The 72,089-nt window shown below is 42.6% G+C and overlaps 1 protein-coding gene across 4 annotated transcripts; it reads right to left on the reverse strand.

Moving 5' to 3' along the window:
• Positions 1 to 11,467: 11,467 nt before the first annotated feature.
• LOC147454934 (protein MICRORCHIDIA 7-like) lies at positions 11,468 to 59,280 on the reverse strand. Of its 4 annotated transcripts, none has more exons than XR_015188709.1 (21): positions 58,848 to 59,279; positions 57,275 to 57,349; positions 57,145 to 57,179; positions 56,995 to 57,073; positions 54,518 to 54,610; positions 54,354 to 54,435; positions 54,184 to 54,259; positions 53,974 to 54,102; positions 53,799 to 53,897; positions 53,605 to 53,706; positions 53,360 to 53,521; positions 52,536 to 52,631; positions 52,356 to 52,407; positions 52,032 to 52,143; positions 51,882 to 51,958; positions 51,637 to 51,788; positions 51,413 to 51,519; positions 51,006 to 51,069; positions 50,817 to 50,866; positions 11,790 to 11,933; positions 11,468 to 11,701 (listed from the first exon to the last, which is right to left on the reverse strand). XR_015188709.1 is itself a non-coding variant. In XM_086516767.1 (20 exons), exons 1-20 carry the CDS (start codon positions 59,152 to 59,154, stop codon positions 11,678 to 11,680), a joined length of 2,067 nt encoding a protein of 688 aa, XP_086372893.1. In that variant the 5' UTR covers positions 59,155 to 59,280; the 3' UTR covers positions 11,468 to 11,677. The 4 variants fall into 4 exon arrangements, 2 of the variants coding, with proteins under 2 accessions (XP_086372893.1, XP_086372892.1); XR_015188708.1 differs by having other exon boundaries at positions 11,468 to 11,721; positions 58,848 to 59,278; XM_086516767.1 differs by lacking the exon at positions 50,817 to 50,866 and having other exon boundaries at positions 58,848 to 59,280.
• Between the last annotated feature and the right edge of the window lie 12,809 nt (positions 59,281 to 72,089).

A 72,089-nucleotide genomic window follows, 5' to 3' on the forward strand; every position in this document is an offset into this window, starting at 1 on the left:
CCAATGAGTAGAAACGCCCAAAAAGATTCCACACTGTCACATGTAATGTCACATATAATGGCAACCCAAACTCAACGTACATCAACGGAGTGTTTGCGCATAAAAAAAGCACCAAATCCATATGCAAATTTCCACCAATGAGCATAAACCAAAGTAGTGAATCAATTCCAAAATATCCTACAATGAGGCTATGCAAAAATATTAGACAAAAAAGTCTCAAAAACTGCAAAGACCATCATCTGTACACATATCAAAATGGTTGTCTCTTAAGAATCTCTGAAACCTCAAAGAAGAGCATAAGTATGTCCCTGTCGTTGAACAGAAATGCATACAAAGTAGATGAATTTGGAGATAATCTGTATGCCAAAACCTATGAAAGAAGCTCCACTTGCATGCTTGAAAAATGGTATCTCTCAAGAGACCGCTTCGATGGTGTGTAAACGCCTTCGTGATTCTTTATCCAAATCTACTAAAAACCGTCAAACCTCAAGCTCTGCACAAAATGAAATTGCATCTTCAACCTTAGAATTTATGCAGAAACTTTGAGCACTTGTCGTGCTTTCAAAAGTGGATCATACTCGCACATTGCGGTGTGAAATAAAAAATCAAAATTTTCCCGTATATAGTCAAATATCAGCAAAACAGTGAGGAATTTGCAAAAAGTTTCTTCTACAAAGTTATAGATTGCATTAAAAAAAAAGGGGTATACCGGTTTTTTTAAGATTTTCATCATACTCGCACATTGTGCGTAATAGAAAATGTGAAATTTGTTGCATACAGTCAATTTGAGTTGAATATTAGCAAAACAGTACAAAAAAAAAGCAAAAATGAAGACCATGTCAAAAAGGAGGGGCATTGCAGACAAATTTTTTAGATTTTCATTCTAAAAAATGCTGCAGGGGGGAAGAGAGAGAGAGAGAGAGAGAGAGAGAGAGAGAGAGAGAGAGAGAGAGAGAGAGAGAGAGAGAGAGAGAGAGAGAGAGAGAGAGAGAGGGAGAGAGAGAGAGAGAGAGAACAAAGTGTTGGGTGTAGTAGAGTGGCCTAAAGGAAGCACTCATTCCTTATTCTTCCATGCATATAAATTATAAGTGAGCGGGTTAGTGAGATTAGTGGTGGGCGGAAGACATTGATGTCAGTCCTAGGACATGGCACATGCCCCCTTAACCCAACATCATGAAGATCAAGAATCATTCTTTAAAAAAAAATCTAAGAGCAAGAATAATTCTTGATGTTAGACGATATTTGTTTTCTTTTCGTGTTTATCATACGTTGTACTTGTCCATTAAAAATGTAATTGGTCACTCCTTGTGTGTGGACTTTATTGTTGTAAGGTTCTCATGCATTCCTGCACGATGTCTATCCACTCAACATACTTCTTTTCTCAGGATGTTTGATGATTCTTGGGCTAGATGCAATAAAAAAGGTAACAACCTCATAATAATAAAAAAATGATGATGAGAGATTGAAATTACAGTACACTGAGTAGCAAAGGTGCTCTTTGTCAGAGTATCAAATTGAAATTGACATGAGAAATTGCTAATATCCTCTTATATAAACTTTCCTCACAATGAAGGGTCCCTACCAACTATTTTCAAATTCTAATCAGACTATGTTGACCATGTTTTAACTTGTTCAAGATGCCAAACTCTAGTGGAAAAAGCATTGTCAAGATAGGGGAGTCCAAGGCTTGACACAATTTGGAGAATAAATGAAATGAGTAGTGAAGAAAGATATCTACCACCAATGTATTGTTCTACCAAGATGTAGTTCTTTGCATTGTAATATAGTTTTTTGATAGTTGAAGAGCGCGGCTCTAACTTTCTCACTCTTTGGAGTTTCTTAATCGTTTTTCTTTTTGGTCTTCTTTGATGATATTATGATCTATTCTAAGATAGAAGAAGAACACGAAGGACACGTTCGCAAGGCCTTACAACTCTTCCTATGAAAAGAAAATGTACCTTTTGTTCTTCACAAGTAAATTTTTTTTTTATAATATCTTTCTAGAGAACATCAACATTAATTGACCCTGCCAAAAATAAAGTAAACTGTGGATTGGCTTCAATCAATGACAGTTAGGGAAATTAGAGGATTCTAAGGAACTACAAGTTGGTACATAATTTTTGTTAAGGATTATGCTCTTATTGTGGCACCCTTAGACCATTTTATTGGAGAAAGGAATAAGAATTGATTGGAAAAATGAGCACCAAGTTAGTTTTGCCAAACTGGAGTACCCTGTTTCTGCACCTATTGTAAATCTCCCAAAATTTTCTCAAGTAATTAGGATACTAGTAAAATTTCTTTGGGAGGAGCTCTTACCTCGGAAAGTCAACCATTAGTGTACACTTCTGAGAAGCTAAATGATCATGAATAAAAATATCCTACACACGATCTCAAACTTTCAGCTATAATTTATGCCATAAAGCTATGGACACATTATCTTCTTGTTCACAAATTTCAATCGATCAAAGACCACAAAATTTTAAATACACAACCTAACCTAAACATGAGGCAAAAAAGATGGATCAAACTACATCAATAATATAACTTAAACATCACATAGATCTAGGGAAAAAAATGTGGTTGCAGATGGCCTTAGTTTCCTTAATGCATTTTCTATTGCTTGTAATCCTATTTAAAAAAGTGTTAAAGAGACTGCATTGAAGGATCAATTACCACATTTTTTCTTCCCTAGTTTAGCAAAGCAAGACCCCTAAAGCAAAGAATATTTCAACCAAGTATTATTCTCTTTAGGAAGGACGTCTTCACTATAGACAAAGACTTTGTATACCCAAGGATGTTGGCTTGGGTAAAGACGGTTATACTTTATGAATCTTGTGATACCCCTACCTTAGGAAATCCTATCATACCCCTTCCTTAGGAAATCCTAGTTATACAAGAACTCTAAATGCAATAAAAAAGAAGCAACTTTTGACTTGGCATGGAGGGAGATATTCTTCACTACATGAAACAATGCCTATCATTTCAGCAAGTCAAATTCGAGTTAGTCAAGTTCTGTAGGAGCTAGAACCTCTAGAAATACCACAAATGAAGTAGAAATGCTTCAATATGTTTTTAGCAATCTGAGTTCTCAGTGTTCAAGGAGGCTACGATTCTATCTTTTTGATAGTGGACATGCTTACTAAAGTAAACCATTTTCTCTCAGTCAAGGCAACCTTTAGTATTTCTAATATTAACCACTTATTATTCAAAGAAATCTTTGGACTTCACAGTCATCCAAAGAGGATTGTGAACAACATAGATACAAAATTCACATCTAAATTTGGACCTCTTTTTCAAGCTATTGGGATGCAGCTGAGTTTTAAGACACATACTATCCTAAAACTAATGGTTTTGAAGATAATGAACACAAGTTTGAGAAAGAGTGAGAATAAATGAGATAGAAGACAAAATCTACAAGAAAACACTTCTTACTTATTAAGTTGCTTATGAGTACAAATGAGTCTCTGCTCCCTCATGTAACCAGCTAAACAAGTAGAGAACTCTAAGTGTTTATATAGACTTGAGCCATGCACATTCCTTGGGCTCCAAGACATTGACTAGGAGACAAAGGAAACCCCTACCTTAGGCTTGGTTCACACACCCATCCACTAATACTCTCTAGATATTATTCATATGCCACTATTTCAATGCCCCATCACCCCCTCCCCCTCTCCTTGATGCCATAGTACATGAAAGGGAATGACATTGAATTTACAAGACTTCAAATCCCCCATTAAAGTAGTGGAATTTCCCTTATAATGTAGGCTTATAAGAGTGAGTTTTGGATGTACATGTAGAGAATCCTTAAAAAAAGTTCTGTATCATGGAAGGGGCTTGTGCACAGTTGGCCTCTTTTTTTATAGATTCAGGACATTTGCTAGTGATTTGTCATGTTTCCTTACACCTATTGAGCTTCATTTTGTTGGGATACCTTTTCCAATAGTTAGGTGCATTCGAGGAAACTTCTAAAGCTTGATTGGATGCTGAAGGTATATTAGTTGGCTCACTTGAAGATTCTCAATGAAGTCGGTCTTCATCAAGGCATGACTATATGACTCCTTCCCATGCAAGATTAGGCAGATCCTTCACTTTAGTCACCAATGTCAAGTAGGTTTGTCCAACTTCTTTGAGAAGAATGGTGATGATATCTTCATTTGAAACTAGAGTTTGTACCAAGGCTAGCTCGGCTCTCAAACTCTTCACGTGGGAGATAAAAGATCCCAAAACATCCTTTTGCTTCTTCTCCAAGCTAAAGAGCACAATCTTTAATGAAATTTTAGAACTATTCCCTTGAGCTCCATGTAATCTGTTAAGATCGTTCCACTTGGCTGTGGCAATGGCTTGTTCATCCACATGCTGAATGAGAGCTTCACCAAGATGAATGAATCATGGTGATTGATTGTGCTTGTTCATAATTTTGACATCTTCAACATTTTCATATTTGATTTTCCTTGTACCCAATAATCTTTCTCCACCATTTTTCACTTAATGAGGACTTGCCAAGAATGAAGATTATCCCCTTACAATAATAACAATGCCTAATCCTCTATGTAGATGACTTTAAGAAGGATACAAGAATGACTTAAGTGAGGGATGTTTTTTGATAAAAAAAAGGACCAATGATGAGATTTCAATAAGAACCTTATCAAATGGTGTTTTGGCTGCACTTCAAATGCCTCTTTGGAGATCAATAACCAGCTTGCTTTTACATTATCAGCAAGTAATAGTGATGGATGTGAAACTTTGGGTGGAACAAATTACACAACCCAAAAGTAAAACACCTTAAATAAAAAATAAGACTTATAACTCAATATTGTTACTAGCACTTCAAAACTCTAGTAAAAGAATGGCTGTCATAGCTAAAAATTACCCACCAATTTGTGCGCCAGGAGAGATTAGCCCACTGTTGATGACTTGGCTCCTTGTTGATGTAGTATCTATCATAAGGAAAATTGATACCTTTATGCAATCAACCTTGACACACACACACTTGAATGGATTCCACAACCACTTAGAGATCAAAAAGGGGTTATATGCTTCAACTTGTGTGCCTACAAGGGCTAAATGCCGATCTTTTGGTTGCCAAGAGCCTACCTTAAGCCGCTTAGAAGTTGACAATGCCCCCAATCAAATGATAGATTCATTAACTTCATAATAGATTTGAGCCCCTTATGCTGTAACATTCAACTTTTTGGATTGTTTCAAACTCCCCCTTTTGACACCAAGGCAAGAAGATTTGACTTGATTAATCTTTAAGAGAAGTAACCACCCACGAGACTATGAAAAAAAATGAGAAGTTAAGACCATGGCTAAACATACATGAGTAGTTAAGAGAACCGCTACTCCCCTTGAGTAAAGGAGAAAGTGCCAAATATCCTCTCCTTAATGAAGAGAGTGTTATTTGCACTTAAACTACCAAATATGATTCAAACCTCACCACTCACCTCACTCTAACTAAATGAAGGCCTAAACTCGGCTCTGATACCATGTGAATATTCTGAACAGAAGCTTGAAATAGGGTGATAATAAGTTGCTTATGAGAACAAAAGAGTCTCTCCTCTCCCATCTAATTAACTAAACAAGTAGAGAACTCTAGGCTTCAAACCTCACCACTCACCTCATTCTAACTTAATGAAGGCCTGAACTTGGCTCTGATACCATGTGAATATAATGAACAAAAGCTTGAAATAGAGTGAGAATATGTTGCTTCTTATGTTGCTATGAGTACAAAAGAGTCTCTCCTCTCCCATCTAATTAACTAAACAAGTAGAGAACTCTAGGCTTGAGCAATGCACGTTACTTGGGCTCCAAGAAATTGACTTAGGAACCAAGGACACCCCCTAAGATAGGGGTTGAAGCATCAAGGAAAATGCTTGAAGAAATGGAAGCACAACCCCTATATTGTTCATATTTTCAGCCCTACTATTCATGTCAAAGAATAAGGCAAATGCTGAGGAAATGGAAACACAAATTAAAACATTCCAAAAGGAAATTTAGGCTACCCAATACAAACAAAAGTTCTATGCTGATATGAAGAGGTGAATTTGAGTTTTCAAGGAAGGTGATAGGTATTCCTTAGGGTCAAACCAAGGAAAAGCAACTTGTCTTTGATAATATACAAAAAGCTAAGCCCTAGATATTGTGGCCCTTGTGAAATTGTTAAGGTGGTCAGTGATCAAGTGTACAATTTAAAGCTAATGCCCTTGGTTTATGATGTTTTCCATATCAGCCTATTAAGGCCTTATATTTCTCATCCAGAGTACATTCTTGAATCCGGACAGATAGTCATTCTACTCTCAAAAATATTGGAGATGCAGACATATTACATTTTGGAAAAATGAGAGAGGAAGCTTATAAATAGAAGTATCATAGAGAATCTAATGAAATGGAAGGATTTCCTTGACGTAGGTTCCACTCTTTGCAATGATTATCCCAACTTATCTTGAGATAAGTGTATCCCCAATCCTTCATATTGGTGAGGTTGTAATGGTCCTATCCCTAACCATCGGGTCAACATTATTGTAAAAAGTAATTATCCATGGAAGCTAATTGACATGAGATGGCTATCCACACTTGGAAGTAGAAGGTGCTAGGGATGGACTGGACTTGTGTGGCTTTGCATGAGAATAGACAAGTAGTGCTTCTAGGGGGATTGACTTAACATATTGATTTTCCAGTAGGAGGGTGAGATGTAGCAAGGGGAAACCTATAGCAGGAGTTGGCCTTAAGCAAGGGGCTAGCCTGTGAAAATTCATATATAAACAGAGGTGAATAACTCAAGGAGATAATAAGGTAATTTACAAATTTTATGTTAGTAATGCTAAAAGCTTGATTACATTCTCCTAATCAGTTATTTCTTGAATGCATAATCTAAGATGATTTCTTCTTTAAAAACCAACAAGTTACAACAATTCATGTTAACTCTTATCACACATTAGTCTCTTAATTAATTATTATCAATAATAATGTATTATAAGGGACTTTTTTTTGCATAAAACTACTTAAAAATTGAGCATAATGATAAAGGATTAGTTTTCTTGTTAAATTATCTCTTTTTCTTGCATAATAATTTAATCATGATGCAGATCCTTTAATTCCTCAAAGGCTAGCATATTAATTAGGCTTGAGAGAGAAAAAATATTATGTATCCCTGAAAAATTAATTTTATTACATAAAAAACTAGAATCTAGATAGTGAATGATCTTTATGTTATTGGTCAAATTTTTGGGCAATCCACTTTTGACAAAAATTAAGCAATTACATAATCCAAGACAGATATTATTAGTTATTCTGTAGATATATTTTTTACATGGAAATTTTTATATACATACATTATACTAATAGATAAGGTTTTATACATAAAGAATTGTTTATATACACTATAGTTAATATTTAAAATTAATTTTAAATCTCATTTTAGTCATTTTACTCACAATCAAGAAAGAATCAACTAGAATGTGGTTTCGCTTTGATATTTTATGTTTATTTTTTAGAATAATTTTCTAATTTTTCATTAATTTTAGAGAAACATGATTTGGGGGAAGGAAGGAAGCCATGACAGATGTACGTTAAAAAACTCTCTAAAAATCATACTTAACCTTAGATAATTAAAACATCAATTTATTAAGATCTTAGCTAGTTTTGTAATTATTGGGACTTTGTGTAGATTTTGAAATCCCAATTTCTTTATTTACTCATTATTTAAGGTGATAAAAAGCATTATTTTGATTTCTTACTTAAGCTAAAATTGAATATAAAGCAACTGATTACAAAAGGTTGGCAATGCATCATTCCAATGGACTATTCAATCGTAACATTTGGGTTCAAAAGAGCTTCACTAATTACAAAAAATTTGGTGATACATCATTTCAGTGGACTATCCAATTATGATATTTGGATGCAAAAATTTAATCCTAGCCTCCTAATTTCCTTTTAATTTATATTAGTTGGAATACTACTTGTGAATTTAAAAATTAACTTCTATTTGAATTAGCATACTTATGACATAGAGAGCATAAAGAGATTATAAGAATACCAAATCTATGCTAAACTACACAAACCCATGTGAAACATTATCCATTTAGCTTATGCATTCATATTTCTCTTAAGTAATTCTAAGCATTATGAATATTACGTAATCTTCAAAAGAGTGCTATGGGTTTTAGGTGTGTCCTCTTCTTGTTGAAAAAAAATCATAACCCCAAAAAAGATCTGATCCGATTCATAAAATGTCCTAATCTTGATATATTGATGAATAAAAATGTTGTAACTTACCTTGCGTAACAAGTGCCATGACACACCGTGAAGCAAAAAGAGACATTTTGTGGATGATGCAGTTTTAGTACTTATGATGCTAGAGTTGTTTTTCCTACTATTGAGGAGACATGTTGGGATGCTAAGGATCCACATGCTAAAGGGTTGATTGCACTTAAGTGTTCCATTACTCCAGACATTTGGTTAGTACGGATAGTGAAATAGGTATGGATAGACTGGTTTCTTTGTATGCAAGTCTTAATTTGGAAAAACTTTCTTACCTATAGAGGAGCTAGAGTCCAAGTGATCCATGATTAGGATGATATATTGCAAAGATTAAAGATCTCAATGACAAACTAATTGCCATCTATGAGGTCATTCCTAATAGATTCTTATGGACGAATTGCTTGATTCTTTATGAGATTCTTATCAAACTTTTATCTCCACCTTTAGGCTTGTAATAAAGAATGGACATGATGATGCAAAGCTTGATAGTCATGTCTTTGTATTGTTACAAGAGTCACAATCTCCAAAAAACAAGGTTAAACAACGTACTATTGACCGAGAATTATGGATGCACAACAGAAGAAGAATACCATTGTTGCCACCTACAATGCTTCCGTATGTAGCAAGCCTGCCCTATAATTGCTATTTCTTCAAAAAGGCATGGATCTGAGAAGTCTAGAGATAAAGGTGAGAAGAAGATGAAATGTCATTACTATAGGAAAAATTATTATCTAATCAAGCAACGTCCTAAACTTAATCCTAAAGAGGCTCATAAGAACGAGGTAAATCTAGCCATTGCAAACACTTCTTCAATTGCAGATTTGTTAAATGTTATGCAGGAAGTAGAATGGGCTTTTAGTGCGCAATGTCAATATGCCCCATCTCTTCATAATGTATACTTGCAAAATTTATGGATCATGTGTGGTAGTTGGCAGTGGTGCAACTAAGTACCTTACATCCTATCATGTGTATCAAGAATGTCTCTTACACAATTCAGTAAGTGACAAAAAAAAAGTGCTTACTACTTCACGTGGTAGGTTTTCCATAGTTTTGGATGCTTTGTATGTACATGGGATTAAGAAGAAGCTTTTGTTTATATTTCCACTCGTAAAGCTTGATCTTGTAGTTAAGTTTATAGATGTACAATGTATGATTTCAATTTTGATGATACAATTGAAACATTGGCACTTTTGTTTTGTGACTTGTATAAGCTCAATGCTTACAAGAAATGTGTGGAAGATTCAACATACATGGTTTTTTTTAATTCAAATGCTCTTGTAAATGACCACCCTTGGGTAACCATTGGTGTGTTCTAATATTCAAAACCTAGTTCAAGACCAAAGAAAAACTTGGAAATACTATTAAGACATCATGAAACACATCATCATAACATTTAGATGAAAAATAGTTATATGAAATGGAGTTACAAAAAGTAAGCCAAACCAATTATTAAGAAGGAAGATATATATAAGACAAGCCAAGCCAACTACTCATAAGGTAGGCATAGAGGTAACGAGATTAAATTAAGAAAAAGGAAGAAGTCAACCCAACATTTGATAAGGATGACAAAGAAGAAAGGAGCTCGAATTCAAACAATGTTATAGACCACCACACTATGACATCATTGAATCATCTATGGTGTTAGCAACTACTTGGTCAAGTAACTCCATGTAGTTGATCAAGTAACTTGTCAATTATAAGTATTACATACTTAATTCTTGAATGTCACCTAATTCAACCCATAATAGTCAATACAAAGGCATGGAGTAGCATCCTTCTTCTTATTAAATAGAGTAAAGAGTACTCCCAAAAGGCACTAGTCGAATAAAACTTTGACCGTGAATTTGAGTAAGTTGTATTTTGAGCTCTGCAGATTTTGGTATTGACATCTTGTATGATCTTCAAGAAACTGGTTGAGTTCCTGGGATAAGCTCAATTGCATGATCAAAATTCACACTTAGGTGGTAACTTTGAAAGTTCTTCAAGAAACACGACGTCAAATTCTATAAGCCACTAGGTTGCGGAGTTTTTAACTTCTTCTATGCTGGGTTAAGTTTTATAACATAAAACTCTCATTTTTCCTATAGATTTTTAACAACTTGGTGAAATTTCTGAGTTCAACTTAAGGTGGAAAGGCACAAGTGGGGGGATGTTAAAGGCAACACATATGTGCATTTCCAAAAGAGGAGAGAGTCAAGACTATAGCAAAGTAGCGAGAAGGATGAGATTAATTGAACATGAACACAAACTATACAATCACCATAAATGAGGTGGACTTGCAAAGTAAGCCCCAAATTCCCATGGAGAGCAGGGATAAAAATACTTAGGCAGTCCCAAAGTAAAGGGAGGGGCAATGCCAACCGCAACATAAGGGAGGCGCACTCGCTAGCTAGCCAAGAGTTCCTTTAAGGATTATCAAGTGAAAGGTGTGTGTATGTGTGAGCCATAAATGTTTGTGAGGTGAAAGCAAATGTAGACATGATCAAGATGTATGTGGATGTGTTGCAAGGTATATGATTGTTGGAAGGTCGTAAGAGATGCAAAAATTATCCGTAAATCTCAAAGATGGCATAATTTTTAACTATTGCCTTAATTTGCCCTAAACACTGTTGAATAAATTCCAAATGTGATAAAAGAACAAGGAAAAAGCATGAATTTCACATATATAGATATTTTACTCCAAAATGGACATCAAAAGAAAATTTCATATCTAGAATAAGTCTTTCCCTTCTTTCTATTTCTATTTTGAAACGACTGAATATCTTTCCCATTGCTCCTTGTTGTGTGTGTGTGTGTGTGTGTGTGTGTTGGGGGGGAGGGGCCAATAACGGACCGATGTCCAATACAAGGACAACATTGAATCAAATGGCAAAAATTTTCAAGATATATGAAAATTATGATGGGCATGGCATATGGAGTGAGGAGAGTTTGCTACGGGCTATATTTTCACATCAAATTCATTCAAAAACTGTCAATCCTAGCATGAGATCAGATCATTCCAATTTGAATGTCCCTCTATTGGCTCCCACTTCTTAAGTGGCCTTATATTGGCCCCTTCACCCCAGTACAATCCCCCCCCCCCCCCCCCCCCCACACACACACACAGAGAGAGAGAGAGAGAGAGAGAGAGAGACAGAGAGAGACTTCTTGCTGTTAGACCATATCTAAACGATGCTTTTTGCCCATACAAAGAATGAAGACCAGCAAATCATGCCCCAACAACTCGTGGGTAACGCTGTATTTTTTACGCAGGCTTGAATTATAATGCAGAATTATCCAAAAATCTGTTCCCCAGGCTCTCAATGCTGAAAAATCTCATCAGACCATGCTCAAATTTTATGGATACATGTGTACAATTTGGCTGTAGGAAAGGTGGAACTAACAGGAAGGGCTCTTCGATTGAGTTGTGGCCAGGCTACTATTCTCCAAAGCCTCCAGCTGCCTGATCCTCACATAAGCGTCCTGATCAATGGCCAGTCCATCAACAGTGAACAAGCCAACATGAACAAACCTACACAGTCCCAACTTACCTTCAACCTCAACCGCAAGCCTTCGTCATCAAGGGCCCGCTGCCTGAATTCGCTTTCTAGCTGTGACCGTAATTTGTCTCTCTCCTCTGTAAGAATATCCATGGAATTTCTCATTTCACCCACCTTCCTTTCAAGATCCAACACCTGTCAACACAGTCAATTAGAATCTTGCTGGCACCTATAATGTATTCGGAAGTGAAAACAGCAAACACAACATACCAAACCCCCCTTGCTCCAGTCTAACCCAACATGAACCACCCTTGCTTCAGTCTAACCCTAAAATGCATTCTGCTCTAAGGGCGTGCACCATCGAAAAATCTGAAGTATCACTTAAAACCAGATTTGAATAACACAACCAGTGACTCATGATAGTCATCCAAAATTCATTAGCTCCATTATGCATAGTATTGACTAAATACTACGACATCCCCACTAACATCGTCAATGCCCAATAGTACGTGTAGAACTAGGTACTAATATATACTCTCTCTCACAGACACACGCGCGTGAATGGTTTTGATTAATTTATTAGTGGAAAACAAGAAAAACCCATGGAAAAGATCATACACAAAGGAAAGAACACAAAAGTGTTTGGTTGTGCAATATGTTGGGTATGCAAGCCCAGTATGTCGTGTCAAATGCGTGGGAACATGCCCTTATGGCATACAGGAAAGTTCAGTTATTTTAGAAGATTGCATGGCTAATCTCTTTTATATGTAAGGTTGCACACAAACAATAATCAACAATAGTGTGTCTTTTTTCCCTTCTTGTGTCGAATCTCCTCTCTCGCTCTTGTTCTCTGCAGACTCTTCTCGCCATGGCTTGCCCAAGGTGGCATCCACCATAGTCTCCCATCAACTGCTATCAGAGCCCCCAGGTCGGCGGCTAGGGCGTTGGCAGGGAAAGACGCAGCATATCAAGACGTTGACAATTTTTGGCAAGCAGCAATTTTACATGCATCTCAAGATACCGTGTGGATCCTAGGCGGGCAAGAGAGTACCGTCAGCATCTCAAAACGCTTGGTGCAAAAAGCTGCTGGCGAGGTGTTCTCTGTGCATAGCTTCTCAAAACACTGCAGTTGCAAAGGGCTGAGGCAGTGTCCTCGATAGCATCTCAAAAGGTTGCTAGTGAGGCAATTTTTGCGAGCATCTACAAAAGCTTCTAGTGAAGAAATTTTTACAGCATATCAAAATGCTGTATGTAGAAGCCACTTGGGAATTTTGCATGCATTCCAAAAAGTTGTGTTGAGGAGAGGATTTTCCAAGCTTCTCAAAAGGCACACTACAAAGAAGCTTACAAACTTGTCAACGATCGACAATACTTGGCAACGGCATAGATGAAGCAGTCACAAGAAGAAATGCACATATGCAGATCGATTCGAGGTTTTTTCGACCAATTGAAGCTAGCAATAAATCTAGTGAAGATTCTTTCAATTATTTGCTTCAAGCACTCGGCATATCAACCGATGCAACACATGAAGATGTGCTTACAAGCTTTTACAAACTATTTTTGTTAGTTTAGCGTCGTAGTACGTCATCTTTTGTCTATTGTCAAAACGGTCATTTACTTTTCAGTCAAAGCCTTGTTTTTAGTTATTGTCATGCCAAAATTTTGTACAGAGTTATAGACACTGCCACATAAAAAGTGATAAGACCACCCTTTTGTTGTTTGGTCGGGTTCTGGTTTGTCTCACATTGATGGTTGTTTGAGGGAAGTACACACACACACACACACCTATGTTATTGTCAAGGAAGGGACTTCTACTCATGGTTTCAGGTGAATGGACTCTGCCATGGTCTTTCTGTCTCGAGTCCATTGTTAGTGGTTTGGGCTTGAGGGGTTGTTGGGTATGCAAGCCCAGTATGTCAAGTGTCAAACGCGTGGGAACATGTCCTTAAGGCATGCAGGAAAGCTTCAGTTATTTTAGAAGATTGCATGGCTAATCTCTTTTATATGCAAGGTTGCACACAAACAATAATCAACAATAGCGTGTCTTTTTTCCCTTGATGTGTCGAATCTCCTCTCTCGCTCTCGTTCTCTACAGACTCTTCTTGCCATGGCTTGCCCAAGGTGGCATCTACCATACCTCCCATCAAAATAGGGCTAAAAGCATTCATCGGAAAGCTGATGTATCTTTGTGGTGATTCACCAATTTCCAAGACAAAACATAAAGATTGCCTAAGGAAAGCTTGAAAACCGGAAAAGGATCTGCGTCAAAGCGGTGGAACAAATAGCCATTACGTTGGCGCCACAAGGTTCAGTAAGCGATATATCTGACCCACATAAAGAAGACCGCAAATCACTGTAAGGAAGGCAGGAGAGTGTCAAAAGCCCAAAACCATTTGTAAAAGCCCATAGCTGGGCCGCATACAAGCTGATATGCGGCGAAGAAAATCTCTAGGAATGCAGCAATCCCAAAGTAGGTGACAAACACTCTCTTCCGAAATCGAGCAGCGTACACAACGAGAAGAGCGGATATGACGTGCACTGAGAAAAGTGCCCACCGGGAGAACTTCGAGCAAGCAGCGCTAGAGAAACAATCGCTCCTTCTAAGGCAAGTGGCTTTTCCACAGGGCAGAGAGTCCTCCACCAGATATCAGACATGTGTTATGTACTAGAGGGCATTACAATGGTCAGCAAGCAAAGGCTGCGGTAAAAGAAGAGCATAAACTTGACTGGCATAAGTGGCCCAAAAGGCGTTCCCCAAAAATTCCAATTAGACATGCGACTACCATCAGCCAAAGGTTAAATGGGCAAAAAGTCAACCAGCATGTGTTGAAGCTCTCTCTCCAGAGCTGGTGGTAATGCATACCCAATCCAAAACGGCGAGCAGCAAGAGGGAACTCGAAAGTGTAGCCGGTCTCATCAACCACATCCTCAACCATACGAATGCCACGACAAGAGAGAACATATGCCTGATGAGGTGAGCGGTCAACCAAAGTAAGAGAGAATGCCTGACTCCAATGAAGACTCTCCGAACGTGAATCATAACCTCTTTCCAAGCAGAAATCAAAAGTAAGAGGACATTCAGGAGACCGTGGGTCAAGGCCGCATTACAATGGTCAGCAAGCCAATGTCGCAGTAGAATTGGGGCATATACTTGACTAGCAGAAATGGCTTCAAAAGGTGTGTCCCGGAATTCCAATTAGACAAGTGGCAACCATCAGTCAATGGCGGAATGGGTAAAAAGTCAACAAGCATTTGTTGAAGCTCTCTTCAGAGCAGATGATAATGCACACCCAATCCAAAATGGCCAGTTGCAAGTGGAAATTGGAAAGTGTAGCCCACCTCATCAAGCACATCATCAACTACACGAAGGCCACGAAAAGAGAGAAAATATGCCCGACGATGCGAACGATCAACAAAAGTAAGAGAGAATGCCTAACTCCAGTGAATACTCTCCAAACAAGGCAAATAAATTCCCTTCTTGTTGCTGTCGACCATGCCATGATCAATGAATTGTAACAGCTTTATAAGCAGAAATGAAACTGGAAATAACAGAATGTGCCCTTCCATCTTGTCAAACACGACCTCCCATAGAGATGATTGCCAATGACCAAATGAGGAAGAAACAACATGTTGGCACAACAAGGCAATCATAAGAGTCCAAGGCTGAGTTTGTTGGACTAGAGTCGGCAACAACATGGCCTTTCTAGCAAGAGCATGCCTGCGCAAGTCCAAGATATTGAGCCCGCCAAAGCGCTTAGGAGTGCAAAGTTTTCCCATGACATCAAACACAAGTCTTTTTTGTGAGCATGGGTTCGCGAATCGCTACAAATGGGACAAAATATCTGACATAAGAGAAGTGAGACGTTGACAAGGCCAATGCAACAATGGAAATTAAAACCGAAAGTAAGCCATCAAGACACTTTGAACGATACACATGCGAACATGCAATGGCCACGTGGATAATTTCCAGTAATGCAATTTGTCAATCAAGCGTTGCATAACCCAATCCATTTTTTGTGTGTGAATAGCATTTCATCCAATAGGATACCCCAAATGGTTGGCAATCACATTCAGAGGAACAATCTCACTTGGCCACAACATATTATGCCAATCATGAGGATTAAGCGGTAGAAGCTTTGATTTGCGAAAATTGACCCTAAGATGAGCCGCAAGCCCATACAAAGACGACCAACAGAGGTCAAATGGTCAAGATGCATCGACAAGGGGTGAGTGGAAATAGCATACTGCAATGCACTAGGGTGCCTAACCGAACATCCAAGTGGCCAAGATTCAGTCAATTTGCCTTCAAGGATCGCTGAAGACGTATTGCGAGCATACAAGAAATAAATGATATTGGCTAGCTTAGGACCGAACCCAAGACACCGCATTGTATCAACAATGTAGTCCACTGTACAATGTCAAAATCCTTTTCAATATCAACTTGCATAGCAAGTACATCTTGTTGCATGTATTTTACATATTCCATTCTAATCAGAACATTAGCCAAGTTGTTAGTGATTTGATGACGTGGAATACAACCATACTGAGCTTGATGAAGACCTGTGAGAAGGTGATCTTTGATCCGGTTCACCAACAACTTATATCTTGTAGGTGCCCAGGCATCAAAGTAATTGGCCGCCGATGAGAGAATTTCTAGCAAAGTGCTTGTTTAGGCTTTAAGCCAACCATCCTTCCATGATACTGGCAAGTCTTGTTTCTCCCATGTCACATTCATCATGAAAAGCAAGGGCTCTTTGAGAGTCTCATAATCAGTGAACACTTGTTGAAGGCATTGTTCATCTTGTGAAGAAAGGATAGGATGTACATAAGAGAGCAACAATTATCGTGCTTAATGAGCTGCTGCAGAGGCCTGAGGAGGAGCAACAAGTACGTGCCGATAATGTGAGACCATGGCAACAGTAAGTTCCTTTTTTGATGATGTCCAAGAGCCCGAAGGAAGCATGACACATTTGATATCATGGGAAACCTTCATATCCTCTTCCGGCTCGAGTGAGGAGGACAGAAAGGGCAAGAAGCGAAGCAAAAAGCGAAGCTTTGGAAAGAACAAGGAAAAGGCAAGGAAGATCAAATTTTGACCAGTTTCTGATAGTTCTACGAAGGAGTCATCCTCTGACAATTCGGACTCCGACGATCACATGTTTTATGCAAAGAAGAAGCACTTTTACAGAGCCAACGAGTACGATTTCCTCGAGGATAAGAGCAAGAAGACAAAGGAATTTAAAGAGGGTGGACAATCAATAGAATTTGAATCCTTTTCCGGATTCCGAGATGCTCCAAGGGTTTTGGCCTTCATTTAGCAGTTTGACATAGCCTTCTATGAAGGGCATTACTCAGAGCACTCCAAGATCACGAGGGCTGCATCGTTTCTAAAGGGAAATGCTCGAACATGGTGGTCCACTTCTTTTGAGGAAAGAAGCCCTAGTCAAGTGGTTGAAGTTCAAACGGCTCTTTATTTCTTCTTGGTTGACTCAGGAGTATGAACGAGATGTAAGAACCGCTTGGAACCGTCTTCGGATGACCGAGGGTGATTCTTTGGACGCATATTGCGAGAGGTTTTTGGATTCTTTTTTATCGAACTCTTCGTTTCAGAAGGTCACTTTTAAAGAACAACTTGAGCGGTTTTGCTGCAGACTCCCTACAGAGATCTGAGATTATTGCCTTGAACGAAAGTCTAAGTCTATACAACAACTCATGGGACATGCGAAACGGGAATTCTCGATACATTCAAGGAATTTGACTTACCCCACTGATGAAATTCTGACTTAGAGGACCAGACAAACCTCGACCAATGAAAATAGAAAGAAAAAGAATCCCCATGAAAAGAAAGATACACGACCCTGATCGACTCTTAGAGAGAGATAACTATCTCAAAGAGGGGAAGTGTTTTGGTTGCGGGGAACAAGGGCACAAATCTGCAAAGTGCCCCAAAAAGGTAAAAAAGGACAGACTGAAGACATGCCAAAGAGTTTGTCACAAGGCGGGCACCACGTGCCAATAGAAAAGAACAAACTGAACAAACTTTTAGCACTTCAATAACAACTGAACTGAAAGAGAGAGACCACACGCGACACGAAGTGGCGGAATTCCACCGCAAAGAGCATTGGCCCCAAACATTGACGCCCCTTTCGGTATTTCTTTATATTGCATCATCAAAGTACAAGCCGGTACTCTAGACTCTGCACCTTCTCCAGGAAGCATGCCAGAGAATGAATCCTAGCCTCATATTTAAAGGCCCTTGGCCTAAAAAGCAGTTACAGTAAAAAGCTTTTAAAACTCAAAAGCTTCTGGTCCAAAAGCAAAGCCAAGAGCTGCCAGCGTAAATCACGGAAATCCGTACAGCCTACCACGTCATCAGCCAGCGCAAAACGCGGAAATCTTCCCTTAGGGTTAGGGTTAGGGTTTCTACAGTTTTAGGGTTTCTGGCAGCAGAATTAGGGTTTGCAGGTTTTAGGGTTAGGGTTTCCAGAATTAGGGTTTCAGCAGTTAGGGTTTTTGTCAGAAATTAGGGTTTGCAGGTTTTAGGGTTAGGGTTTCCAGAATTAGGGTTTCAGCAGTTAGGGTTTTTGGCAGAAATTAGGGTTAGGGTTTTTGCTCTCGGGCAACCACGTCATCACTTTATGACAGTTCTTCTGTTACTTGTTCTTCTTAGGGTTTAGGCCCCTCGGCCGGTAGCTCCGTTCTTCAGTAGGTCGACACGTCAGCAGTTTGTTACATCTCCCCTTCTTGAAAGAGAGTAATCGTCCTCGATTATAGCATATCTGTAAAACAACTCAAGTTAGCTCAAAAATTTCCTAGGGACATTCCGTTGGACAATCAATTTGCTCTTTTTATTAAGAAGTTAGTTTCTCCTTTCTGCTCTTTTGATCGAGGAGTTAGTTCTCCTTTCGGCTGTTTTGATCAAGGAGTTAGCTTCTCCTTTCGTCCAGATCAGAACTCTTGATATTCCAGTGTAGTAAAATTAGCCATCACACCCAGACCGTACTGATCTTCCACGGGTGTCTTGATGCACTAAAATTACATACCCAGGCAATCTCATCCAATTAGGAATATTCAGTAGTTGGCACATCACAATGCAACACAAATGCTCACATATGCATGCTACAAGACATAGAAACATAAAGCCGCCGATGAACACTCCCCCCGCAAATAACCATCCACGTCCGGGCCATGAGCTGTTCAACGACTCCCTCATCACTCCTCCCGCAAATAACCTAAAAAGGTCCGGGCCATGAGATATAGAGGCCTTTTACAACTAAACGCCCCCCAGACCGCAACCTGCGTCGTTTGGAGGTGCTGAGAGTGACCACTGCTCAGACTTCTTAATACTCCTCCCGCATAACCATCCAGGTCCGGGCCATGAATAACAACAACAATACTCCCCCCGTAAATAACCACAAGGGTCCGGGCCATGAGTAAAAACAACACTTTCCAATCATTCAATACTCCCCCCGCTAATAACCACAAGGGTCCGGGCCATGAGTAAAAACAACACTTTTCAATCATTCAATACTCCCCCCGCAAATAACCATGAGGGTCCGGGCCATGAGTAAAAACAACACTTTTCAATCATTCAATGCTCCCCCCGCAAATAACCACAAGGGTCCGGGCCATGAGTATGAACAAGCATTCTCAAACATCATTTCTCACTTCTCCACCCGGGAGTAAAATCGCCAATCATTGAAACCAGTATCAAACCAGAGTCAAACAGTTCAAATTGGCACCAAAACAGGTTCAAAATAGATAGCATCCATTTCAAACAAATTCCAAACAGGATCACCAAACAAGTTCTCAAACAGATTTGAAACTAAAAAAAAACAATCTCGACATCAGTTGAGCTCGAAAAGTCGACCGACTTTCCATCCTGGAACCTGCACCAAAAATTAGGGTTAGGTTCATTCCGTAAGGTCGTAGCCGAGCACAGCATGGTCCATCAGCTCTTGGACAGACTGTTTTCGTTGGTGGCGATGGTAGACCCAAGATAGCAATCGCACTGGATCTCCAAGGTCATCTGCTCGCCGTGCAGAGACATCTTCTGAAAGATGTCGAGAAATTTCAAGTTATAATTTGCTAGGGTTTCCATGGCAAGCATTTCAGGATACCAGACTCTTCCAGAAGTTGCACTTGGAAGGAAGATGTCAGAAACCATATAACTTCGGGCAAAAATTTTCTTGAAAGCTTGCCAAGTACTTGGAGTATGCTGCTTGGTAGCTGTAGACATCAACATCTGCGTGGCATTGCTTCTAAGAAAAAAAACAGTGACTCGAAACAAATCTGGATCCTTCTCTTGCAAGTGATCTTAATTGGATTATGCTCTGTAAGACACTGCGGTGAAGACGGGGCGCGCCCGATGCGCGATGAAGTAAGGGTGGGAGTGGCTAATAAGTCCAGGTTGGAGGGCGAAGATACCTCGATTAAAATTCCAACAGCTTTGTCTGCTCTTTTGTAGGACCGGTATGCTTTCAGAAAAGCACACAACTAATGCTCTGATACCACTGCCACAAGGCGGGCACCACGTGCCAATAGAAAAGAACAAACTGAACAGACTTTTAGCACTTCGATAACAACTGAACTGAAAGAGAGAGACGCCACGCGACACGGAGTGGTGGAATTCCACCGCAGAGAGTATTGGCCCCAAACCTTGGCGCCCCTTTCGGTATTTCTTTATATTGCATCATCAAAGTACAAGCCGGTACTCCAGACTTTGCACCTTCTCCAGGAAGCATGCCAGAGAATGAGCCCTAGCCTCATATTTAAAGGCCCTTGGCCTAAAAAGCAGTTACAATAAAAAGCTTTTAAAACTCAAAAGCTTCTGGTCCAAAAGCAAAGCCAAAAGCTGCCAGCGTAAATCACGGAAATCCGTACAGCCTGCCACGTCATCAGCCAATGCGAAACGCAGAAATCTGCCCTTAGGGTTAGGGTTAGGGTTTCTGGCAGCAAAATTAGGATTTGCAGGTTTAAGGGTTAGGGTTTCCAGAATTAGGGTTTCAGCAGTTAGGGTTTTTGTCAAAAATTAGGGTTTGTAGGTTCTAGGGTTAGGGTTTCTACTCTCGGGCAACCACGTCATCACTTTTTGACACTTCTTCTGTTACTTGTTCTTCTTAAGGTTTAGACCCCTCGACTGGTAGCTCCGTTCTTCAGTAGGTCGACACGTCAACAGTTTGTTACAGAGTTCTAGAGCAGCAGAGGAACGTGGCACAAAAGGCAAGATGAAAGCAGGACTGGTACCGGATTGCATGAAAACCGACCCAAGCTAGATGGATGAAAGTACAGAACTTTGTCGTGCATGGGCAAAGTGAAAGATCAAGAAGCCCTTATCTTTTTTGATGGAGGAGCCAAGGCCAACTTCATTTCACCTGAATTGGCGGCGCGGCTCGAGATTACGCCCGACAGGATGGGGCCACCGGCGGAGGCAGTTCTAACGGTGCCCGGACGGGATGTAGCCATTACGCCTGTCATTGGCAAAATTCGTTTGCATTGTCAGGGGGTATTTAGGGCACAAGGACTTTTACATCATGCCTTTGGAAGGGTGTGACGTCCTCCTAGGAATCCCTTGGTACCATAAGAACAACGCCGTGGTCAACTATCGAGCCAAGAAAGCGACTTTGATAAATGAGAAGGGTAGAAAAATTGTACTAGATGTAAAATTGAATGGCGAATCCGTCCCTATTGTATCGGCTTTGGCCATTTCAAAATTAATAAAATCCATTCTTTTTGTTTACTCGATCTCTTTGAAAGAATTGAATGATGAACAACGAATTAATATGTATGAACTAGACAAAGAACGACAAGAATTTCTGCACACACATGCTCAAAAGGTCTGCCAGGCGAGTTACCCCCATCTCGACCCTGCTTTTGGGCATCCCTTGTAACAATCAATAGCTCTCTTGGGTCTCATAACTCAAAGCATCTGGATGCAGAGTCTGAGTGTGAGATCCCAGAGACTCCCTTGTACTTTGCACACAGATTAATATAAAAAGAAATACCGAAAGGGGCGTCAGTCTTTGGGGCCAATACCTCTTGGCACGGAACTATGCCGGTAGGCCGTGTCGTCTTTGTGAACTGTTTTGAAGTAAATCTCTATGGTGTCGCGGTAGAATCTTGACTTGGGGTGTCCAAGTTTGTTACACAAACGACTCTTTCAAATTGTAGTAAGAGCATTCCTCTACCATCGATCTGATTTGTGCAAAGACCATAATGCATTACAGTGGTCAGCTAGCCAAGACCGAGGCAAGAGAGAAGCATAAACCTTGCGGGCAGAAAAGTCAGCAAAAGGTGTGTCCCATAATGTCCAATCCAACATACGGTATCCAGCTGCCAACGGTGGAATTGGCAGGAAGTCGGCCAACATGCGCTCAAGCTCACCCCAAAACGGACGATAATGCACACCCAAACCAAAGTGTACAGCCGCCTGAGGATAACGAATAAAATCTCCATACATGTCGATCACATCATCCACCGTGCACACCATGACAGGAAAGGAAGTAAGCCTGGCGTGGTGACCGGTCTACAAGAGTAAGAGCAGATGCTTGGCTCCAATGAAGACTTTCAAGGCGCAACGAATTCCCATCTTGTGGTTGCCTGCCATTCCATGAAAGATGAGCCATAACAGCTTTCCAAGCATCAAGCAAAGCAGAAGTAAGTGAACAACCAGAAATACGACCGATCATCTTGCCAAATACAGTCTCCTAGAGTGACGTCTGCCAATGACCAAAGGCAAAAGTGGTAACAGAAAGATGATGGCGGCGAAGGTCCAAAATATTTAGTCCTCCAAAACGCTTTGGAAGTGCAAAGCTTCTCCATTGAAAGTAAACAGAGCCATTTCTTACGAGAATTAGTACGCCATAGATGAGATAAAATATTGGACATCAGCAATGAGAGGTGATGACAAGGCCAATGCAACAACGGCAAGTAAAACTGAACATAGGCCATCATGATGCTTTGAACTATTCGGAGACGAACATGCAAAGGCCATGTGGACAATTTCCAATGCTGCAATTTGACCTTTAGGCGTCGTATAACCCAATCCACTTGCTGGGTTCCAGTGATCTGCCATCCAATAGGGTACCCTGTCACAAACCAGTGACGTGGCATACTAGGGTTGCAGATTGTACACACCCCATCCTGGCTGGCTGCAGTGCTGAAGTGGTAGGCAGGCCCGATATCCCCAGGCCATAGAAGATGGTGCCATTCCCATGCATTGAGGGGCAAGAGTTTGGATTTCTGGAAATTAACTTTACGGCTTGCCGCAAGCCCAAAAGTATCCAATGCCTGCATGACCACGCGCATGTCATCTTGATGACCGCGGTGCATAAATAACGAGTCATCAGCATAAGACTTTCCAATAAAGTCATTCCCGGAGGGTAGCTGCAATCCGTGAAGACGACCAAGTGAAACCAACTGATCCAAATACATCAACAAACAGGTGGGTGGCAATAGCATATAGTAAGGCACTAAGGGGGCAACCTTGGCGAACAAAACACCCAAGCGGCCAAGGGTCAATCAACTCCCCATCAAGAAGGCCTAAAGACATACTATGGGCATACAAGAAATAGACCACATTAATAACCTATGACCAAACCCAAGGGCCCGCATTGTGTCAGCTATAAAATCCCATTGCACGGTATCAAAGGCCTTTTCAATGTCGACCTGCATCACTAGCACATCTTGTTGGGTGTATCTAGCATATTCTATGCCAATCAAAACATTAGCCAAATTGTCTGTGATCTAACAACGGGGAATAAAGCCATATAGAGGAAGATGAATACCTGCAATAAGAGGCTCCTTGATGCGATGCACAATCACCTTTGTGAAGATATTATACACAACCGGCACGAGTGTGATCAGACGCCAATGAGAGAACTGCTCACAAAGTGCCTGCATGAGTAATAATTAAAAAAATGCTTCTGTCTAGGATGATGGCAAACTCTACTTACTCCACGGAGCATTCATCATATAAAGCAAAGGCTCTTTCAAGGGCTCCCGAAAGGAAATAAAAAATTCACTGTGAGACCATCCCAACGAGGGGAGTTGCCGAGAGCAAGCAAAGTTGAATGCAATTCATGCTCAATAAAGTCAACTTCCATGGCCAGATTGTCTGTGATCTGACAACGAGGGATAAAGCCATATAGAGGCAGATGAATACCTGCAATAAGAGGCTCCTTGATGCGATGCACAATCGTCTTTGCCAAGATATTATACACAACCGGCATGAGAGTGATCGGACGCCAATGAGAGAACTGCTCACAAAGTGCCTGCTTGGGTAATAATTTCAAAAATGCTTCCCTCCAGGATGATGGCAAACTCTGCTTACTCCACGCCGCATTCATCATATAGAGGAAAGGCTCTTTCAAGGGCTCCCAGAAGGAAATAAAAAATTCCAATGTGAGACCATATGGCCCAACGAGGGGAGCGCCATCTGCCAAGAGCAAGCAAAGCTGAATGCAATTCATGCTCAGTAAAGTCAACTTTCATGGCTTGGGCATCAACAGGCGAGAGAATTGGAAGCACCGTAGATAACAAACATTGTCACGCATGATGGATTTCAACAGAAACCGGAGGTGGAGCAACAAATACTCTCCCAAAGTGCAAAACCATGGCATCAACAAGGTCACGTTAAAGGTTGTCCAAGAGCCTGAGCTACACATATCTGTCTTGATGGTTTGAGAAGCCCTGGAATGATGTAAGTGCTTAAAAAACTGTTTCGAGGCGCAACCCTTATCCACAAAGGCTCTATGTCGAGAGCTCCGGTTTGCCATTTATCAAGTTTTCCTTTATCATTATGTTGCAGGCGTACTCGGGCTTGACATAACACTATAAGATCACCTTCAGTCAATGAGGGCGTATCAGCCAAAAGTTGGAGCTTTTGATACACTGATTTGGCATCCTCAACATCTCCTCGCAACTAACACATATGGTGCTTGCCATAATCTTGAATCACACATTGCACTCGCATTCCAAAATGATACCAAGTAATATCAGAGTCAAGATACATCTGGGCAACCAAAGGGGAAATAACCTGATGAATCATCTCTCAAAATGCTTCATGAGAGAGGTGGGCATTATTGATGTGTCGTAAACGTTTATGAGAGAGAGGCTGATCGCTGTGTAGATCTCCAAAATGCAAGGTCATTAAAACAGGAGCATGATCGGACAACAACAATGTGTGATCAATGCTCATCTCACATACAAATTCATCACATTGCTGCACATGCAAGACATACCACCGATCTAATCTTGCATGATACGAGGAATGAGCATTATGCTGAAAAGTGTATCCAGAAACATTTGGATGCAATAGACTCCATCACCTCTCTCTTACACACACACACACCTTACACACACATGTTGTAGCCACCTGTCCATGTAAATAGCCACACACACACACACACGCGCGCGCGTGCACCCCTAACCACCAAAAGTGGATTTTTGTCTATTTACAGTTGCATGGTTACACCACTGCCTATACTCAGGGTGATGTGCTTTTCTCTCACACACACACACACACACACACACACACACACACACACGAGCATACATAAATACAAAAATCTGCGTATTTGTAGCAGGCTACAGTGTCACTTTCACAGGACACACTGTCACAAGACGGGCACCATGTGCCAATAAAAAAGAACAGACTGAACAGACTTTTAGCACTTCAATAACAACTGAACTGAAAGAGAGACGACGCGTGACACGGAGTGGCGGAATTCCACCCCAGAGAGTATTGGCCCCAAACATTGGCGCCCCTTTCGGTATTTCTTTATATTGCATCAACACAGTACAAGCCGGAACTCCACCCTCTGCACCTTCTCCAGAAGCATGCCAGAGAATGAGCCCTAACCTCAAATTTAAAGGCCCTAGGCCCCAAAAGTAGTTTACAGTAAAAAGCCTTCAAACTTAAAAGCATCTGGTCCAAAAGCAAAGCCAAAAAGCTGCCTGCGTAAATCACGAAAATCCGTACACCCTGCCACATCAGCAATCAACAGTCAGCGCAAAACGCGGATATCCGTACATCATGCCACGTCATTAGTTAGCGTGATTTTCGAAAATCTGCCACGTCATCGACCAGCTTCGCAATTCTTGTGTGTGTGTCTGAGTCCTGCTTTATTTTAATTCTTCATGCCACTTGGGGCCCCATCCGACGGGGTCCCCATAAGTTGGGAGGACTTCTTATGTTACTTGTTCTTCTTAGGGTTTAGGCCCTCGGCCGGCATCTGTAAGTTGGCTCCATTCTTTAGGCTTTGACACGTCAGCAGTTTGTTACATCTCCCCTTCTTGAAAGAGAGTAATCGTCCGCGATTACAGCATATCTGCAAAACAACTCAAGTTAGCTCAAAAATTTCCGAGGGACATTTGGAGGGACAATCAGTTTGCTCTTTTTTATTAAGGAGTTAGCTTCTCCTTTCTGCTCTTTTGATCAAGGAGTTAGCTTCTCCTTTCGGTTGTTTTGATCAAGGAGTTAGCTTCTCCTTTCGTCCAGATCGGAACTCTTGATATTCTGGCGTAGTAAAATTAGCCATCACACTCAGACTGTACTGATCTTCCACGGGTGTCTTGATGCACTAAAAAATTACATACCCAGGCAATCTCATCCAATTAGGAATATTCAGTAGCTGGCACATCACAATGCAACACAAATGCTTACATATGCATGTTACAAGACATAGAAACATAAAGTCGCCGATAATCACTTCCCCCGCAATACCCATCCAGGTCCGGGCCATGAGCTGTTCAACGACTTCCTCATCACTCCTCCCGCAAATAGCCTAAAAAGGTCCGGCCATGAGATATAGAGGCCTTTTACAACCAAACGCCCCCCCAGACCGCAGCCTGCGTCGTTTGGAGGTGTTGAGAGTAACCACTGCTCAGACTTCTTAATACTCCCCCCGTAAATAACCATGCAGGTCCGGGTTATGAGTAACAACAATACTCCCCCCGTAAATAACCACAAGGGTCCGGGTCATGAGTAAAAACAACACTTTTCAATCATTCAATACTCCCCCGGCAAATAACCACAAGGGTCCGGGCCATGAGTAACAACAACAATACTCCCCCTGTAAATAAACACAAGGGTCCGGGCCATGAGTAAAAACAACACTTTTCAATCATTCAATACTCCCCCCGCAAATAACCACAAGGGTCTGGGCCATGAGTATGAACAAGCATTCTTAAACATCTTTTCTCACTACTCCATTCGGGAGTAAAATCACCAATTATTGAAACGAATATTAAAACCAGAGTCAAACAGTTCAAATCGGCACCAAGACAGGTTCAAAACAGATACCATCCATTTCAAATAGATTCCAAACAAAATCACCAAACAAAACCAAACAGAAGTGAAACTTAAAAGAAATCTCGACATCAGTTGAGCTCGAAAAGTCGACTGACTTTCCATCCTGAAACCTGCACCAAAAATTAGGGTTAGGTTCATTCCGTAAGGTCGAAGCCGAGCACAGCATGGTCCATTAGCTCTTGGACAGACAATGTTTCTTTGGCGGCGATGGTAGTTCCAAGATAGCAATCACACTAGACCTCCAAGGTCATCTGCTTGTGAAGAGACATCTACTGAGAGATGTCGAGAAATTTCAAGTTATAATCTGCTAGGGTTCCATGGCAAGCATTTCAGGATACCCCATTCTGCCAGAAGTTGCACTCCGAAGGAAGATGTCAGAAACCATATAACTTCGGGCAAAATTTTTCTTGAAAGCTTGCCAAGTACTTGGAGTATGCTGCTTGGTAGCTATCAACATCTGCATGGCATTGCCTCTAAGAAAATTAGTGACTCGAAACAAATCTTGGATCCTTCTTTTGCAAGTGATCTTAATGGCTTATGTCCTGTAAGACATGAGCGGTGAAGATGGGAGCGCGTCCGATGCACGATGAAGTAAGGGTGGGAGTGGCTAATAGTCCGGGTTGGAGCCCGAAGATAGCTCAAATAAAATTCATAAAATTCCAATAGTTCTGTTTGCTCTTTTGTAGGACCGGTATGCTTTCAGGAAAGCACACGCCTGATGCTCTGATACCACTGTCACAAGATGGGCACCACATGCCAATAGAAATGAACAGACTGAACAAACTTTTAGCACTTCAATAACAACTGAACTGAAAGAGAGAGACGACACGCGGAGTGGCGGAATTCCACCCCAGAGAGTATTGGCCCCAAACCTTGGCGCCCCCTTCGGTATTTCTTTATATTGCATCAACACAGTACAAACCGGAACTCCACCCTCTGCACCTTCTCTAGGAAGCATGCCAGAGAATGAGCCCTAACCTCAAATTTAAAGGCCCTAGGCCCCAAAAGCAGTTTACAATAAAAAGCCTTCAAACTTAAAAGCATCTGGTTCAAAAGCAAAGCCAAAGAGCTGCCAGCGTAGATCACGAAAATCCGTACAGCCTACCACGTCATCAGTCAGCGCAAAACGCGAAAATCAATACAACATGCCATGTCATTAGTTAGCGTGATTTTCGGAAATCTGCCACGTCATCGACCAGCTTCACAATTCTTGTGTGTGTGTCTGAGTCCTGCTTTATTTTAATTCTTCATGCCACTTGGGGCCCCATCGGACGGGGTCCCCATAAGTTGGGAGGACTTCTTCTGTTACTTGTTCTTCTTAGGGTTTAGGCCCCTCGGCCGGCATCTCTAAGTTGGCTCCATTCTTTAAGCTTTGACACGTTAGCAGTTTGTTACACACACAGTTAGTACAATTGGTCTAGGCTGGTTCACACTGGACGGACTCTCTTGGTTGGGCAGTGACACGTGGCAGCAGGGATATGGACGATGGTCTAGTGGACATCGTGGCCAGGTCACCACCACTCAGTTTGGGGATAGATTTAAATGGCTAACATTTATGAGCCGTTGGTGGTTCTTTATGGTTGTACATATGAATAGTAGCTGTGGGGTCATCGGATCATTTTCTAGATATATGGTCCAACGTCGTCGTTTTGAATAGAGAGTCTATCTACACAGCACGTCTTCACCATCCCTGCACATCTGAGCCTCGACACCCTGTTGCTAAATTGGCTTTATTTGACAGAAAAATAATTCTAAATGAATTATTGGATTTATAAGTGAGGGTTTTCTCGCTTGGAACATCAAGGAAAAATAATTCTAAATGAATTATTGGAATTTTAAGTGAGAGGGTTTTTCTCACTAGAGACATCCGAGTACAGAATATTCCTAGTGCGTCATTCAGAGTAATGACGGGAGCACTGTGAACAGGAATATTTGTAAGGCCACCAAGAATGGGTACTTCTGATGCGTCACATCGGATGGGTGACAGGGAGCATCGGGAAGAAGTATCCGACCATCCGGGAACGGACATCTCTGATGCGTCATAGGATGGGTGACATAGAGCATCGTGAAGGGGATTGTACCGTAAGTTCGGTAGGAAAGGACTAGGTGATGGATATTCCTGATCCGTCACAAGGTGGGTGACGGGTGCATCGGAAAGGGGATATCCATAGTCGAGAGGAAATCCGAACTGGAAAAGAGGAATACGCGTAAAGACGCAAGCACAAGAATAAAGATGGGTTCTGAGAAGCTTTTCTTAAAAAGTGGAAAATTTGAACGAGTTTTCCGGGAAGAGCAAACGCTTTCCCGCGAGGAATCTATGTTTGCATTGCATTCGTGCATGTGGTTGCATCCAGGGACGTCTGGGAAGTGCTGTGAAAGCATCGATTTTAACTTATAAGGTTTTATTGAGTTTTTGGGCAGGTTCAGACCAATTTTAAAAATATGCCGGCCGTCCACTTAATAAGTGGGCAGCCACTTAGAAAATAAAGCAACAAAACCAGCTAGCGAATTCTCTCTCCCTATTTCGGGTAGAACAAAAAAAAAAAAAAAAAAAACGGCCGCGATCTTTCCGCGAGCAGCTATTCGTGCCGTGGTGAAGGAGCTATAAAAGCACCACATGCCCTCACCGAAGGGAGGTTACCAACGCAAGCAAGAGAAGACTCTGCCGCCAGAAGACGCGAGAGATCGCGAGACCACAAGGCACGGAAGTCGCTTTTCTCGCGCAAGAGCGATAGGTACCTATTGTGGATTCGCCATACGAATTGTTGTCGTGTGTTTGCATGTGTGTTTGCAGGTACTTCATCGCGAAGGAGAAGCGAGAAGGCTTCGGCCTATGCTTGGGAATTCCGGGAACGGAGTTCGGAAAGTGTCTGTGGAGTCTCGACTCCGAGTACAGACGAAAAAAGGATTGAGAGCTCGTCTCTCGGATTTCCCTTACGAGAAGGAACGACCATCGAGTCAGAGAGTTAGAACGAGGGGTTTTCTCCGGTTCTTGTGCTTGTAAAAAGATTCTCCCTAATAAAGAATTCTCTTTAAGGGGGGGGACCAGCCCATCTTCTGGTCCCCAGTACTGTGTCGATCTTCTCTCTCTCTCTCTCTCTCTCTATCTATTTCTCTCTATATCCTTTGGCTTCAATATTAAGAGATAAATTCTATTTATCTGAGTATATTTTATATAGTTATGCACTCCCGTTTGTGACAGTGGTATCAGAGCATGGTCTCCTCTCTTTCTATGTAAAGGAGGACGACTTTGGGAAGATACGGGAAGAAGCCATGACAAGCCAAGAGAGAAGTAAGCAGGCGGACACATAAGTCCTGCAGGAAAAAGCTCGCAGAGTTGGATTTTTTTTTTTTTTTCTCTCTGCAAGAAGTCGACACAAGACTTGGGATTCTTTGAGAAGGCAACAAGAGCATGATATGATGCTCAAGAACCTAGAGAATCCAAGGAGCGGAATGCTCGAGATCCTTCAGAATTCAGAAGATATCCATGAACATCAATCCAGAACCATAGCCAAGAAATCCTGTCATCTCGGGAAGGATATGAAGAAGGTCTTTAGACCTCAGAACCCTCCGATCAAGTTTGATACTTTTGACGGAAGAGAATATGCCCCGAAAGTTACCGCTTTCATTTGACAGTATGAAGTTTCCTTTGCAAACAGCAATTTCTGAGAAGCGTCGAAGGTGAGGCATGTGACCAAACACCTCAAGGGGATTGCAAGCACTTGGTGGTATACCAAAGCTTTGCAAGGAACTTACAACAAGACTTGGATTCAATTCAAGGCTGAATTTTTTTTCCTCTACGCTTTGAGGAAGGCATCCAAGAAGATTGGGATCGGTTTGCCCAATAGAAATACGAGCAAGTCCAAGCAAGTAGTGGTTCACTCTTGCCAAGGTAGCTCCACTCTTGACCCTCTCTGAGGAAGGAAAGATGAAGAAATTCAACGGAGGACTTTTGCCCGAATTTTGTAAACCCATCTGGAAGATACTTTGCAGCAGATGGTGGAGTCAACAATAAAAGCTGAAAGTGTACACCTTGATGTACATAGAATACAATCCCCGCAGTGGGAAGATTCACAGGAGCTTAATGCTCTCGACGTGCCCTATGCGGGAGGACAGAAGAGGTTTAATATCCTCAGGACTAATAGCGCAAGGTTATGCGCAAGGACATAGACCTAGATTGATTTCTAGGAGGAATTATTCTTCTCGGGATTGAGAAGGTGGAATTGAGTTAACAGATTCTCGGATGAGGAAACTTCCAATCTGTTGGAAAGACGCGAATGACGAGTTCTTACATGGCTCGTAAGTTTGATGAATGGTGAAGGATATCCTCGAGGTACTAGAGGAAAGACATGAACTGGTAAGGTAAGTATTGAATTATTGAATTTTTGTTTAATTTAATTTCTGAGTTCTCTTTTGAGAAAGCACTGGCTCAACTCACCATTGAGCAAGATTTGAAATTTTCCGGTTTCTCCCCGGCAGTTCAGTTGGACCTCTACAGTTGAGGACAACTGTTTATAAGTGAGAGGGATGTTGCTAAATTGGCTTTATCTAACAGAAAAATAATTCTAAATGAATTATTGGATTTATAAGTGAGGGTTTTCTCGCTTGGAACATCAAGGAAAAATAATTCTAAATAAATTATTGGAATTTTAAGTGAGAGGGTTTTTCTCATTGGAGACATCCGAGTACAGAATATTCCTAGTGCGTCATTCAGAGTAATGACGGGAGCACTGTGAACGGGAATATTTGTAAGGCCCCCAAGAACGGGTACTTCTGATGCGTCACATCGAATGGGTGACAGGGAGCATCGGAAAGAAGTATCCGACCATCCGGGAACGGACATCTCTGATGCGTCATAGGATGGGTGACATAGAGCATCGTGAAGGGGATTGTACCGTAAGTTCGGTAGGAAAGGACTAGGTGATGGGTATTCCTGATGCGTCACAAGGTGGGTGACGGGTGCATCAGAAAGGGGATATCCATAGTCGAGAGGAAATCCGAACTGGAAAAGAGGAATACGCGTAAAGACGCAAGCACAAGAATAAAGATGGGTTCTGAGAAGCTTTTCTTAAAAAGTGGAAAATTTGAACGAGTTTTTCGGGAAGAGCAAACGCTTTCCCGCGAGGAATCTATGTTTGCATTGCATTCGTGCATGTGGTTGCATCCAGGGACGTCTGGGAAGTGCTGTGAAAGCATCGATTTTAACCTCTAAGGTTTTATTGAGTTTTTGGGCAGGTTCAGACCAATTTTAAAAATATGCCGGCCGTCCACTTAATAAGTGGGCAGCCACTTAGAAAATAAAGCAACAAAACCAGCCAGCGAATTCTCTCTCCCTATTTCGGGTAGAACAAAAAAAAAAAAAAAAAACCTGACCGCGATCTTTCCGCGAGCAGCTATTCGTGCCGTGGTGAAGGAGCTATAAAAGCACCACATGCTCTCACCGAATGGAGGTTACCAACGCAAGCAAGAGAAGACTTTGCCGCCAAAAGACGCGAGAGATCGCGAGACTACGAAGCACGGAAGTCGCTTTTCTCGCACAAGAGCCACAGGTACCTATTGTGGATTCGCCATACAATTGTTGTCGTGTGTTTACGTGTTTGTTTACAGGTACTTCATCACGAAGGAGAAGCGAGAAGGCTTCGGCCTACGCTTGGGAATTCCGGGAACGGAGTTCGGAAAGTGTCTGTGGAGTCTTGACTCGAGTACAGACGGAAAAAGGATTGAGAGCTCGTCTCTCGGATTTCCCTTACGGGAAGGAACGACCATCGAGTCAGAGATTTAGAATGGAGGGGTTTTCTCCGGTTCTTGTGCTTGTAAAAAGATTCTCCCTAATAAAGAATTCTCTTTTAAGGGGGGGAACCAGCCCATCTTCTGGTCCCCAGTACTGTGTCGATCTTCTCTCTCTCTCTCTCTCTCTCTATCTATTTCTCTCTATATCCTTTGGCTTCAATATTAAGAGATAAATTCTATTTATCTGAGTATATTTTATATAGTTATGCGCTCCCGTTTGTGACACACCCCATTGTACCTGTGAGTCCTGGGCTGGAGCTGAGTGTGCTGCCGCGCCAGAGTCTGTATCAGTTCTTTGAGATAGTCGAGTCATATGTTGTGGTCTGTTGTTGTGTCTCTGTGAGCTCAGTTGTTGTCTTTGTTCCTTTGTTTTCAATCTGTGTTGAGTAAGATTGTCACGCACATTGCACTGAGGAGCACCCACTGTAGAGAGCACAACACACTATCCGCGCTACAGGTGCTCTCATTTTGGCGATCACAGTGGGACCTCAACTGAAGTCTCACTCTCTGTTGAGATACAAATCGTGAAGCTAGTTGGTTTCGCCTACTTTGCCTTGCACTATGTAACCTAATGGTTTGGTCCTGTCTGGTCCTCTCTCGTCCTGGTCTAGGCCTTCCTCGTCCTTGGTCTCGTCCCTGGTCTAGTCCCTCCTCGTCCTTGGTTGAGCCGGGGTTTAGTCACTTGCTGGTCTAGTAGAGTTTAGACCTGTGTTCATCCAGTTAATGTCACAAAGTGATAACGTGGCGGACAACAAAAACCCTAATTTCTGCCAGAAACCCTAAAATTCCTGCAAACCCTAATTTTTGCCAAAAACCCTAAATTCTGGAAATCGCGGAGGCGGATTATTATTATTATTATTATTTTTATTTTTTTTATTTATTTTTTGGAAAATGATGAGCGACGCGAATTTTGCTTTTGCTTTTTTAAAAAAAAGAAAAAAAGAAAAGACTCTCTAAGAGAGAGAGAGAACTGATGCTTTTGATTTTAAAAGCTTTTGGGGCTCTGCTTTTGGGCATCCCTTGTAACCTTTAAATTAGTGGTGAGGGCCTCACTTCTCAGAGCATCTGGACGCAAAGTCTGAGAGTGAAACCCTAACCGCTCTCTTGTACTTTGATGATTGATTAATACAAAAAGAAATACCGAAAGGGGCGCCAGTCTTTGGGGCCAATATCTCTAGGCACGGAACTCCGCCGGGCCAGTGCAAATCTATTGTGATCTGTGAATTGTTTTGAAGTGGTTATTTGGTGCTGTCGCGGTTGATTCTTGACTTGGAGTGTCCAAGTTTGTTACATTGGTATCAGAGCACGGCCGATTTCTCTTTTACAGGAAATCCGATCCCCGAAATTTTTTTCCCGCGGCACCTATGGCTTCAGGCAATGATCAGTCGACTCCCTCTGCATCTGGAGATGCGGGCTGGGATCACAACGAAGATTCAGACAGAGAGTATGGCCCGTCTTGGCCTACTTAGGCGGAGCGGCGAGAGATAGAGAGTCGCCAGTTGATCAGCGATGCAACAATGATGATGCTCAATTTTGCCAAGGACCCGAAGATGGCAAAATATATGAACCAGACCTCTTTGAAAGAGCTACAGATGGAGTGGCAGAGAACCACAACACCACTCCCGAAACCCGCTCTCAAGAAACCTTCTGCCTCCAAGAAATATACGGAGAAGGAACTGGAGAACGTGGTTGATGCACGGATTGCTCAGCTTTTCGACGTGCAAAAGAAAGGCAAAAAGCACGGCAAAAAGCAGAACAAAGGTACTTACTTCCCGGGATATTTGGGTCGTCAGTCGACATTCGACAAAGCAAAGAAACGGAAGAAGCGTGTTCGATTTGAAGGAGTACCCAGTTCTTCTTCTTCTTCTTCCGACAGTTCTTCTAGCTCCTCGGATTAGAGCGAAGAAGACAGAAAAAAGCAAAAAGCGAAGCAAGACACAAAGCTTCGGAACGGGCAAGAAAAAGGCAAAGAAGGCTACATCTCGCCCAGAGACTGACAGTTCTACTGAGGACTCGTCTACAGACAGCTCAGATTCCGATGACGGAAAGTTTTATGCGAACAAGAAGAATTTTTACAAAGCCAACCAGTATGACTTTCTCGAAGATAAAAGCAAGAAAGTCCGAGAGTTTAAGGAAGGTGGCCACTCGATCAAGTTTGATACTTTTCAGGATACTCAGATGCTTCGAAGGCTTTGTCTTTTATACAGCAGTTTGACATCGCTTTCGCGGGAGGACGCTATTCAGAGCACTCCAAGATTCGGAGAGCTGCCTCTTACTTTAAGGGGAATGCTCGTACTTGGTGGTCCACGCTTCTATTAAGCAAGACTGCGCCAGTTACATGGCTGAAATTCAAGAGGCTTTTTATTTCTTCTTGGTTGACTCAAGAGTTTGAGCGAGATATACGAGCTGCTTGGAACCATCTCCGGATGACCAAGAGCGATACAGTGAATTCTTATTGTGAAAGATTCTGGAGCTCTTTTCTACCCACCTCTTCATTCAAGAAGATCTCGTTCAGAGAACAGATTGAGCGGTTTACCTTGGGTCTACCTACAAAGATCAGAGATCACTGCTTGGAACAGAAGTCAGCTTCTATTCAGGAGTTGATGAGTCATGCGAAGCGGGGCTTTGCCATTCACTCTGGCAGTCTGACCTACCCCACAGATGAGGCCATGACACAACGAGCCGAACAGACTTCTGGGAATGAAAGTAGAATGAAAAAGAGCAACCCAGAGAAAAAAAAGGATGCACGACCCAAGCTTACTCCTGAGGAGAGAGCTCGCTTCATCAGAGAGGGGAAGTGCTTTGGATGCGGGGAACATGGACATATTTCCGCGAAGTGCCCTGATACGGCACAGAAAGAACAGAATGATAAAGACGACGACAGGTCTGAGAGTTCGAGAGCAGCTGAGGAATGTGGCAGAAAAGGCAGATAGAAAAGCAGAACTGGTACCACATGGCGTGGGACTTGCACCGAATCAAATGAATGAAAGTACAAACTTTGCCGTTTTTTTTTTGGGGCAAAGTGAAGGATCAGGAAGCTCTTTTGAAGGAGCCAAGGCCAACTTCTTTTCACTTGGAATTGGCGGCTCGATTTGGAACTACGCCCGATAGACTGACGCCACAGGCGAAGGTAGTTCGACCGGCACCCGGATGGGATGTTGCCATTACACCGAGCATTGGCAAACTTCGTTTGCAATGATAGGGGTGTTCAGGGCACGCGAGTGACGTTCTACTCGGAATCCCTTGGTACCACAAGAACTACGCCGTGGTTGACTACCGGGCCGAGAAAGCGACTTTGATAAATGAAGGGCTTAGAGATTGTACTTGATGAACTTCAGTTTTCTTACTCATTCTTTTGGGAGAACTGAACGATGGATAAAGGTTGAATATGTTTTGACCTGAAGAAAAGAACGCCAAGATTTTTTTCTCCACGCTCATGCCGATTGCTTTTGAGAGGGCCTGAAGATCATACCATTGATCTGATATCTGGAAGCACGCCACCAAATCGGCCACCTTATCGTGTGAGCCGAGTACAGAATGAAAAGATTATGAACTCAATGAAAGACCTCTTGGAAAAGGGTCTTGTCCAGCCTAGTACTTCACCGTATTGCTCTCCAGTGTTGTTGGTTTTGAAGAAAGACGGATCTTGGAGAATGTGCATCGATTATAGCACTCTCAACGAAATCACCATCAAGAACAGATTTCCGATTCCTAGGATCGATGATATACTCGACAAGTTACAGGGATCCTCGTGCTTTAGCAGGATTGACTTGAAGAGTGGATATCATCAGATCAGGATAGCACCAGGAGATGTCTACAAGACAGCTTTTCGGACGACTTTTGGGTTATTTGAGTTTTTGGTGATGCCTTTTGGCTTAACCAATGCTCCTGCGACATTTAACCGGATGATAGACAGGATTTTTCGAGAGTACAGGCTATTTGTTGGCACTTTCTTTGACGACATCATGGTTTTCTCCAAGAATGAGGCAGAACACAGAGATCATCTGCTTCAAGTCTTTCAGGCATTACGAGATCACACATTAGTGATTAATGCTAAGAAAAGTGAATTTTTCCTACCGGAGATACACTTTTTGGGACACATTGTGTCAACAACAGGAGTGCAAATGAACCCGGCCAAGATAGAGACTATCCGTGATTGGCCCGATTTGAGGAATGTCCATAAAGTTAGAAGCTTCTTGGGACTGTGTTCGTACTACAGGCGGTTCATACGAAAGTTTGCAGAGGTTGCTTCCCCTTTGCATACCTTGACACAGAAAGGAGTACCTTTTTCGTGGGGACCCACAGAGGTGACTGCCTTTCAGACATTGAAAGAGAAATTCACTACAAGACCAGATTTGACTTTGCCGGACTTGCAGAAGTCATTTGAAGTATTTTGTGATGCTTGTGGTCGTAGTCTGGGTACGGTCTTGATGCAAGAAGGCCATGTCAAAGCTTACGAGAGCCGTTTGTTCTCTAGGCCGCAGATGACAGCACAGATCTATGGGAAAGAGCTTTTGGCGGTTATCCATGCTCTTACTCAGTGGCGGCATTACCTACTCGGAGCGGATTTTACTGTCTTTACAAACCATCAGAGTTTGCGCTACTTCTTGTCACAGAAGCAGCTTTCGGAAAAGCAGATGCGGTGGGTGAACATCTTGTCACAGTTCCACTTCCAGATTGTCCATGTGCAGGGACAGAACAATGTGGTGGCAGATGCTTTGTCTCGGAAACCGTTGGTTCTGGCTATTTCCGCGATACATCATAGGAGCTTCGAGGATATGGTCGATCAGTATGCCACAGATACAGGTTTTGCAGATATTTTCACACGGATACGGGATGGGGAGACAGTAGCTAGATACACCCTTCGGGAAGGCTACTTGATGAAAAAGACTATGTTGTGCGTTACACAGCCGTTGAGGGAAAAGGTTATGACTGATTGCCACTGGCCACCTTTTACGGGTCACCGCGGCATTGCTACCACCATGAAAGGGGTAGAGAGAGATTTCTTTTGGTGGAGACTGAAGAAGGATGTGGAAGAGTTTGTGCGCAGTTGCTTGGTATGCCAGAAGGTCAAGTTTGACAGGCATAAGGCACAGGGATTGTTACAGCCTTTACCCATACCCACTCGCCCCTGGGAAAATATTGAAATGGATTTCATTTTTGATCTCCCGAGAATACAGAATGATCACGATGATTTTCCGATTACATGGCACGTCTGAGACGATTCTCTCCGACATAGACCCCAGATTTATGAGTTGGTTTTGGAAGGCAATTTGGGAGAACATTGGCACGTAGTTGCAGTTCTCGTCATCGTTCCACTTGCAGATTGACGGGCAATTTGAGATTGCCAATTCAGTGATTTTAGATTTATTGAAGTCTTGTATCTCGCATCAGAAGACTCAATGGGAAAAGAACTTACCTTTGGTGGAATTTGCCTACAATAACACGATACACTCTTCGACGGGGAAGACGCCATGAGAGATTGTTGAAACTGCTGTGAAGGTTCCATCCTTCCTGAGCACGAAAGATTAGAAATTTGAAGCGGATGAATATTCGCGAGATTTGGATACGGATTTTGCCAAGGTTCGCGAGACTTTACAGAAGTCTCAAGAACGACAGAAAAAGGCAGCGGATCGCCATCGTCGCGACTGGAAACTGAAGGAGGATGATTGGGTGCTCTTACTTTTGAGAAGGCACGCCTAAGAAAGAACAAGGGAAAGGAGAGGCTTTTTCCAAAGCTTAGTATGTGATACTACGGACCTTTCCAGATTACTGACAAGATAAATGATGTCTCCTTCCGATTGAAACTGCCAGATACTTGGAGGATTCACAATGCATTGCATGTGAGTCTCTTGAACCCTGTTAAGGGTGATGTGCCTGATGATGGGGAGCCTGATGAGCAACCCAAAGTGGAAGAAAACGAGGAGATCCTTGTTCCTGAACAGATTTTGGCACATAATGATACGAAGAAAGGTAAAGTCCGAAGGCGGTTCTTGGTTAAGTTCAAGAACTTTCTTGCATTTGATGCGAAGTGGATGGAGGAGGAGAACCTAGCAGATACTCCTCGGATTGTGAAACTTTACCTCGATGTTTTGGTTTAGCATAGTCTACTCCAAACGGAACCCAGAAACTCAGCTTGGCCGAAGATCTGGTGCAGTGGGATGCACAAGAGGGGAGTCACTCCACTCCTTTGTCAACAGATGCCTCGATTTTGATACTAAAGTCACTGATGTCTCTTTGAGCTTCAGGGATACTGAGAGCTGACAGTATTCTGCTGGATGACTTTATGAAATGGAATTCCTGATTATGATACTGATTTGTTCTTGACTTCTTGTGAGTGCAGGAACTGATAGACGAAATGACTGCAGCATTTTGGTCTGATTGATCTCGAATAGACATGGTTGCAATAGGGGTTAGTCAATCGGACATCGATGAGGTCCCGATTGGACCTAGATGTGATTGCTAGCTACATTGCCGATAAATCATGGTCTAAGATCCGAATGAATGTTGAATGTCATGTGATGTCCCGTGATGTCTGGTGATGTCCTGTGATGTCGTGTGATGTGACTGTCGATTTTGTACATGTGCTAGATGTGCGTTCCTAGTACGTAGGTACTAACAGTCAGTGTCTGCTAAGACGGTTTATGGCTTTTGTCGGTTTTGCAGGCGTAATCGCGGTCGATTACAATGCTTTCAAGAGGGGGGTATGTCACAAAGTGATGACGTGGCGGACAACAAAAACCCTAATTTCTGCCAGAAACCCTAAAATTCCTGCAAACCCTAATTTTAGCCAAAAACCCTAAATTCCGGAAATCGCGGAGGCGGATTATTAATTTTTTTTTTTTTTTTTTTTTTTTGTGGAAAATGATGAGCGACGCAAATTTTGCTTTTGCTTTTTAAAAAAAAAAGAAAAAAGAAAAGACTCTCTAAGAGAGAGAGAGAACTGATGCTTTTGATTTTAAAAGCTTTTGGGGCTCTGCTTTTGGGCATCCCTTGTAACCTTTAAATTAGTGGTGAGGGCCTCACTTCTCAGAGCATCTGGACGCAAAGTCTGAGAGTGAAACCCTAACCGCTCTCTTGTACTTTGATAATTGATTAATACAAAAAGAAATACCGAAAGGGGCGCCAGTCTTTGGGGCCAATATCTCTAGGCACGGAACTCCGCCGGGCCAGTGCAAATCTATTGTGATCTGTGAATTGTTTTGAAGTGGTTATTTGGTGCTGTCGCGGTTGATTCTTGACTTGGAGTGTCCAAGTTTGTTACAGTTAAAGCAGTTAAAGGTCTCCTTGCCCAAAGCTTGGTTGGATTTGTGGTCGATGCATGACACATACAAGGCGGTCATTCGAGCGTCAAAGCGCACTACTGAGTCCTCTTAAGTACTACAACAAAAGACGACCCTTGGTACCTAGTAGAAGTCCATTAACCTCATCACCCATACCTCCACATACGGTTTCACCCATTCCTCCATCCGGTTCCACATCTTCCAGGTCACCTTCCCCAGTAAAGCTCTCTCCTATTTTGTTACAGCAGGCTATTGAGCAACGGGCTCTTGAACAAGAGGCCATGGAGGCGTTGGCCAGTGTTTTGGCCAAGGTAAACATCAAGTTTCCTACCTTCAAGGGAATCTCTTCAGAAGATGCAGATGACCATGCAAGAAGGTTTGTATCTCTCTGTAGGGGGGTCTTAATAGAGAAGATTCTTATTTGGTACTCTTTCCATCTACCTTGGATGGCTTAATAGACAAATGGTACAGTCAGTTTGCAGAGAACCATTTTGCAACTTGGGAAGCTTTAGGACAACAGTTCTGTGCAGCATTCAGGCCAGGTGACTACCAGGAGAAGGTTTTGGATGAGTTGGCCAACATGGTGCTCCAGCCAGAGGAGACTTTTGCAGAACTTATGACTAAAATCAAGTCTCTGGTTGCCAAGCTTCCCCAGCAACCCGGTAAATTTATGGTTAAGAAGTGGGTGGAGAAGGCTCTTCCCAAATCTTCTCAGCAAAAACTCCGAGAGAGTCTCCCACTCGACGCCACTCTGGAGGAGTTTGCTACAGCTGCTACTAGGATAGAGGGAGCTAGGAAGATGGTCACCAACTCCCCTCACATAGAGACTCCCTCTGTGTTTTCGGAAAGTCCTGCTGATCCATTGACTTCTTTGCGTAGAGAACTTGAAGCCCTAAAACTACAACGCGCTCTTCAAGAAGAGAAATCAATCTCTCTTAGACAGGAGAAACCACCACATCTTGAGGCTTTGGATCAAATAAAGAGAGAGCTAGGAGAGCTTCGGTCTCAGCAGGAGACTAAAGCTATGGTATGGTGCAACTCATGTCGCTCTCCAGGACATCCTCCATAGGACTGTCCCCTTCGGGCTTATTGCCACTTCGGCGAAAAGTCTGGGCATGAAGACAAGGATTGCTACTATATCAAGGGATTACAGCAAATACAACAAAGTCTAGGTCCTTCTCTCCAACAAGGGCTAGCACTTGCATCCAACATGGTTTCACCCTATGGCCATCAAAACCTGATGCCACCTCTGCTGACAACACCTCCTATGCAAGGTATGCACAACAACTTTGCATCCCCCACCTTTTATCCTTCGAGTACTACGTCAGTTCCCCAAAGCTTCTGTACGTTAGCATCCGATCCCATGCAGCAAGGGATGAGACCACTTCGCCCCTCCAATAGGCCAATTTTGTGCTACGGGTGTAGGGAATATGGACATTATTAGAGCAAATGTCCGTTGCCAAAAGGGTCCCCTCCTTGCCGACACTGCCCTGAAGCTAAGGATCACTATAGTAAGGACTGCTCAAAACAACGTGCATCCACATCTGCAAGCACAAGCCAGAACCAGCAGGAGTTTACATTCCCAAAGGTTAACCTCATCACAGTAAGCACCATTCAACATGCCCCGCCTTCCACTCTTGTAGGTTGCCTCTCGAGATGGGTTGAAGCAGGTGGAAGAGCCGGTTGGTGTGCTTACACGAGCACAGAGAGCTGCTCTTGGTCTTAGTGTCCTTGGCGGTACAATTTTTCCATCTCCAGTCACACAAATGAGTCAAACTCCCTTAGTAGCTGACAAACCAGCAGGTAGTGCCAAGAGCCAACCTACCTCTCTTCTATCAGATATTGATGGGGCTTTCATGGAAGCAGTAGAGGACTTGCAGAAGCTTAAGATACCAGAGCAAGATCTGATGAAAAGAGAGAAGCCTACAACAGAGTCTATCTTGAAAAACACCTTTCAACAAGTGTCACTATATGACATGCTTCGACTTGATGCAAATTTTCGAAGTGACACCCTTTCCATCATCCAGTCTCTGTATCCTGGTGCAGGACCTAGTGGCGGGAACCTACCTGTGCAGCCCTTGGAGTCCTACATGATTTCTTACCCAGCTGCTCCCCTCACCGACTACAAAAGTCCTCGTCTCGCTGTGTCTATTCTTGGGCATCAATTCTCGGGTGTCATAGTGGATGGTGGGTCTGGGATCAATCTGATGCCAAAGTTTACTATGTTGGCTTTAGGTCTGCAGCCTACCCGCCCTGCTCCATTCACTGTGACATTGACGGACTAGAGGACAATCTATCTAGTGGGTATAGTAAATAAGGTGCCTCTGGAGGTACATGACTTCACATTTAGCTTGGATTTTGTGGTGGTCAATCTTCCACGGGTGGAGGAAGGATTTCCTTTGCTTATTGGTAGACCATGGTTGCGGCATACTAAGGCACTTCATGATTGGGGAAATGACGCCATGTGGATACATACTCCTGGCTCCCCCATGCAACCAATTCGACTCGAAGGAGGTACAGATCCAGTGGTTCATCACAGCTCATTGTCAGTATAGTCCAACCCCGACCCTGAGCAGCCCATCCCACCTGACGGGGGTCAGATGAAGACCCGCTGCAGTGGTTGGAAGCTACCACATCGATGCTGTGCTATGTAGTCTCTATTCAAGCCTCACTTGTGCCTGTAACACTCTCTCTCCCAGCTCCTCAGGCCGACACCAGTGTCCCAAGCCCTACAACTAAAAGTGTACCAGTCAAAGAAGTAAGTGGGTTAGTAGTCCCTGATGACCATGATTCGAGTGTTCATCTGATGGAAGCCGTCCGCCTTGGTGAATTGATAACACATCACCGAAGGAGAAGAAATCTTCTCTGCATGAGCTCGCCAATGTTCCACCTCTTGCTCTAACATCTCCCGGGGCTGATGCCCCGCCCACTCAAAAGCACTCTGTTATGTCTATGTCTGAAGACTTACCCTTCGAGGAGCTTCCACCAGGATGGTTACAAGAGGAGTATGCTGAGTTTCCAATCGATCAAACACCAGTCCATGATGTCTCGAAGCTCCAATGATGACCATGATTCGAGTGCTCATCTGATAAAAGCCGTCAGCCTTGGTGAACTGATAACACATCACCGAAGGGGGAAGAAATCTCCTCTGCATGAGCTCGCCAATGTTCCACCTCTTCCTCTAACATCTCCCGGGGCTGATGCCCTGCCCACTCAAAAGCACTCTGTTATGTCTGTGTCTGAAGACTTACCCTTCGAGGAGCTTCCACCAGGATGGCTACAAGAGGAGTATGCCGAGTTTCCAATCGATCAAACACCAGCCCATGATGTCTCGAAGCTCCAAGAGGCAGCTCATTTTTCATCTTCAGAAGCAACCTCCCCAGTTACACCTCCTGATCCGGTCAAAGAAGTCAACCTGGGCGACTCTGACAACCCTCAGCACGTCCTCTTAACAACTTGGTTATGGGAGCATCCTGCATTACTTGATCAGATAGTTTCTTTTATACACTCTTTTAAAGATGTTTTTTCTTGGTCCTACAAGGATTTGGAAGGAATCCCATCAGAATTGGGTGTCCACACTATCCCTCTGGTTGAAGGGGCTAAGCCTGTCAGGCCGAGCTTACAAGCTCACCCCAAAGTATGCAAAGGCTATCAAGTCAGAGCTCAAAAAAATGCAAGAGGCAAGGATCATTGTACCTGTGGAGCACTCTGAGTGGTTATCACCCATGGTGATAGCGCCTAAGAAGCAGTCCAATAAAATACGTGTGCGTGGATTACCGCGCTCTGAACAAGGTAACTATCCCAGATGGTTTTCCCACACCTTTCACTAAGCATGTGTTAGAAGATGTAGCAGGGCATGTATTATACAGTTTCATGGATGGGTTTAGTGGATACAATCAGTTGGGCATCCATCCAGGTGATCAGATTAAAACGGCCTTCGTGACTCCCTGGGGTATTTTTATCTACACTAGAATGTCATGTGGGTTGAAAAACGCTCCACCTTCCTTCAATCGAGCAGTATATCTCATATTCTGTCCTTTACTTACGGATCATCTTTGCATCTTCATGGACGATTTTTCGACCTTCTCAGGTGCTCAATATTCAACCCCAGTGGAAAATCTAGAGGAGCACCTCGCTCAGGTCGCTGCTGTTTTCCTCAGGTGCAGAGAGGCATGCCTAAAGCTCAATCCTAACAAATGTCATTTTTTGGTCACTGAGGACACACTTCTAGGCCATGTGGTGTCTGCCAAAGGTTTAGCACCTGACCAAGGGAAGATCGTGGCCATCTTGAAGTTACCACCTCCCATCAACCCAAAAGGTGTTCAGAGCTTTGTAGGCCACACAGGCTATCATCGCAAGTTTATACCAATGTATGCACAGGTGGCTCAACCATTGACCCGACTCACTAGTGCTACTGTACCCTTTCAATGGTCAAAACCTGAGGCTGAAGCATTTGCATACCTCAAAAAACGCCTCACTAAGCCTATTCTAGTAGCTCCCGATTGGTCTCTTCCTTTTCATGTGCATATTGATGCCAGTCAACTGGCTGTGGGTGCTGTGCTGACTCAGCCTAGTAAGGAGTACAACCTGGATCGCCCTGTTCACTATGCAAGTCGCCTGCTCACAAAAGCAGAGCGCAACTACAGCACCACCGAAAGGGAAGGTATGGCTATGGTGTATTCTTTACAAAAGTTTCGTCATTACTTGTTAGGGATTCACTTCACTATCATGACGGATCATCATGCGCTACGCTATCTTCTGAATAAACCCCAAGTTGCAGGAAGAGTCTGGAGGTGGCTACTGATATTCCAGGAATTCGATTTCGAAGTAGTTCTTAGTCGAGGCAAGCGGCATGTCATGGCCGACCATCTATCTCGCATACATACAGGTGAGCCCGATACTGGGGTTGATGATGACTTTCCGGATAGTCATCTCTTTAAGGTCGACACGACCCCAGAATGGTATGGAGATGTCTACTGGCCTATATCCTGAGAATGCTTCTCCCTTGCAAAAAAGAAGACTCTTGCTGAAGTCTAGACCTTTCTCTTTTATTGGCGGACAGCTCTACAAATCTGGGCCAGATGGTGTGCTACGTAGGTGCATCTCCCCTCATGAAGTAGACCACATTCTGAAGGATGCACACAGTGGTTCTACAGGTGGCCACTACCCTGGTCACATCACGGCGCAAAAAATCTTACAGACCCGCTTATGGTGGCCCTATATTTAGAGATGCTATTGCTTATGTCAAGATTTGTGATGTCTATCAGCGATGTGCGCCCAAGCCTAGCAAGCAATCCAATCGCCCTCTGCAAGTATCTATGGCGTGGTTGCCCTTTGAGCGATGGGGCTTGGACTTTGTTGGTCCAGTTAATCCACCTGCTCAACCCGGCAATCATAAGTATCTCCTGGTAGCAACGGATTATGCAACAAAGTGGGCTGAAGTGGTGGCTACCATTGGCTGTACAGTTGTCACTGTCGCAAAATTTTTGTATCAAAATATTTTTTGCAGGTTTGGGTGTCCTCTAGAAATCACTAGTGATCGAGGTAGTCAGTTCGTCAACGACCTGATCTCCACACTCCTCACGAACTACAAGATTTTTCATCGCAAATCTTGCTCTTACTATCCTGGAGCAAATGGGCAAGCTGAGAGCACTAACAAAGTGCTAATCGCGCTTCTCAGGAAAGCTTGTCACCTTCATCCAACTTCTTGGGCTCAGGCTATCCTCGGCACAGCTTGGGCTTATCGCACCTCCTTCAAGGCAACCGCTAACTACACCCCATTCCAGCTAGCTTTCGGTCTAGAAGCAATTGCACCATATGAGTTCAACTCAGGTTAAGCAAGAGTGGGAAGTGTTCGCGTTACAGCGGGGATTGCTTCCGCAAACCTCTCTCGTCTCTCAATGTTAAAAGAAAGCAGGATGTTAGTTTCACATGCTCTCCAAGCCGAGCAACTTCGTCGCAAAGCGTGGCATTATCGCCATCTTAGAAAGCCGAAAATAACGCAAGGTTCCTTGGTGCTACTCTATCAGGCGAAGTATCTGAAAAAAGCTAAGAAGTTGGTCCCAGCCTGGCAAGGGCCATTCATGGTACAAGAGATTTTGCCACAGGGGACTGTGCAGTTAGTCACTCTGGAAGGTGTTCCCTTGCCACTGGTAAATGGATCAAGAATCAAGTGCTATCACTCGCCCTGATTATATAGAAATCTGATGATGTTATCAATCCCACCACTGTATGATTGTCCCCTCCTCAGCTCTCTCTCTGGCTTTCCATTTTTCCCTCTTCTCAAATCTTCCTCATGACATTTCTCATCTCAATTGTAGTTAGTGTTATCTTAAAAAATTCCCCTTGTTTCACTGCGTGCATCATATTGCTCTCATATCATTGATATAAGTGTGTTTTTGGAGTCCTACTATAATCCAACTTTACTGCTCTGTCTCTACTGCCTCTCTGTCCTTGTAATTTTCTTAAATATACGAGGTTCAAGTCTCGTCGGATAGATCTTTGATTTTTTTGATATTGTTCCTAGGACGTTAAAACCTGCTCTGCTGCATCTCCCTTTCCGTCTCTATCTTATGATGCGCTAGGACGTTAAAACCTGCTCTGCTGCATCTCCCTTTCCGTCTCTATCTTATGATGCGCTCTCACACACAACATCTCTCTCTTTGCCTTTCTGGTGCGATGTCTTTCGTAACCCTCCTTCAATATGCTTCAATCCTGATGCCTTCCTCCTTTCATTTGATTCTCTGTTCCCTCTCTCTCACACATACACGGCAAGTTTGCTTGAACTGTGCGAGTTTCCTCTAACCTTTCTGATAGCCCACATCCTGCTTAATAAGAAGCCCAAATCCTAAAAGAGGAGAAGCAAATAATTTTTTTTACTCTGGCAACTTTTATCTCTCTATCTCTGCCTTTTCCTTTCTTTCTCTCGCTCACTGCGCCCCTTGCCCTAATGTGTCCCATCGTCTCTTATGAAAACCACCTCTACCGACCCTACCCTCCCTGTCTGATCCCCTTTCTACCCCTCGCCCCCAATTCCCCCTCGCCCCTACCCAACATAACCCCCTTTCCCCTCACCAATTACCCCTTGCCCCTACCCAACATACCCCCCTTGCCCCTCACCAATTTCCCCTCGCCCCTACCCAACATACCTCCCCTCGCCCCTACCCAACATACCCCCCCTCGCCCCTCACCAATTCCCCTCGCCCCTCCCCAATTACCCCTCGCCCCTACCCAGCATATTCCCCCTCTCGCCGCTCACCAATTCCCCTCGCCCCTACCTTCTAGTTCCTCGCCCCTACCCACCCTATTTTTCCCCTCGTCCCTCACCATCCCTCCCTCGCCCTTACATCGTCCCCTCTCTAATACCTCTCACCAATATCCTCATCCCTCCCAGATATCGCCCCTCCTGCAATCTATCGCCACCCTCTTCTTCCCTGCGTAATCAAGCTTCTTTCTTGTGTAATCAAGTGCAGTGCTACATCTGGGAGTAGGGTTCACCCTGCACACTGGCCAGAGAGCGCTACATCTATGAGGATCACACTTCCCCTGTGAGCTTTCAATGTCACCGAAAGCTTCTCCTGCTCTTCTATACTGATCTGATTCAGGCAGCTACACACTTTTCAGATAGGACCTATTCAGCAATCTCCGACTCACGCTTTTCAGGTTTGAAATTTTCAAGAACACTTCCCGATGGCTGGTACAAGCAAACAAGCTAGGAAGAAAGCCTTGTCTCGATAGAGGCCCACTGAAACATCCCGAAGTTCTGCAGAGGGAAGAAGATGTGGATACCTCCAGCCATGGCCTCACCGATCTGTCCTCCACTGATCACAGTGATGAGAGTTACAAAGCGCCTGACTCTAGCTCTACCTCTGACTCTGACTCAGAGTCTTCTAGCCAACAGGAAGATGATGAACAGGAAGATGCTGTGAAAAACAAAAAGAAGAAGGCCATCACGCAGGTGCTGAGCCATCAAATTCCTCGGCCTCCTTTCTCCAAAACTCAAACCAAATTCACTTTGAACTTCCATCTACAGCAGCCTCATCCATCTCTTCGAGAAGTTTTATCAAAAGATCAGCTACATACGGTAGGTCTGTCAGCATTAGCAGAGGCCGATCTGCCTATTGATATTACCATGGATATGGTGCATGAGGTTCTCAAGCTTTTTCCCAAAGTAAGAGTGCACCCACTGACGGCTACACGCATTGGTCACGCTTTGGGAATGACAACCTTTCCTGCAGTAAAACCGGCTATGAGAACCTATCCACAACTTTCGAAAGATGCGACCATTGAAGCATGCAAAGAGCTACTTAGTACTAGTCATGCTGACTATGCAAGAAATAAAAAGCTCCGGGCCATTTTCAAGTACTACTTTTTGGTCAGAGCTGCTAAAGTAAGCAAGGGCAAATGTGACGTGCCTACTATGTTCTCGCACTGCGAAGGCCTATACTGCCTGCCTCATCCACACCATCCCGTGTGGCTTTCATCAAATTCTATTTTTCTCTTTACAGTCACGGGCAAAAAAATTCAAAGCTCAGGTGCAATCTGTGCAATCTAGCTTTCAATGCTTTGCAGCTCCCATGTTGGCGTGGGTCATTATACATGTTAGCCCCATGGATGTGGATGCGGATATGCGGCGTAAAAGCTCTAAGGCAAAAGAGAAAGCTATTGAAAAGACAAAGGATCAACCTGAGAAACCGAAGAAAAAGAGGACGAAAGTAGTGAAGGACACAGTAGAATCTTTAGTGTCAGTGCCAGTTCTGAAAGCCAGCAGCTTCGAGTGAAGCAACCTATTCGAATTTCGACATTCTTTGCATACTCCAACTACTTGTTCGATGGTAAGTTCAGCCGCTGCAGATGACACTATGCATGTCACAGCTGTGGCTTCTACAGTGTGTGTTCCTCTCTCTACTGTTGCTATTTTTACTCCTACCACAGTGACTAGCTCCCAAGCCCCAGTTGGAGTTGCTTCTTCTCCTATGCCTAGTCCTGCTACAGCCACTCCAACCGTCTCTACTCCAACAGAGAGGCATGCTCTCCGAGCAGTGCCACTTGGCACCACAGTGCCACCAGCAGTACCACTTGCCAGGCCTCTCCCGCCTGACATTGTTCCAAGATCATCCACAGTGTTGGACTCTACATCACTTTTTTGCCTATCTGAGGATATACTGCAGGAGTCCAGGCAAGCCATTGCAACCATTGAGCTTGGAGCAGAGCCGTTAGCAGCTACATACCAGCGTCACGTAGCGACTTACGCAGCTATGGGGGGATCTTTGCGAGTTGCTGAGAGCGCCATCGCCAATCGGGATGCTACTATTTTCGCACTCCAACAGGCATTGAAGTTAAAGTCTCAAGTGATTAATGACCTTCAAGCTCAGGTACAAGGATTTAGAGAACTGCTCTTACATGAAAATAGGGCAACCCAACCTACGATGATGGGTATAGGATATGGATGGACTAGAGCAGGTACACCAGTGCAGAATGCAACAACGGGTCCTTCTCAGCAATTTATGAGACTCTACCCACAGACTCCAGTTCAGTACTACAATCAACAAGTATACTCAGGGGTTTCAGTCGTAACTATCGCCTCAGATGCAGAACGTTACTTGTTGCGACGGTTGCTGGAGCACACCGCCATGGCTGTATTACTCGAGAGTCGATATCCTCAGTACACTACAGGATAGGTGCTACCCTCTGTCCAACAACAAGTGGCTGGTCCCTTCCAAGGCGGCCTAGTTACAGACAGGAGAGCTCACATACAACAGGGCCCCACCATTGATTTGATGGCTCCATCTTTAGAGACTGATGCTTCGGGTGGTGCGACGACTAATCTTTCCCTTGGGTGACTGCAAGGCAGATTTTTATAATGACAGTGATGTACAGTAGAGGTTTCTTTGCGGTCAATAAGCAGTTTCAGTTGTTTCTCTCATCGAGACGGTGAGCGGTCTTGTGGCGGGCAACTTGTAGCAAGCTACAGTGTCACTTTCACAGGACACACAGTTAGTACAATTGGTCTAAGTTGGTTCACATTGGACGGACTCTCTTGGCTGCGCAGTGACAAGTGGCAGCAGGGATACGGACGGTGGTCTAGTGGACATCGTAGCCAGGTCACCACCACTCAGTTTGGGGATAGATTTAGATGGCTGACATTTATGAACCGTTGGTGGTCCTTTATGGTTGTACATATGAGTAGTAGCTGTTGGGTCATCGGATCATTTTCTAGATATATGGTCCAGCGTTGTCGTTTTGAGTAGAGAGTCTATACACACAACACATCTTCACCATCCCTGCACATCTGAGCCTCGACACCCCATTGTACCTGTGAGTCCTGGGCTGGAGCTGAGTGTGCTGCCATGCCAGAGTCTGTATCAGTTCTTTGAGATAGTTGAGTCATATGTTGTGGTCTGCTGTCGTGTCTTTGTGAGCTGAGTTGTTGTCTATTGTTCCTTTGTTTTCAGTCTGTTTTGAGTGAGATTGTCACGCACATTGCACTGAGGAGCATCCACCGTAGAGAGCACGACACACTATCCGTGCTACAGTATTGATTTTCTGTCAAAACTCTAGAGATGCAGCAGAGCCTCAGCCATAATGAAGTCTGCACTAAAAAAAGCATTGAATGGCTTGCTTTTTCTGGCCAGTGAAAAGACCAATGTTCCCTAATAATATAACTTCCACCCTGACCTCAACTCCAAATACCTAACTTCCAGTGTGTCCAAAATGGTTAGTGACCCCACCGCAGGGAAAACCTGAGACAGAAAAACATGTTAGAAACCTTGAGGTCTCTAGAATGCTTTCATGAAGTTTCCCAACCTCAAGCCAAATCATAAGTGGCATTTATAAACCGTTCAACCTTCACATAGTGTGAATATTACTCGATGCAATTACCTTGGCTTCGAGCTCCTTATTCTTTGCTACTTCCCTCAAAAAGATTTCAGCATCCACATCATGCCTGCACAAAAGTATATCATCTTTACATTGGAGCCTTATCTTGCGTCTCCAGTTTCACAAAATGTTCATACAACTTATTCTTGGGACATTCACTATGTAAACCTGCTATAGCGTGCATATTCAAGGGGTAATATCAATATCTCATATTTGCAATTTTATCATGATTATAACACACCCTTTTCTTATTCAATTTGTTGAAAAAAATTTGAAGTTCCTTAAATGATACCACAATGTGACAACTTTTGAAATAATAAATATCCTGGTGTTGAACCCATGTAAAAGATACATATATTATAGGCGACCTCCCTGAGAGCTTACTGCACTAACAGAAATTGGCCAGCTACCTGCTAATAAACGACAATGATTCTTTCTCCAGTTGTTGATTCAAAGTCACTGTGCCTATTGCTTGATCCGTTGCTATTTGTCTTGAAGATACATCTCTCTCTTCAAACTGAAACCCAGTCTATCAGTATTTGATATCAATTGCATCACTTCATATGCAAAAAGGCTTTTTATGGAGTCCAATCATACTGTTCACATGCTAAACAACAGAGACTATGGTGCTTACCAGTACAAGATCAGAGGATACTACATCTTGAAATGTAAAAGAAGTCCCGCTTGGTTCGAAGCTCGATTTTGCAAAGGCTGGAGAATTTTTCTCCGGTCCATCTCCCCTTCTTGTAAGAACCCTGTTCTTATAACCTGCCTCTGCCTGAAAACCTGTAACATCGAACAAATGATATCAAACCTCTGCAAGTTAAAGCAAATACACCATTCAGCATTGCAATAATCTTCAGAGTGCAAAGCAATCACCTTTTGCAGGGTAAGAAAATCTTGGCATGTCTTTTTTCTTGGCACTGAAGTAGCCCACTCGGTGGCAATTGTTATTCCTAAAAAGCACAAATCTTATTTAGGGGGTCTCCTATGTAAGTTTTGAAATTTCCTACTGAAGAAGCACCATACCAATAGGTTTTCTGCATCTGTAGCAAGCGAGACTCTAATCTCGCCAGAACAACAGTCCTCTCAAACCCTTGCTTATCATGAGCAGGCTCTACAAAATTGGCTTCTAGAACACCTGCATTTGTCCAGCAGGTTGAGATTAAACTCTTGGAAAGATCCTGCATCTATTCACAAACAGGTCAAACAAAGTAAGCATGTGTACATGTGTGCATGCTTGAATGCAGGCGTGCATGTGAAGCTTCACAACAGATGAGCACATAAATCAGCACCCCCCTATAATACAAATACAAAGAAAACGCCACAAAGTGGACACTTTTTGAGACATACCAATAATCCCTCTGCCCTGACTGCTTGCAGAATTCCAGATTCGCCAGAATGGCTGTATAAACACAAAAAATTATTCTATGTTACATTTATTGTACCAAATGACTCAGCAGTGGGACATGCAAAAAATTATAACCGGTTGTGCAAGCATAACACTTAATCAGGACAGAAACAAAGAAAGACCTTGATAAGTCTATTCTTGTGATAGACATTGAATCCTTGAACATCAATATGGTCTTTTGCATCCTTGACAAACCCTATGGTGACAACAGCCAACATCTGTTGAAAAAAGCAATTTGAAATTTAGTACTTGTACATCACTAAACCCCAAAGGAGGTCATGTAAAAATTGCTTGATGCAAAAGCCGTTCATCATATAAGGTGCCATGGTGCTACTCAAAGGCCTAACACAATGCCTTCAACATGGTCTAGAAACCAAATCTGATATTCCAGATGACTCAACACAGAAATCTCTAATCTGAAAAGGAAAAGAATGAAAAAGGAATAGAGCATCCCAAAGAATCATAATTTCATGCTAAAAGTATAAAGGTTGACCATGCACATTCACAAAGTGGAAATATGTGGAAAACCATCCTTTATATTTATCACACCATGTCCTTTTTATAAGCAAATGTTGTCATGTACACAGAATCTAGTTCTTTTTGTTTATGCTAGTGTAAGGAAAAGACCACAAGTACTCTTTCTATTCCTATGGTCATCGCCGAGCAGACACTCCACTAAGGAAAAATAGCAACTCTTAACAAATAGATTCATCAATTGTGTTCTTTCTCTACTTGCAATAAGATCTCAATATAGAGGATCTGATCCAGCTTCAGACTACATCCTTGAGGTTGGACTTGGGAGTTTTACCAAAAAAAAAAAGATTTAAAACTTGCCAGATTTTTAAGCTTACCAAACTTCCAAACCAAATACTGATTTAAAATGAAGCCCTTAAGAAAGTAAAGTTTTGGTAAAACCAAAAATTCAAATGGCATGTGAATCACCAACTTGTTTCTCTCTTTGGAAATTCTCTGATCCGCCTTGAGGTTTGTATGTTTGCTCCTGAGTAAACATTAAATCATTCACCAAATTGTGATATTCCACCTCCCTCCCTCTTAGTGTCATTTTGAAACCAGGTGCCAGACGCAAATATAGAATTGATGCATAGCTCTGCAAAATCATCCACAAAATCATATTTGTTATACTGGTTAAGCTGTATTGAACCATGTTTTTGCTTGCTTCAAAAGACCTACCCGTAAAGAATGCCTGTATGTAAGGTAATGCCTAGAATTTGGAAACCGTTTTGCCATCAAGATCTTTTGCTCATCTCGATTGGCTCCTCGTACTTGTATGTCCTGAAGAGACATCACTATACATCTCTTTACCAAAATATAAAGGTTTCATCGCCCAAAAAACACCACAAGTTTTCTGATCAAACCACACCTACATAAGGATCTGATTCAAAGTCCAGTTCAAGTTGTCCCTGGTCATCCTCCCAAAGGTTATATAGTACTATCTTGGTGCCTTGATTTTTCATGCCAGTAAACTGCATTAACACCATGTTAAGAATTAGTTCTAGAGGCAACTTTTTGAAATGAAGCCAAAATATTTTTAAACATGACCTGCTGTAATAACTCTGCCTCTGAGCGATATGGTGACCATTTCACTAAAGTGTCCAAGTTGCAGTTCCAATCATCTACAGTACTTCTTACAAGCTTTTTCAAACCAAAGGGCTTGACTTCATAATCAATCTGTAGAAAGTCCATGTTAGAAGCAAGGATGACACATTTTCTCTGAACTTCACCTTTCTGAAACAAGCCAACTTATCTTACCATGGGCACAATAATGTCTTCCTGACCAGTATCTCGAAGAAAGGAATATGAAAGCATGCCTACGCTCTGAGTGGGGCTATAAGTTAAACCGTGTACAATTAGAAATCATTGCATTTAGCATAAAAATAACACAAATTTTAAGCTTAACAAATACAAACTTGACAACTTACCTATCCCCTTCCCCAGGGTGTCGAGAGAAAACAATCACATCTGATCCAAGGCGCATGGTGCTTGTCTTAAAACCATTCCCATCTAGACACAGAGACTAAAGTGATCAAAATGATGGATATAGACTAGCAGCCTTCCTATATGCTCTCCAAAAGCAGGAACTTACATTGACCAATTGTATTTGCCCTTTTGCTCTTGGCAGAGTACCCAAGAGACATGCATGCACGTATATTATCAGGGTTCATTCCACCTCCATCATCTACAGGAAATGGACAAAGCACTCATCTTTCTCCCAAACTTATAATCCTACTTTTCTTTTACTCCTGCAGTCTGTTGACATATTCCTTGTACAGCATAGACACCCATCAACCACTTTTTTTGGGCTTCTACCTTCTGAGTTACAATTTGACAATCAATGAGTTCTTTTGCTAAAGTTCTACAAATCCAAGTGCTATGATTCTTTATAATTCAATACATCTGGTTCAATGGAGCTGAGATTGGATGATGATGTAGAATATTCTTAATTTCCTCAATCCAAAGATGTTTATCAAAAAAGTCAGTCACAGAAATGCCAATATTCCAAACTGAATTAACAAAAATACTGAAGGGTTTCAATTGTTACCCATGTAAAAAAAATATGGAGCACTTCAGTCTGTCACATTTTGCAAATTTGATAAAAGAAACAAGGTCTCATGTTTGCAACTGCAAACAGCTTGTCAAACTGCAAGCATTGACGGAATTTTTTTCACAAAGTAATAAAAGTTGATGTCATCCCATTGAAATCTTTATGGGACTGCGAGCTTAATTTCAGCAATTGATCCAAGGATGTTGAGGCTGAGGATGTCATCCAAGCAGATATACATTGAGACTACTCCTGTAATCAAGCAGGAAATCGAATTAGGGGGAGAGGATTTGTAATTTTTTAGAGAGCCAACCACACTGGCTGTAACAGACTTGGGCACCCCAAGTCTAGAATCTGTTGCGACACGAAAGAGAGATTCACTGAAAATAAGTCACAACTTTAAATCACAGTTCAATTTGAGATGACACGGCCCGGCGTAGTTCCGTGACCAGAGGTATTGGCCCCAAAACCCAGCACCCCTTTCGGTATTTCTTTATTGTATTAAATCTTGAGCAAAGTACAATTCTCGTCGGGGACCTCCGTTCTCAAACTCTACGTCTAGATGCTCTAAGAAGTGAGGCCCTTAGGGCTTATTTATTCTTACAAGGGATGCCAAAAGCAGAGCCCCAAAAGTAGTGAGTTCCAAAAGCAATTGGGTCCAAAAAGATGCAAAAAGCAATCGGCGCAATTTGCGGAAATTAGAGGATCCATATAGAGGTAAATCACTACTTTTTACAAAGGGACTAGTCGGGATGGCCCACCACAAGTTACCCAGTCACATCCTCATTGGGGCATCCTTCTTGTTCGAGCCATCCAACTTGGCCGCTCATGAGGGCCGAGGATGCAAGGATCTCCATATCGTAGATGAGGTCTATATCAAAGGCTATGGAGCATCATTGAGCGACATCGAGCACGTTCCCCCAAAGAGCTGACTATGAAGGACATTGAGGCCATACTGTAGAGGCCCAAGAGAGACTTCATGAGATGATCACCATTGTATACTTTATCAATTGTACACCTCATTAGCCCTCATGTGATTGTACCCCTCCCCATATGTTTTGAGATGATGTAATATGTGATGCTGACGACGACGATGATGATGTAGGGTAGGCTTACATACCTATCCACTCTAGGTACCCTAATTTATTTTTATTTTTATGTTCCCAGACATTGTACTAGAGTCACACATGGATGTAACCTTTTGGTCTCATAGGTCATTTTGGCCTTTTGAAGATGTGAATATAACATTTCATTTCTTTCTGAGAGCATGCAGAGAGCTTGAGGGCTAGCAGGCGGAACGAACCAGAGGCTATAGGATACCTCGACTAAACCATAGAGAGAAGATACAGATCAGGGCTCAACATCACAAAGAGATAGAGGAGGAACTGGTTCAACTCAATGAAATTATGAACACTGTTGATCAACACACTTCAAGGATGGTGTAACAGGCTATATAGGAGTTTCAGCTTTGGAAAATGTCCCTTTCTTGTTTAAGAAACCCCACACAGAGACACACTTCAACCCGAAAAGACTTAGAAAACACCCAAAATAAAAGCGGCCTGAGAAATTTGATCATGGTTCCTCTTCCTTCCAAAGCCCCCCTTGTGAATTTGTAATCTTTGCTATGCAAGGGCAATAGGCATTGTACCCTCCAGAGATTTTTATCCTCAATTGATGGAAAGAACTTCAACTCAATTCACTGTTACTGAATGTTCAATTCTCGCACACAAGAATGGCAGGATCTGACTTGGCAGTACAAACAGAGTATGAGCCACACATCAAGTATAAAAACCAAAAACAGTACACGCTATATCTAATAATAAAAAAATTCCCATTAAGCCTTCCCTGATTTGTACCCTGACTAAGCTCATCATATTTTGGGACCCTTGCCGAGAATCCAATGAATGGCTCATAAGACTGCCTACCTAATGGCAGGCTCCTGCCTTTGAGCAAGTCTCTCACTTTTTTAAATTAGAAATGGGTCCGTGAGAAATTGTGCCAGGTTGAGGCTGGTCACCTACCTTCAACCAATAGCATCGGCCCACCATCTTGAGGACTTTGAATCATATCTACCTCAACAAACGTTGCGCCATTATGGACCTGTTTCAAACATAAATGCCAGCTTAGCATAAGGATGGAGCTTGCTTTCTCGAGAAAGCTTTGTAACCTACCTCATCCAGTGAATTATCCAGAAGCTCGGCAATAGCTGAAATTTGAGAAAATCACACAATTCAACTCGCTATGAAGTACCTGAAGGTGTCAAAAATAGGCGTTATAAATACAAGAATTCAAAATGAGTACCGCCAAGCGCCCACTTGTGACTTGTGGCATTTGAATGGAGAAACTTGGGATGAACGCGCACATGATCAATGCCTCCTGTGCATGGACATGAGAAATACTTATAATGAGAAACTGTGTACTATCTCCAGCTTTCTTCAAACAACTCAAGCAAAAAATTGGAAGGTATAAATCTACTTGAAAACTGAGAGAAAATTCTACCATGCATGCTGGGTGTTAAAAGCTTGTAATGAAAATAATTATGCTTCCACCTCCACCTACCAATTCCTCTGTGTACTAAATTTTTTTCATTAGCATGCAAAATACATGTTTTTTGCCTTACCTTTGGCAGACATCAAGAATGCCATCTCAATATTGTGCATTGGTGTTAAGAATTGTGCCAATCCTTATGGTGTTGTTTTGTGGGTTATACTTTTTCCTGAAGCTCAGATCTTTCGCAAATTCAGTGTACTATGCGCAAATCTGTTAAAAAGAAGCAACCGCTCTCAAAGCACTACATAGAGGAGGAGGGAGGGGGGGGGGGTGGCCGGGGGGGAGATGTCCCACAAACACTGCATACTTCATTACACAAAAAATGTCTTTTTAGGAGATACCAGCTGAAAATAAACGTTTCCATTATCATAACCATAAACATGTGTGTGATTATGTGCGTGGTTATGATAATGAAAAATGTTTATTTTCAGCTGGTATTTCCTAAAAGTAACACCTGCGGTTAAATTTCGAGCGCTAGTGCCCTACGTGGCACTAGCAGACGCCGTTGATTTAAAAAATGTTGAGCTTTTTAATGGCAATGGCTGCTGCCACATAGGCAGCAGCGCTTGAAATTTATCCTCGCCCAAAAGTAACTAGGGCTAAGCACTCTGCATGTTCTCAATTACTATTGAAAAAAGAGAAAAGACACCATCAGCTCTTTTGATGCGTGCAAGTGGCACAAAAAATGACAAACTTTGAGATCTCAAGGTTCAAAAGTTGTCAGTATGCAATAGATGAAGAAAATTAGAAGAGCCCCATAGTTAAATGCACTAAACCCCATACTAATTAGGGCCATTAAAAAACCTTGCATTTTCATGCAAGGAATCTTAAGTGTACAAACCTCTCTACTACGTAGCACAATATTTGACAGAGGCAAGACAATCTAACTTCCAGAAACAAGATGCCCACAACGAGAAAAATGAAGCTGCTCTCAACACAGTCACTATCTGGTATATGTGCTTTATAGATAGATACCCATAGCATGTCATCAAGGTTAAGCATATTATAACTCAAAATTTGTGACAGTAATAAACAAACATTTCCCAACAGAATGAAGAATATGTGTTTACAGGCAAAAACTGATCAAGATTTGGGGAATACTTATGAAATATTAAACAAGTTATGACCTCCATTGAAGGAAGGGCCATTGCATTAAGCAAACAAAACATTCGCATTAATGGCCAGACCGTTGTAGTAAGCAGATGAAACAATCTCATTTCAATATCAAATACGTTGCAGAAACGCGCCATGACAGGCCTCAGAGTTTAATGTAGATTGCATCTCAAGATAAAGATGGCATGATGCAAGAAATAGCCAATCGGACCTGCAACAGATATGGGGGCTGAAACACCATTCCCTTCATAATCACCCGCTTTCCAGAATTGTCTACATCCATGGTGAATTGGCTCCGCAGAGGCAGCAGCGCGAAGCTGTGAAGGAGCAGCTGGAGGTGGTGCTTGTGGCATGAAAGCTGGCAAAGACGTCTCGTCCAGGGGCTCCAAGAAATCGTCCGGGAGGTCTTGCTCTACAGCGATGGCAGAAGAGTCGTCTGCAATAAGTTCTGCGTCAAGGGGTTCCGGTTTGGGCTCCAGCCTTGGCCTCTTGAGGGGAGATGACTGCTGCTCTTCCATTCTGCGTTTTGAGGAAAGGAGGCGCAGAAGGAGCTGTTCAGATTCTTACGTACACAGTGAAGGGAGCGAGCTCGACGAATGGAAAACTTGCTCCTAATGCTGCTGCGCATAGGCGTTTATATGTAGAGAACTAACCTTTGCAAGTGATTACGACCAAGAAAAGCCGTTATTTGTAGCTTTTGCATGGCCAGCTCCTAAAGTACAACATTACATACTTTGAGACGAATGAGGAAGGTGTTCGCAAATTCACAAGCGGACGTCATCCGGCCGGACAAAAGAGCAAGCCAATTGAGAGATTTATCATTACTACGCGCGATGAAATTATGCACCCCGCGCACCTCCTCAAGTTGGTGAACTAGGGGTGAATAAAATGTGAATTAGGGGAGAATTAAGCCCCATGGTTAAGCTTAAAGCAGCGGTAAGCGAGCACTCTCACCCATTCGATCAAGTTTGTGAACCACCTCCTAGTTCGCCGACTTGATGGAACTATCGAGAACGCCCGCAAACAGGAATGCTTAATCTCAATACTAGATACCCAATAAAGGACCCCTCGCACCCAGTAGTAATAGAAAAATTCCATATAAACTACATACTTTAAAAGGAGGGTTTCACCTCCACATGGCTTCATTTGCAGCCATTGTGGAGGTTAAAACCCTCCATCACCATCTAGTGAAAAATAGTCTAGGAGGGAGCATTTCTTGCACTGATCTCTTTGCTCGCTAGCTTTTCAACAGCCACATCTAGGGTCTACACCATATATTTTGGAAGATCTTGAGGTGGAGGCTCCAAAAGATGAATACCCTCACTTTCTTGATGATGCATTTAACACAGTCTCGTGCTCTTTGACTCCTGCTCCCTCTCGAGTCTCCATCCGCTCCTTGTCTCCTTCTTCCCCTTGGTTTCTCTCAGTGTCTCTCCTACCTCCTATTGTGCCACTCGGCGCTTTCAATGACTCGTCTCGGGGGGGCATTCACCCAAAGGTACGTTAATATAGCCCGTGAGTTCAATATAAGGGGTTTTTTGTTAGATAAAATTAATAGAATTACACTTACAGAAGAGGGTTTTTCTTCATTTTGAAAAAAAAAACTGTAAATCTTTTAAGAAAAAGGTGTTGTTTTATTACCTTATAGCATGTAAATATAGGGATTTTTTAAATATTAATACGTACGTGATATAGGTGACTTGTCGTAAATGACCCCCCCATCCCCAAGTTCAAGAAGCTAAGGAAAGAGTTTTCCCCTCTCTTTCTTTTTCTCGTTACTCTCACATAAATGGAAGTCAAACAAACAGCACAATATTAATCTATGGGTGTGTGTGTGTGTGTGTGTGTGTGTGTGTGTGAGAGTGAGAGAGAGAGAGAGAGAGAGAGAGAGAGAGAGAGAGAACTTACTCCTTCCATACCTTCCATGTGCTACCCTTCACGACAAAGGTAGGGTAGGATATGCAACCTTGATGGAAACATAAGAGGTACAATGGTGACAAGGGAAAAGAACCCGTGCTGACATTCCATACGGGAACATGCTATGCGGGCATTTACGGTATGCATGTAGGTAGATGTTAGGCCATCGACGATAGGCAGCATGGTAGTCGACATTTTTGCTATCCGAGAAGCCTCTGTGGAATGGAGGGGTCAACGTAAAGGTGTTAAAGGTTCAAGCAATATCCGTTTTGATGTGTAAAATTACTTTAAAGAACATAGCATAATTTTTTTTGCATTCAAAATAGACTCAAAATGACTCTTGAACCTTGATTTAAGTGTTCCGAGAGTGGTACAAGAACTGCACAAGAAAGCTGCCTTGTGAAATGGACCTTACGATAAGTGCACTGGCTACACATGAGTTGTAGATCACTCTTCCACAACTCAAAAAGGGAAAGTCGGCCCATAACGGGCCCACAACATAGGGAAAGAGGTAGAAAGGAAAGGTTCTTGCTTGACACCACATCTTTTTTACTTATTTGGAGTGGCATCTCTCTACCTGTGAGTGTGTGTGTGTGTGTTGTTGTTTTAAAGATAATACTTATACACAAAAGAACATTGTGTTCAAAATACAACTGGCTTTAGACAACACCAAGCTATTTGCACAAAAACAATTCTGCATTTGAATCATTTTTGTGCAATATGGTTAATATAAGGATCCATTCAAGTTATCCTATAAATCACCGACAAAAAGTGAATCTATGGATGCTTTATGTCTTTATCTTTAGGGTCGTACAACCTAAACCCCTTTAAGCAAAGATAAAATACTCATATGCATCCATATAAACAAAACAACAAATTCATTAGTCTGGAATACATTTTACAAGTGTCAAAGAACCTATTAGTTGTAATCCATCTCGTACTTAAAAATTATTAGATTAACTATTGTCCTTAATCATAAGAAGTTGTTTTTTTGCTGCGAATGAAAGAAGTTTTCATCTTCTTTTTGTATTGTTTATTTAGATTCAAATTTTCATCAAAAGGCCATCACCTTTTTTGATGGGAATGGTTTAAGGAAGCTTTTTGTAATCAACTTCTTATTCACTTCTCAAAGTTAAATGCTTTTATGTTTTCAATAAACACTTTTGTGAAGTTCTACAATGATCTTGTTATGAAAACACCTAAAAAGATTGCCAGGCATTCCTTTCATACTGGGGCACTTTAAAAATTCAAAGAAGTTCAAACCCCACCCACCCCCCAACCCCCAAAAACACAACCCCCCCCCCCCCCCCCCCCCCCCCCCCCCCCCCCCCTTTTTTTTTCCCTCTTTTTATTCAATGAGTCAATAGACCAAGGCATATTAACTAACTCTCAGAGTAGGATCAAGAAAATCATAAGAAGCTTCAAAGTAGCCTTTCAATCATCATAGAACCTAAGTTGTTCAACCATCTACCAAGCTCAAACATCTTACTTAAAGTCCTTAGTGGTTTTATAAAAAGATAAGCAAAATACGTATTTGAAAATCAATTGTGTGGGTCTTTGACTCCTACCACAAGAAAGCTATACAACCACTAGGGTAGACCAAAGACCAATAGAACCAATAGAAAAAGAAAGCTCCATATATGTATTTAGGACTCCATAATCATGCTAACACCTACATCCACATCCTAGTAAAGACCAAATGAGATACGGTTATGCATCAATTAAAGAGGTCCAATAAGTACTACAATAAGACACACCATCCATCGTGATGAATACAGGAAGATTCAAAAATAGGGCAGATACAAGCAAGAGAAAAGCCACAAGCTATGCCTAAAAGGTGCCCGAAGGCTTCATTATCCAAAAAAGATCAAATGCTATGCTGATTCAAAAGGTTAGAAAATGGACTAATTGTGTCAAACCAGAAACCCAAAAAGTACACATGGAAAGTATCATCAAAATCAAGTAAGAATTAGAAGTTAGATACATGTATTGGGACCATTAAAAAGAAAAGTGAAGGATTCAAAGGCCAAAAGGCAAAGTTCGGGTGAATTAAGGATCAAGAGGAGAAATCACAAAGTCAAACACAAAAGTGAATACCCAAAATATGTCCTTCAAACGATTTAATTCGTTTCTTTTTATAGGAATCAGACGAGATGCTCAAGGTCATTTTATTGAAAATTGGAAAGTCTCTCGATCTCCCTTTTTGCTTTCCAAATGGCCTCTTCATTAGAGAGAATCTTCCAAGATGCTTATCTTCATTAGAGAGAATCTTCCAAGATGCTTGAGTACTTTGAGAGGAGAAAAAGGAAAATTACCAAAATATATTTTCGCCCTAATTTGTGGAAATTCCCAAAATACTCCTCAAATTTCTAATGTTTGTTCTTTTTCGACAATCGAGATCCCCTTTTTAGTGCTTGGCATGTAATTTGAGACAAAAATAAGTAGTCCAAACGTTTGGATTAGATGGAATCTAGAGAGATCCCTTGGCTTGGGGGCAATAATGAAGCATTTTGTGTCGAAAGCCTACATAACTAATTCAAATTTTAGTCTTAACGTCTTGTATTAGTAGACAATTGGTCTTCTTATGAAAAGCTACAGTTTTTTATGTCGTTGGAGAAACTTAATCTCGCGGGAATTTTGGAAAATTTGAAGGACATTTTGGGAATTTATAACAAAATATCGGGCGCACAGAGAGAGAGAGAGAGAGAGAGAGAGAGAGAGAGAGAGAGAGAGAGACTCATGTGTCGATGGCAGCGCAAAGACAACATGTGGTCCCTTCTGCAGGCCAACATCGCACAGTTTCCATGGCCTCGAGAGCAAGCAGTCATATTCTCTCTCTCTCTCTCTCTCTCTCTCTCTCTCTCTCTCTCTCTCTCTCTCTCTCTCTCTCTCTCGTCTGTAGACTTTGCGGGCTACTGGAGCTCACAGTGATGAGGCAAAGACGGCGGCAGGTGTGGAGGAAGGTTTGCATCGCAGACGAGGTGGGGAACGCATGAGCATTCACGATTGTCGTGTGCAGGCACACCTGGGTGGGGAGCTCGCAAACAGAGAAAATAGAAGCAATGCCACAACAGAAAAGGAGTTGTGGAGGTATTTGGCACGTGTTGGTAATGGCCAACAAGGGAGAACGAGATGATGTCATGAGGCACAGGTAGCGATCAAAGCACCTGCACTCACGAAAGAAGTGGAAGAGACGTCTACTACAAGGATGGCCAACTCATTGTCTGGTGTGTGGCTCCATTGCTCCGTCTGGTGTGTGAATGTGTCACCGTGTGTCTCTCTCCCCTCTCTCTCTCTCTCTCTCTCTCTCTCTCTCTCTCTCTTTCCTGCGCCTTGTCGCTTGGTTAGTATCCTTGAGCAGGTGTCAACCATCGAAGTCAAATGGTTCACAACCGGTGGGTTGGGGAAAGGGCCAGATGTCCGTCGTTGCCATTGAAGCAGGGCTGGAGGAGATCGGGATGCATGGGAACAAGGGTAGACAAGCTTGTTTTGCTTTAACACGAGCATGTTGGGCGAATCTTCGTATCTAATTAATGAAAAAGTGTAGAATTAGACCCAATAGGTGCCCAAATATGTGACTGTAATCTTCGCAACAGCAAGTCAAAGTGAGTGGAATCTGAGAAGATGCGCCATGCTTTAGCGGGAGGTAAAGAGGAAAAGCAGAGGCGAAGGCGAGGTGGCGTGTCAGTGGGCATGGACAGGGTGAGCCGGACGCGTCGCAAGAAATGGCGTGGGGAGCTGTAACAGTCGGAGCAGGTGCTTATTTAAGCACGGAGGTGGTCTTGTTTATTTAAAGAGGATGGTGGCCATGCTGTGCATGTGACGCTCCATTGTTGTCGTGCGTAGCACAACATCCGTTATTGAAGCTCAGCATGGCTAATGGTGGGCCACGGGATTGCTCGAGTAGGAACAGCTGACAGTCCCCGATATCCGCAGATCGAGGGCTTGCATGGAAACTGTCAAGCTGGCGATGATGGCCCATAGGTGGGGATTGCTCCATTGCGACCTGCAGATGAACGCGTTGTTTGCATGCTGTGATAGCGAAGCAGTGATGCGCAGCAGAGGGATAGTACGAGCTGGCTATTGATACGCAGTGGGCAGATACCGCGAGGGTCTTGCTGCTCACCGGATGCAGCGTGGGAATCGCCGACCAATCGAGTTTTGCTTCGGCTAAGGAGCTCAACGTGGAATCTCCTTCGTTAATTAATTAATGAACCCGAACATAGACCCAGGATGTCAATTATACAGCAAGGCAAGTCAACACTTTGAGAATAGGTTTGCCAAAGTGTCTCGTTAAGGGGAAGTTCTTGCCTTCCACGTGTAGGACGTCCAAATGTTTGGCAAGGTCTTTTGGGATAGTTTCCTGCGACGTTAGAACTCTCTTCTTGATTTCAAAAATCCCCAAAATACCCTTTATCTATTTTGGTTGGATTTGTCTAATCTTTATTCCTTTTTGACAATTGAGATCCGTTTTTGCTTGCTTAGCATATAATTTGTGGCAAATTACCTCGCACTAAAAGCTAGAAAAAAAATTACTTTTTGAAGAGATTTACTCTCACAACTAGGGTACTTTGGGAATTTTGGAAAACTCGAAGGACATTTTGGGAATTTCTGCTCGGATATTTTTTGGAAGGGGTACGTGGAGCAGAGAGAGAGAGTCTCGAGCCACGGGATCTAGCAAGGCAGGATCTTCGAGCCCTCTCTGGATTCTTTATGCGGCGTTGAAATCTCTCTTCTTCTGCTTCTCTCGATGCAATAGCTCTCTCTCTCTCTCTCTCTCTCTCTCTCTCTCTCTCTTTCTTTCTTTCTTTGAGATAGGGTAGATGTTTGAGGCCTCATGGGATCGTTCCTGCAACATTAAAATCTCTCTCATGCTGGTTGATATGCAGAACGTGGTGCGCAGAGAGTCTGGGGGCAAGTTGCCAGAGGAGGAGTATTGCCATTGCTTGTCATGCGGCCTATTCGCAGAGTGACCTCTCATAGGTGCAACCGTGTGATCCTCACGAGGGGAGTTAGAGAACCCTGCAATGGCGATAAACAAGCTGGGAAGGAGCCCTGAACGACTGTCTGAGGGTGTTGACTCAATTGCCAACACCCTGCAAGAAGCTGTTGAGGCTTGGAAAAGCCAACCGTAAGAGGGAGTTGGCGAGAATGCAGGGCACACGCATAGAACACAAAGAGGCTGGAGCAGGCGCAGAGGCGGAAGTGACTGTTGTTGTGGTGATGGAGCTCGACGACCTACTGCCCGTAGCTGTGTACGTAGGGCTCTACCAGCCATGGTGAAGCACACGAGGGCAGCGATGGCGAAGCTGCGTGGAGGGTAGGACGGCCAGGGAAGAGAGAGGAGAGGGCCATTAGGTACGTATAAAGTTTAGTTTGGGGCGGATCTACCGAGAGATTCCGCATAATAACGGCAGAGCCGTTAGGATAAGTACTATTTAGGGCTTCATTTATCTCATTAGAAAAAGATATATTACTTAAAAAGTACTTTTAGCAGCATAACAACGTTCAATATTATGCAACCAAGCTACAACTCTACAAGCAAGTATCTTAGGACAAGAAGAAATCAATATCGAATTATCGTGTGCTAGAAGGCTCATTGGTATTTTTAGATCAAACACCTTCACTGGAGTGTTCTTTGATGATATTATCATCTACTCTAATTCATTAGAGGAACACAAGCAACACCTCCAGGTAATATTTCAAGTTTTAAGAGAGAATAAACTTTATGTTAATCGAAAGAAAAGTGAATTTTTCTTGCAAGAGATTCAATATTTAGGTCACATTATCTCTCAAGATGGAATCCAAATGGATCCATCCAAGTTAGAGGTAATAAAAGGATGGCCTAAACCAAGGAATCTTCATGAACTAAGAAGCTTTATAGGTATGTGTGCATACTATAGACGCTTCATAGAAAAGTTCTCACAAATTGCGGGACCATTACATGACCTAACAAAGAAAAATGTTAGGTATACGTGGTCTGCTAAGGAGAACAATGCTTTCGAAAAGCTTAAAGAAAAGCTTATCTCTCAACCTGTGCTTACACTACCGGATCTCTCAAAACCATTTGAGGTCCAATGTGATGCTTGTGGTGATTGCCTTGGGGCTGTTTTGCTCCAAGAAGGGCACGCCATAGGCTATGAGAGTCGAAGGCTCGACCCTGTTGAGCAAGCTCTAGGCATATACGAAAAAGAACTCCTTGCAGTTCTACATGCCTTAGACTCATGGAAGCACTATTTATTGGGGACTCCTTTCATTCTGCGAACGGATCACCAAAGTCTTAAGTACTTCATGACGCAGACCAAGCTCTCCGACAAACAAATGAGGTGGGCAAATTTCCTTTCGCAATTTCATTTTCATATTGCTCACATTGCTGGCAAGCATAATCAAGTAGCCGATGCACTCTCAAGACGACCGAGAGTGAATGCGGTTTCCATAGCAACCCACAATGATCTATCTTTAATGATAGATGAGTATGCTATTGATCCCGATTTTAGAGATGTGATTTCAGCCCTTGCATTAGGGAAGAAAGAAGAACCATTTACTTTACAAGATGGTTATCTTCTCTATGGCAATAGACTATGCGTTACTAACTCACTACGTGAGAAAGTAATGTATGAATCTCATGCTCCCCCATATGCGGGGCATAGAGGGATTCGGTCTACCCTAAAGGGAATTGAAACATATTTCTATTGGCCTACCATGAAAGTGAACATACATGAGTATGTTTCCAAATGCGTGGTATGTCAAAAGACAAAATTTGATAGAGGGAAGCAACTTGGATTGCTTCAACCCTTGCCAATCCCTAATTCACCGTGGGAGAGCATATCCATGGATTTTATCTTTGGATTGCCTAAGTCTATCCATGGGAATACGGTAATATGGACGATAGTAGACAGGTTCAGTAAACAAGCTCATTTTATACCTGTCAAAAAGACTATCAAAGCCCATCAAATGGCAACCCTCTTCATTTCACAAATTTTCAAGTACCATGGCTTGCCAATGTCCATAGTGTCGGATAGAGATCCTAGAATGACCAGTAATTTCTGGAAGGGTCTCTTTGAGAATTTAGGAACAAGGCTAAACTTCTCTTCGGCCTATCATCCACAAACTGATGGCCAAAGTGAAATAGCTAACCTAACTATTCTCGATCTACTAAAAGCCTATGTAACGGAAGTAGATCAAAGATCCCAATGGGAGAAGTACTTACCCCTAGTAGAGTATGCTTACAATAACACTGTACATACTTCTACAGGAAAAGCACCTTTCGAGGTAATTGAGGGAAGATCAAAAAGTCCCTTGCTACTTAAGGTACATGGGAAGATCTTCGCTGCAGATGAGTATAGCCGAGACCTACAAGAATCTTTCCAAAAGATTAAGGATGCTATCTCTATCTCACAGCAAAGGCAAAAGGCTGCTGCTGACAAGCACAGAAGAGCCCAAGCCTTTAAAGAAAACGATTGGGTCTTGTTAAAGTTTCCCAAGGCTCGATTAAGGCACACGACGGGCAAGAATCCTACGGGCCACCAAAAGTACTATGCTAAACTAGCAAAAAGGTACTATGGTCCCTTCCAGATTCTTAGGCCAATCAATGAGATGGCCTATCAACTTAAGTTGCCCAATCATTGGCTCATACACAATGCTTTTCATGTGAGCCTCTTAAAGCCTTACAAAGGAGAGCCACCTCAAGAACCAACTATTGAAGACCCACCGGAGATCGAGGACCACGAGGAGGTGCTGCAGCCCGAGTCCATTCTCCGACATGAAGACAAGGTATTAAGAGGCGGTAAGACTATCCGACGATATCTTATTAAGTTTAAGAATTATCCTTTTGAAGATGCTAGATGGATGCAAGGTATACAATTAAAGGATAACCTAAACCTTGTCAATGCTTACAATGCTTCCCAAGAGTAAGCAAATGTACAAAATGTTAAAAATGAACAATTTTTTTTTTTGTCTTGTAAGACTCTCTTTTTCTTTATTTGTGCACAAAAATGAAGTAGTATGCATGCTTAGATCAAGTTTGTGGAGACGACGTCTCCCGAACACCAAGTAGAGCTTGTCACTCTACTATGGAAGACTGATAGGACTAATGTGCAGACATGCTTGCGGCAGCCTCAGGCTCTCAAGCGCCAAATGGACTAGTCATCCATTATGGAATGATGTCGTAGGGTAACATAGGGATCCTCTACCCGCTAAGAAAAGGACTCATGCATATGCTTTATCTTCTCTACACCATAGTTGAGGACGACTATGATTTCAAGAGAGAGGTAATGTCATAATAATCAATATCTAATTCTCCTAAATGATTTTCTCATATTAAACTGATCATTTAATGTGGGGAAGTGCCAAGGGAGAAAAAGCTAGAATATTGGTTAAGTTAGCAGACCGGCCACAGTAGGGATCCAAAGGAGGGAAAATAGGGATCCAAAGGGGGGGGCCATCTGCAAAAGAGCCATGTGAAACAATGGGCTAAAAAAGACCCTAAGGTTCAGCCCATTAAGACTTCCAAAATGCTAAGGTTCCAAAATTCAAAGGTTGTGTCCAAAGGTCAACCTTAGGGAAAATTGGATGCTTAGTGTGTGTCCAAAAAGTCTTTGCATATCCCTACATGGGAGGGGGCGAGCCCCAAAGCTAGGGGATGAGAGAGAAAGCCACACACACACACACACAGGCTCCCTTTACACAAAGGGAATGAGGGACACATGTCAGCTCCCTAGGCCAGATGCCCACAAGGTGTGCCCAATTCCTATTGGAAGACCCTTGAAGTGGACCAATGAGAATTAAGCTAGAGTAAATCTAGTTTAATTAATTTAAAAACATTTAATAAAAGAAACCAATAAGAATTAAGTGTCCTAGAAGACTATTGGGCAGTCTCCCAAGGGGTCCAATGAGCATTCAGGAGCCCCATGGCTTGCCTGATTCCTATTGGCCAGGAGGCAAAGGGGTCCAATGAGAGTTTAGTTTAATTATTTAATTACCTAAAGCTCTCACAAAAGGGGAAAGGGGGACACATGTCAGAAGGCTATCACTTATGTTGCTTAATCCCTATTGGCTTGACCTGGGGAGGTCCAATGAGGCAAAAGCCAGACTAACATAGCAGCTAGGGCTCGCCCAAGAGAGAGAGGGGGCTGATTTTTGCTTGGCATTGACACACACACTCTCACACTTGACCATGTGTGAAGGGAAAATACTCTATCTCCTCCCAAGCTTTAATGGAGAGCTCATCACCTACTCCAAGCTTGTGAGATAGAAGCCTACATCAACACTCTCTTGGCATGTGGATGCAAATCCAACCAAGAGCCAAGCTCAAATGCATGCTCATCTTCTCTACCAAGCTAATTACTAAGCTAAGCTATGCTAATATGAGTGATTATGTGAGGAGATGTACTTCTTTCTCGTAAGATACTTCTTTTTCCTCTCAATCTACTCTCATACCCTGCTAGGTCTCACCATCTTCGAAGGTGTGTGAGGTCTTGGGTCTGAGAATGGGGATAATTCAAGTTGTGTTTGATTAAGTGTTTTGCTTGGTGTATGAAGCTTCCATCTTCATTGCACTAGCTAGTCTTGAAGGAACACAAAGAATTGTATTGTACAATGTCTCTCTTGATGGGAGAAACCATAATACAAAGCCTTTTGGAGGGGGGACCGGCTCCATGCAAATCCGGTCCTCAACTGTTGTCAATAGCTTAATTGCTCTCTCTTTTTGAAAGTATTGTCGATGCTATCTAACTAGGTGTTATGCTTTTTGTTGCTCTCTCCACCCAAGCACTCTTATAATTCTCATTAAGAATCAACTCTAATGAAATGCCCACTATGTTCATGCTATGCGAAAGGAAATTTGCCCACCTCATTTGTTTGTCGGAGAGCTTGGTCTGCGTCATGAAGTACTTAAGACTTTGGTGATCCGTTCGCAGAATGAAAGGAGTCCCCAATAAATAGTGCTTCCATGAGTCTAAGGCATGTAGAACTGCAAGGAGTTCTTTTTCGTATATGCCTAGAGCTTGCTCAACAGGGTCGAGTCTTCGACTCTCATAGCCTATGGCGTGCCCTTCTTGGAGCAAAACAGCCCCAAGGCAATCACCACAAGCATCACATTGGACCTCAAATGGTTTTGAGAGATCCGGTAGTGTAAGCACAGGTTGAGAGATAAGCTTTTCTTTAAGCTTTTCGAAAGCATTGTTCTCCTTAGCAGACCACGTATACCTAACATTTTTCTTTGTTAGGTCATGTAATGGTCCCGCAATTTGTGAGAACTTTTCTATGAAGCGTCTATAGTATGCACACATACCTATAAAGCTTCTTAGTTCATGAAGATTCCTTGGTTTAGGCCATCCTTTTATTACCTCTAATTTGGATGGATCCATTTGGATTCCATCTTGAGAGATAATGTGACCTAAATATTGAATCTCTTGCAAGAAAAATTCACTTTTCTTTCGATTAACATAAAGTTTATTCTCTCTTAAAACTTGAAATATTACCTGGAGGTGTTGCTTGTGTTCCTCTAATGAATTAGAGTAGATGATAATATCATCAAAGAACACTCCAGTGAAGGTTCGATGAGGCCTGAACAGCTTCTCCATCAAGCGGTTAAATGTGGCTGGTGCATTAGTCAAGCCAAAAGGCATGACAATGTATTCGTAAAGACCAAATGTAGTACGAAATGCGGTCTTTACAATGTCTTGATCAATTATCCTTATTTGATGATAGCCACTTTTTAGGTCAATCCTACTGAAGTAGGTCGATCCTTGTAGCTTATCAAATAGGTCTTCTACCCGTGGAACGGGAAACCTATTCTTGATAGTGATCCTATTTAGTGCCCTATAGTCGACACACATACGATATGTGCCGTCTTTCTTTTGCACTAATAGCACAGGTGAGCAAAATGGAGACGAGCTAGGCCTAACCATGCCCTTCTCAATTAACTCATGCACTTGCCGCATAATCTCCTCTTGTTGAGCTTGAGAAACTCTATAAGGAGGTTTGTTAGGCGGTGAACTTCCTGGAAGAAGTTCAATTGCATGGTCGTCATTACCTCGTTTAGGAGGTAGCTCACAAGGGATGTCGTCAATAAAGACATCTTGAAACCCCTTGAGAAAATTGGATAACTCTAATTCCTTTTGGTTGCTTTTATTTTCTTTTGCTAAAGCATTAGGTTCATTTTGAGAATCTTTAACAAAAATCATGTACACGGAAATAGAGCTCTTTATTGACTTGTTGAAAGCTGGTGTATGTACAATGGGGATGGTGTTACCCATCTCCCTAGCATCTATATACATGTCCTTTTCCCTGAACTTAAAGGAGATTCTCCTTTCAGGAAATTTAACATGGGCAGCCAGACGGTCAAACCATGGTGCCCCTAGGATTACATCCTCATGCTTGAGAGGAGAGATAAAGAAATCCTCTTTGTCCACATAGCCTTGGACATGAAGCCTCAATTTCCCGATTAAGGGAGTGACTGAAGCTTCTTGCCCCTTGAAGGCACTATCTGCGGGTAGGATATCTCCCATCTCGTAGGATTGTATGCCTAGCTTGG

The sequence above is a fragment of the Adiantum capillus-veneris genome, chromosome 7 (assembly GCF_014529385.1).
Source record: "Adiantum capillus-veneris isolate H3 chromosome 7, ASM1452938v2, whole genome shotgun sequence".
Taxonomy (NCBI): domain Eukaryota; kingdom Viridiplantae; phylum Streptophyta; class Polypodiopsida; order Polypodiales; family Pteridaceae; genus Adiantum; species Adiantum capillus-veneris.

Excerpts from the sequence above, each read along its gene's own strand:
- LOC147454934 (XM_086516766.1), bottom strand. The coding sequence starts at position 59,154 with ATGGAAGAGCAGCAGTCATCTCCCCTCAAGAGGCCAAGGCTGGAGCCC. Across the intron at positions 52,632-53,359 it reads ATTTCCAAAGAGAGAAACAA|ATGTTGGCTGTTGTCACCAT; the intron begins GTTGGTGATTCA and ends TTTTTTCAACAG. Across the intron at positions 11,722-11,789 it reads GCTTGCGGTTGAGGTTGAAG|GACGCTTATGTGAGGATCAG; the intron begins GTAAGTTGGGAC and ends GCCATTGATCAG.